This window comes from Pinus tabuliformis, chromosome 8 (genome assembly GCF_031772625.1).
Source record: "Pinus tabuliformis cultivar Carrire ecotype Pingquan chromosome 8, CPIR1, whole genome shotgun sequence".
Taxonomy (NCBI): domain Eukaryota; kingdom Viridiplantae; phylum Streptophyta; class Pinopsida; order Pinales; family Pinaceae; genus Pinus; species Pinus tabuliformis.
In genome coordinates, this window is record NC_142294.1 from 1,906,176,910 (window position 1) to 1,906,248,998 (window position 72,089).

At 38.3% G+C, this 72,089-nt stretch overlaps 1 protein-coding gene across 1 annotated transcript; it reads left to right on the top strand.

Annotated features, from left to right (window-relative positions):
• The first annotated feature begins 7,112 nt into the window (after positions 1-7,112).
• Positions 7,113-58,322, top strand: LOC149244054 (uncharacterized). The gene is made up of 5 exons (XM_089374737.1): positions 7,113-7,412; positions 11,062-11,255; positions 11,904-11,988; positions 57,301-57,363; positions 57,456-58,322. The coding sequence occupies exons 1-5, from the start codon at positions 7,329-7,331 to the stop codon at positions 57,546-57,548; spliced, it is 519 nt and encodes a 172-aa protein (XP_089230863.1). The 5' UTR covers positions 7,113-7,328; the 3' UTR covers positions 57,549-58,322.
• The last annotated feature ends 13,767 nt before the right edge of the window (positions 58,323-72,089 follow it).

Here is a 72,089-nt window from a genome sequence, read left to right on the forward strand (position 1 = left end):
TAAGCAATTACAATGCTAGTTTGGCTTGTTGATAGTCAATTTGAATGGAAAATTTAGGAGTCAAGTTTATTCCATTTTGTAAAAAAAGAAAAAGAATTTTTTTTTAAAATTGTTGTATGAGTAGTTGCAACACATTTAGTATGTTCCAAATGTGTGTATCACTCAAGTTATACAAGTATTCACTATGTGAAGCTTGTTTGGGTTCATTTGGAAAAGTCTTTTAGGATCTTATCCTTGATAAGGATTTTGCAGATAAGCAATTCCAAGGTGCTCATATTCTTGGAATTCTTCTTGGGAAGGATGTTGTTGTGGATGGCCATAGTGACATGGACAGGTGTCGGCTCATCGCTTATGGCTCTAAAGAACAAAGGTGAAGGAGAAGGAAGGATGACCTATAGGACACTTGCGGTGCAGACAAAGTACAGAGCAGTTGCAGATTATTTAAACTTTTGGAGACCAAAAGTTTTTTAGTGGGGAAGAGTGATCAGGAGCTCAAAATTTGCCAAAAAAATAAAAGTGTTATAATACTGATAATCTTAGCTTCAAATCAAAGAGCTCGTCATTCTGAATCCAACAGTGTGAATGACACTCAAATTCGAGCTCGTATGTAGAAGTTAGAGCAAGTCAAAGTTCAGGGATGACTTGATGACATGGCAAAGGTCCCTGTGAATCAAGAGGCACCAAGTGGCAGGTTGCTATTGGGCCCCACAAATCACATATCGGAGGTGGACAAGTACTGAAGAATCGGCCCCCGGCGCATAGCAGGTTGCGATGCGAATCACATATCGCATAATGATTAGAATCGGCCCCTAGCAAAGCCCAATTGCAATGTGATTTATCGCAAATTGCAATTGCAAAAATGATTGTGATTTGCGATATAGTTCCAGAAGTGATTGTCGATAGCGAAATGCGATGATTTTCGATTGCGATAAGTCCCAGACACGATATGTTTTCAGAGTTGTAATTTATAATTCATCGAGTCCGCTAGATCGGTCTTATTCCATTAATAACTTCTTTCTAATTCAATGTATGAGGGAGATTTGTAATTCTTTCAATGTTTAATATGGATTTGATATGTAATATTTCAGAAAATATTAATAATAAAAGAGAAGTAATAGTAATCAAATTTAAACAATCAATGACTTTGGTATGAAAGGTTGGTTGACAACTAACAAAGAAGATTGCAAAGAAGACTCAATGCAGAGGATTGCTTTACTCACTGTTCTGGAGAGGGGTTTCTCTCTCTTCTAAATATCATAAAGTATCATTTTAAATGTTTGCCTCTTGGAATACTCGCCAACTGTCGTAGTCACTTTCCTGATGGGTTGAATGTTATTCATTAACTATCCTTTGTGTTATGTTCTTTATCCATTGTTCAATGAATTCCATAGTAGTGCCATAATTATCTCATGTTTAACTTAGATGGCAAAGAACTCATCATCGACCTCCTTCAGTTCAAATCCACGCTGATATGTCATAGTTTCTTGGTATCCATTATTATTAATGATTTAATCACTTTTAAATATCTTATTGTTGGAATTCAATGGTGGTTTCAAATTTGTCATCTACGATGTTTTATGTTCATCAAGCTTTTCTTTCATCTTTTCCTTAGTTAATATGACATCCTATCACGTTTGGGCCATCCATTTCCTATGTGACAGATTAATTTAAAGAATATTTCAATCCTCTTACAAACAACTTCACAATCAGGTATCATTTGCCTTAGGGAGTTGACTCTCTCCATCCAACATGATTTCAAATGTTTTAGTCTTGCCTTCGAAGGCAAGTTTTATTCTCTCCTTTTCATGTCATTCAAGTAAGGAACTATAGTAATGAAGATACTTATAACATATTTAATAAATATCTCATCATCTTCCAAATCCTTTTACAAGATTTCATTCTAGGATGATATTCTGGCAATAATAATATGTGATTCTTAAGCCAATTCTCAAAATTCCATGACCAAAGAAAGCCTTTCATTGATGTTCTCAACAACATACTTTCTAAATTCCAACTAATATACTTGATGTTCCTTTCATTTTTGAGCTAGACTCGTAACAATTCTTTAATGGGTACCATTATAGATAGGGGTTCAACAAACAATGGTTTACGGCACAAGATTTCTTCTAAGTCATTCATTTGTTTCTTTTAGGTAATATTTTATCTTTCTTGTTTATTAATTGAATACTTGAGGGCATTTCATATGGCTTGATGACATTTCAAGGCCCTTGAGGCCTTAGTGCTTGAGATATCAATGTCAAAATCCCACTCTTTTATTACCTTAATTGTTTTTTCAGAGTTATCTTTCTAATTTGCAGATTTCTAGATTTCTTATCAAACTCAACATTATGCATCGTGACAACTTCTCTTCAAAATAATAGGTCCTGATAAGCAAGTTCTTCATATAGCAATCTACTACCAATAATTTGTTTTTCAACCCAACCAAGGATTGGAGTAACAACATTAATTTCCATATTTCAGGAGTTAATCTCCACCTCTTGAAATTCTTGAGCTACTTTTCCAATTGCTTCTCTTTTCCTCTTAGAGCTTGTAGAGATAGTATGAGAATTTTAAGGTAATTTGTTTGAAAGGTCTTTGTCTCCTCCATCTCCAATATTTTTTGCTACATCTTTCTCTTGCTCACTAATGTTTAACTAAATTTGGCTTCATGATATTGGAGAGCTTCTTTGTGAATTGCAGGGAGAACCAACATCAACACCCATCTACTTTTGTTTCTCATTAATGTTGACTAAGATGTTGATGTCATCAAGGGTTGGGTGTTTTTCATTGCACTCTTCATCCAAATTTTGATTGTCACCACTCCTTCTAATTGTTGAAATTTGATAAAAATGGAACTACATCTGATTGAAAGAATGTGGGCCAAGAATATTCCTTGTGGGTTAAAACCTTTGTAGGCATAAGCTTGTCTTACTTTGAACGTGTCAAAATAAGATGTAATTTTGTCTAGATGGATAATGGTATTTACAATAAAGTCTTGAATTCCAATAGGAGTTAGACTGAATTACTTCTTCATTCTTTCATTGAAAAAGTGTGCCCATGATTTAATTTGACAACACACCTTTGTGACGAAGAAGTTATCTAGCACATAATAAGGCATAAGTATAGATTTTCCTTTAAAGCTCAAAAGCTCGATGTATGAGGATTTTTCTTGAGACTTTAAAATACCTTCTTTGAAAGAAAGGATAGAGCCTTCTGAGAGAATCTATCCATGATTGGATTAGATATCATCTCCTTAAACTCTATTATGAAAGAATTTTGAACTTGATAAAAGAAAAAGGGAGTCTTGTGCTTCCATAGCACCGGGTACCAAAATTATAAATGCTCCTCATCAATATTTACGACAGACAAATCTTTGAACATCTTTTTATAAAACAATGCATAAAGTAAGTATGAGGTCATGAAAAGCCTCTTTGATTTATGAAAATTCCCCAATAAGTAGGAAATCACATTAAAAATAAGGTGGGCCAAGTCGAATATAGCTTCCTCCTCGATCGAATAGAAAATAAAGTGCATGGTATATTGGGGAACATAAGTAATAGAATTCCATCCAACAATCGTTGAAAAAAGCCATGCAAGCTCTTTATAGGTGTCAACTAATGAACTTACTTGCACTTGTATAGAGTCCAATAATTTTGTAGTCGACTCTTTTAGGAATCTCTTTAGGAGCTCTATTCCCGTTTTTTGGTTCTTCATAAAAGCATTAGCCTTAGAAGTTTTGAAGACTTTATTTGGGGTTAGGAGTCACAACATATTTTTGAAGAGGCTTGGTGTAAGATGGAGTAGATTCCTACCAATTTCTTTGAGATGGATCACCCTCTCTGTTCTATCAAATTTCGCTGCACAAAAGAGACAACGTTAATTTAAAGCTTAAGGCATGTAGTCTATTAACACCTCTAGAAACCTAGATTTTATTCTAATTATTCCTCTCCTATGACAAGCTAGAATACCGTTTATATACTCAGACTAATAAAAATCTATGCTCTCTCATCTAAGTATATTGGTAGTGTCTCCATAATAAGTCTCTCTTTTCTAGCTTGCCAACCTTTGTTGCGCTAATTTCAAACAATCATCAACAATATACCTTTAATCCTAGTTAACGAGGAAAGTAATATTAAATGTTACTTAATACATCACCAACCTGCCATAATGTTTCACGTCAAAACAATTACCAGCCTTCCACGAAAACTGTGTTGTGTTTAATGCCTAGATTGATTTGATGGTATGAACTCGATGACCCATTTTTTTGTGAAAATTAATTGTTCCAAGTCTTGGAGGAATGAGTGGTAGAGTTAGCATGTCAAATAGAGTGCTTCACATCCCACTTCCCAAAAGTTGAAAATCGGTTAAGTATTGAGAAGGAGATCACGGTAAATGACTATATAAGGGATGTTTCAAAGAAAAGAAAGGATAATCTTCCCAAGTGGATGATAATGGTGAATATCTAAAATAAATGATTCACATTTCTTAATTTTTTGAAAAATGAAACTAAGGATATTGTAGGCTTAAAAATGCACTATTGATTATGAATGTTGATCAACAAGTCTCACCATCTTAAAAGTTTGGATAAGTGTTGAACTATTTTATCCTCATCTATCATCAATTCTGGTAAGAAAATGATATCTGAATTGTGAATCTCAATTAATTTTTTTATAATTAATTTTTTTGAGGAATTGGTTAGTCTTTTATAATTGAGAATTGGGAAAATCATTTGGAAATGTATTTGGGGCATGTACTATAAGGACCCCAATCAATGACAATTGTCTTTTACTTTTAATTTCATAGTTTTTTTTACTTTTCACCTAGGGATAATAATGCTTTTCTACCCCATTGAATTGATTTGTAGTCTTTCTCATCCATAAACCCCAAACCTCTTGCAATCCGACTTGAAAAAAGGGGTGCTCTCCTAGCTCTTCATAAGAGGTTATATTTAAAAGCCTAAGAAACTTGTGAATCACTATGAACATCCAATTCGACTATCTTACCAAATGAAATTTAGAATTTCCTATAAGGAAGCTTGCTATATTGAACCTATACCAATCCATCCCATGGAATGAGAGTAGGGGGCTTGGGGACATAAATCTTTGAAAGGCTAGGGAAAAGCTCATTGTCCCAAGCCTTAGATTTGCTGCCTAAACAACCTCCCAAGACCTAAAAGCGAAGTTTAAAAAAAAAATTCCACTATCAAAGGGAGGAGGAGAATTGTTCTTACCTAAGTCATCCAATTGCTTGTTCTTTCTCTTTTGTTCTGAGGGGTGCACCTCTTGTTGATCTTTGTCCTCCCTTGCTAAAGATATTGGCAAGGAAAATTCCTTTGGTGAAGTTTTCAATTTTCCTTAAAAGGGAACCTCCTTCATTGGAGATCAAACCATACCCTTTTCACATTGATGATCCTTATGTACCCCTACTTTCGTTTTATTTGGTAGATGACATTCCTTTGCCAGGTTTCCATATTCATGGCATCAAATGCATTTAAAATGAATTCCTTCGTAGTCAAGGGATAAATAAACAATCACAAGACATTTTTGGATTATGATGGAGTCAACCAAGCCTTTAGATAGTTATAATCTAACAATAATTATAACCATTCCCATGTATCTAAAGGCATAAATAGAGTTGTTAACTTCAAAGAATAGTCCTCATGCATTTCCAATTTTCTTAAAAACCTCCCCTAACCATAGAATTAGGGAAGCCCATGCAACCTAAGCCAAATTGGAAATAGTCCAAGTGGGATGATTAAGCATCAAAATTCAAGTGCAATTTCTTGAGAAATAGAGATTAAGAGCTCCATTTCCATTTGTTTGTAAACACATGTCTATATTTGTTGCTATTTTGAATATCCAACTAAACATCCGTTAACTAGAACCATGATGTGAAGAGGGTACCCTATCAAAGCTTTGAAATTTTCCAACATCCAAAGTTTTAGGGTTTCCCCTCCCATCGTTTCGCTTAGGAAATGACCTATAATGACTAAGTACTCTAATTCCATTATCTCATGTAATTTTTATTATTATCTCCCAATTGCAAATTTACAACCCCTTACCTTTGCTTAACTCATTTATGTTGTTTCCTTGGCTTCCCTAGTCCTCTTGGTTCCAATCATCCCCGATTAGAAGCCTTGGATTCGAATGGGGAGGTTCTGCTCATTGTTCCTTTGATAACATTCCTTTGATGAAGCCTTGGGATAATAATTCTTCCACATCACCATCTCTAACACTAATTTAATGTATGAGCAAGCTACAAATATGACCTAGAGGTACAATCAAGTTAAATGCATGGGGTAAATTCCTTTGTGTTAGAGGTAATTGCCCTATCCAATCCATGCTCAAGGAATAAACTCCATGATCCACCAAATCTTTCAAAATGTACTTCCTAGGCTCCATCTTGTTCCAACATGATTGTATAATGTGCATGATGCAATGGATCTTGACATCATACCACACAAAGAAACCATGTCCAATTTTTGGTTACTTGTGTGGACTCTTGCCAACTTTCCAAGAATCACTATTGTCTCTTCTTCCAACAACTAAGACCTTGTCGAAATTGATCGAGTTGTGGGTGATTCATATTTGCAAAAATTTTCCACTTAGTCGGACTAAAGTTGCTAGCCCTCTAGTGAATCATTTGAGAAATCCACCATGTCTTCCTCTATACATTGCCCACAAGACTATAGTCCCACCAAAACTGTAGCCACAAAGCCTCATTTAAAAAATGCTTTAATATATAGATAAGTTGTGCTAGAAAGAAAAAAATGTTATAATTTTTTATCAAAGTGCCTATATAAACTTCAAAATTAAAACTAAATTAATAATTCATAAAATTGTTATATATATGAAATGACTATTTAATTTGCAAAAAATAAATGCTTCTAAAATTTTTGAGAGTGCTAAATCATCCATTTATTCATTCAAAAATTTATTTTAAACAATAAAAAATGATAATCTCTAAGCGAAATTCCAGTGAAAAACCCATTTCATATATATATTTATTTCTTTTATAACATAAAAAAAAATAAATAAATTATTAATAACTTTACGTTAATTTGCGGTGATAGCAAAAATTCTTCTAAGCTATTGCTATAAAATCCAGCGAATTCGTTGCAACTAAATGGAAATTTAAGAGGTTGAACAAACGTTTTTTGAAAAATTGGAAAAAAATTGCGCACAGTTCCAAATTACTTACCAAATCATCACTGATATCATAAACAAATTACTTACCAAACCATCATTGATTTCATCGTTTTTTTTCGTAAGGTTTGGATTCAGTAGGTTCCGAGGTCTTGTATCGTCTGCATTACAAACAAACCAACGATGGCCAACCAGGGCGCTAAGAAGAGGAAAGATGAGAATAAGCGCCACATAACCATGCTGCTACGCTTAATTATCATCTGCAATGTAAGCTCAAAATTTTCCTTTAAAGCTCCATTTTCTGCGATTTTATTTGTGTTTCCAGTTGTTCGGGATTAACGGAGCGAGTTCAGTTTGGTTGTTGCTTTTGGATCCAGTGAATAATTTTGAACAATTGACAGAAAACAAACTAGTCGGGTTATAGGAAACCCGCAAATCAGCGTTCTATGGAAATAGAAATTGAATTGGGCAGCCTGAAAGTTAACCTATGTGGGAAAAATTCCCCAAAATAAGTTCTTATACCCAAATAAAAAGTTGGGTTCAGGCCATGGAAGAATTAAACTTGTCAGTCCGGTTATAAACAACCCACAAGCAGCTTTTTGCCGAAAAGAAATTAATTCGGATTCAGGCAACACAAACATTAACCTTGTATATGAATATTTATAGAACAAAAATTGCTTCTCATATTGATCTGTCGCATTTTTTTTATTACAGTGCTGCCTTCATTTATGTTGTCTGTGATCTAGGACTTTTGTTGTTAGATTGTTCAATTCTATGAATTTATCTGTTGTGAACACTTACTGTACTGTATGGGTGCTTTTAGCCAACTTGCACTCGATTTGATATAGTTTTTGGTTGGAAACTGTAGGATTACGTGTTCTACAAAAGAGGCAACAAGAGGCAAAAGAAGCAACAAGCTTGAGTTGGTTAGAGTTCCATTTGCCCCTAGAAAAAAGTAGCTTGTAGTCTTTGCAAAGGTAGCACTTGGTCTCAATGCTCTTTTGTTACCTTGGAGAGCTCAAGTTTACTGTGGTATCATGGCCTTCTTGTTCGTAGTAGAGTAGCTGTTACTTGTTTTCTTATGAAAAACATGAAATGAACTCAAAATGCTACTTTGGACATAAACAAGGATTTTAGCTTGAAGGATCAAATGAGTAAATTAGATTTAGGTTTAGCTTTTTGAGTTGGCAAAACTCAGGACTCAATAACGCCATGCTTATTAGGCACCTATGTGCCCACAGTTGCTTGGGAAGTCCACACTGCCTGCTTACAAATTTGTGATGAGAACTGTTTATCTGTTTATGATTTCATTCATAGTGGTCCCAGTGACATGGGGCACTCACCAAAAGGATCGGACAACGTTTTCTGGAAGAATAGGAATGGATGATGAAATGTCAGTAGTTTGCTTATGGTGCCCCAAAAGAAATTGAAATTTTATTGATGTCCATAAATGACCAAAATAGGTCAATATGACTTGTATGTACTAACTATAAAGAGAGTGCATAATTCATCTCCCAGAAATGACAAAGTAAAGAAAATCTAATTACTCTCATCGTCTATACCTGTAGTAGAGATGTCAACACTAAGAGACTGCCAAATAATGTCCTCAAGTGAGTGTCCTGGGCCTTGGCTAATGGGGGGACTTAGGGAGGTGCCCTCAAGATACCCCTACTGTTACTTGAGAAAGATCTCAAAGAAAAAAGTTAAAACAGAGACATTCCCAGTGTCCATGGTCTAGGAATACCTGGTTGTATTAAAGAAGCTAGTCATACCTGTAGTAGAGATGTCAACACTAAGGGACTGCCAAATAATGTGCTCAAGTGAGTGGCTTGAGCCCTGGCTAATGGGGGAGGGGGAGGGGGTGACTTAGGGAGTAATCTTGGTGTCCTAAAGATCCTCCTACTGGCACTTGAGAAAGATCTCAAAGAAAAAACAGAGACATTCCTAGCGTTCATGGTCTAGGAATACCTGGTTGTATTAAAGAAGCTAGTCATACTGTTGATTTTCTGTATTAGAAACTGATTTTCTAATCTGATAATTACTTTCCAATGATTGTTTGATCCAGTTAACTTATGTCACATCAACATGTATCATTAAAGCAATTATACATAAAAAATCTTAACAATAATACAATGATAACAGTAGGATCATAAAGAGACAGCTAAGCAACAAAGAGGCAACAAATTTACTTTGGGAAAACCCAACCTTGGGAAAAACCCAGCAAACTTTTCTTCTAAGGAGAAATTGTTCTTCAAAAATAATTACAATCCTAGAAATCTGTGCCAAATACCAAGTCCAAGATATCAGTTAAACCTGGTCAAATACCAGCTAGTCCAGGCTGGTCAAACCCTCCAAAAAGAGCTGAAAAGTCAATGTTAGTCAGCTGTCAAAATTCAGCCTGAGATCAATTTCGTCCTGTGCTCAACTTCTGCCTGTGGTCAGCACTTCTGCGATCAACGTTCGTACTGAGGTTAATTGGGTGGTCAAACAATCCCTTGTTTTGGTCAAACTTGCTCAGATTTTTGGTCAACAAGGCCAGAACTTTGCTCAGCCAGAACAGATCAGAACTCGGTCAAATGGCAGCTTCAAAGACTAGGCCAACCTTCAATTTTTGTCCTCCTTGACTTCATATGTGTGAACAGAAGAGTAGAAGAAGTGTGATGTGATGCGAATTGGTTCAAATGTGGAGATTGACTTGTGTTTTTATATTTGTCAAATGAGTCTGTTTTGACCAAGGTTCACACACTTTCATGGTGGGGCCAACTTGATGATTTGGAAGTCTACATGAACACTAAAATTTACAATTTTAATTTTAATTTTCATAATTTTCTTTAGCCGAATTAGTAGGCCTGTTTGGCATACGGTCATACCTCTTGATGCTACACAAAAAGTCAACACATACATCTCTGGGATAATGCCATGTGTTGATGTTGATGCCAAGTGCATATGAGCCTCCTCTAAATTCTTGTCACAACACACTATGATATCTGTGTGGCATGGGTTGAGGTACAGTGTCAAACAGATCTGTGGTTATCACACTGGGTGGTGTCTGCTGGGAATTTGGTCCTGATTCCTAGTAATGCTTGCCATTGGATCAAAGAATCATGTAATCCATGTCACTGTCGCAGAAGGGCTTTGAAGCTGGCAATGACTGAAGCTAACTGTCTCTCTAATGTACAAGGCCAAGCATCGGTCAGGCCCTACCCATGGGTCTTATAGGGATCATACCTATTTCACATAATCTTTACATGGAATATATTGGAAACCCTGTAGCAAAGAAGGATTTGCAACCTGTGCATCAGCGCGAGGTTGAAAATCAAAGAGACATGCATTCCTGCGATGCCCAATATAGAACATCTGCAAGCTGACAAAAAACAAACAATGTAGTTACCCATACTAGATAATTAAATTGAATTATGGGATCCATAATAAAGATCTCAGATCATGGAGTCACATTGCCAAAGTCATTATAATATGGTTAAACCATTGTGGTCTGAATCAATGATGATTGAAAAAACTTGAGGAATGAGTCATACAAAGTCAAGTTTCTTTGTTGCATGCTCTCTTCTGTTGAGGAGCATATGCACCTTCATAGGAGAGCATCTCATAAAGACTTGAGAAACGCTTTTTAAGTCCAACTCTTCCACCAAGGTAGAGTGTAGCAATGTCCAACTTGTATGGGAGGCTATATCCATCTCGGTGTACATCTTGGAGAAGACTAGTATATTTGTCTTGTTTAACCAGGATCTGTTGTTGAGTTCATTTCAATCTCACAATTTTTTTTGGTATTGTCATGATTGTCAGAGCACAGGTTGCTTTGATCAATATTCCAGTAATTTCGATATAATTAGAATATGCTTCTTTTCAGCTTGTCAAATTTATAACTTTTAATCATTGGTTTTACTTGTTCTTACAGGCTGTTTACATCTTGGTGAGGGTGTTGATCTTGCATTCTTCATTCACCTGGAAACATGTTTTAGGTCTGCTTGCAACATCCGCAGCTTATGGATTTCCTTACCTCCAGCTATCTAACATGGCACAACCATCTTATGATGAAAATGGAGATCTTTTCGATGGGGGATTTGATATGAGTACTGGTGGCGTCTGTGGGTATGTATAGATTTAATACCATCTTGTCATATTAAGCAAAATTAATATTCAAAAGCTTGTCAATTGCCAATTTTTATATTAATTTTACTACGGGAGCCACAGCAAGATGGGCACCCAAAGTAATACATAGCATTCTGACTGAGTTACTAGATGGGATATAAGACTGTGGACCATAGCTTACCTAATACCTGCATTTTACATTAAAGCCGCCAGAATATTCTGATGAAGCTTTAGAAATGGAATCTAAAAGATTTTTTTTAATTAAATGCACAAAAGTAGCCCTACGCAGGCAACAACATAACCTACTTTGGAATGAAAGTTTGTAACAGCCTGACAACTGGTTTGAAATTTCATGGAAACGCTTTCGAGTTTAGAAATATCTGAGGAAACTTCCATGTTTGTTGAATAGATTTTAACGGGATTTTTTGTGTGTAAGATAATGCATCCCCTGTAAGCAATAGGCATTTTTGGCATGTTTTACATTTGGGATCTCAATTGCTTTAGATTAGCACCATAGATTATTATATCTCTTAGACTGTAGGGACAATTTTATCTTTTGCTATGTATGGTTGACTTATTTAAATGGAACACTTAGTTCTGATCACTTGTATTCTGTTAGATATTGATTGATGTATTCTGCTTTTACAGGTATCTACATGATGTAATCTACATTACAAGTTTTGTTCAATTGTGGTCTATTGTCTCTGATAAATTTTGGTATATATATTTAGTGGTAAGTACTGGGCAACCACAGAATTTGAGTTAGCATTAAATTCCGGTTATGTCATGTTCATTTTTAGTTCTGAGGTTTTTATCTTTAGACAACAATCTTTTCTTAAATGTACTGTTATTTGTCGATTAGTTATTAAATGAAGTCTGGTTTGATGAACTGCTGCACTGCAAAGAATGCATATCACTTAAAAATATTTTTCTGTATAAAAATATTCACTTTTAATAAACTTTTCAATCAAGTTTGTATGAAGTTTAATGCAGGAGTTCGTAACACTATGAGTCATGTCATTGCAAAATTCAGCACCTTAGTGCAAAGCCTCACTATGCACTCTAGGTTAAGGGCAACAATGAGATCATTCATCAGTCACCTTAGCAACTGTTTCCCTGCTGTTTTGTGGGTGGATATTATCCCCAAAAGGGAAGCTTCCCCAGGAGATCGTAGAGATTAAATAACCTAAGTACCGCCAAGCTAAATACCCTCCAAACTTCAAAGGTTCCACAAAATCACCCCAAGGATAATGTTCAATAAGGCTTAGGGTGAGATGAGATGTAATTCCAAGGTAACGAGTTCAAGGGGTCCTATGGCTAAATCTAGAGGGTTTAAATAGTCCTGGAGAGGCTTATGTAGGTTCCGAAACACATGCTACCTTTAAATTACCAATCACTGTTCTAAATTATGCTTTTCTAGCAGCACTATTTATAGCATGCAAAATTTACAACATCAATACAAAAGTAGCCTAAAATTGACAACAAACAATAAATAAACAAAGACTATTTAATGAATAGACAAGGAAATAGACTACAATAAATTTCAATGGTTGAAAATGCATAAGATAACAGTAAAAGACCTAGACGTCAGCTTTAATTTATGGCTGAAAAATGCATAAAAATGATATTTGTACTTTTCCGATTTAATGTATGCAAAGTCCAATCCTAAGACTATGAGGTCGAAGGTGTTTTATGCTATTAAATATAGATTTTGTTGTAACTTAACCCTAATATATCTTAGAAAATATAAAAATAAATTCTAGGGTTTTAAATTTTATTTTAAGATGATTGACACTAGTGGACTAGTGACTTTCCCAATCAAGGGGCTAATGGAGTCAAAGGGCAAGGTCTATGGAAGAAGACCTATTGGAATGAGTTATGAGAGAGAAAAGGCTACAATGAGATTTATTTTCATAAAAAACATTGCAACTTTCAATCAATTGGAGATAAAAAGACAAGGAAGCTATACTAAGGTTCTTTGATGGAAACTAGATGATAGTCTTGCAATAGGAGCTGCTAGAACTATAAAAGATTCAACACATATAGTGAAAATTTCAGTGAAACCATATTTCTACGACAATCATAAAATGGAAGAAGATACTTACAATAAACTTGCACAAAATCACCATAGAATCATAATAATCATCCAAGAGAAAGTTCTTTACAATCATGGCATCCTTGCTAAGACAATTTGCTCCATCAATGCTCCATGGCAACCAAGAGAAAAGAGACTACTAGTGCACACTGTCAAATTTGTGAGTGATTGTGTGTTAATTTTAGATAATAATGGTATGTTCTATGCTTAAGAGCAATTTATTTCAATTTTCTTATTAGCCCAATATCAATTTCCAGATGAGCAATCACATTAACATGAAGGTAAAATGCAGATAGAACATAAACAATAACAGTATAAGAAAAGCCAAGACAAGAGGACACAAGATATGGCGCCAGCCAGGGACAAACCCCAATGTGGGGAAACCCTTTGATCAATTCTTCTTATTATTCTTCAAAATTTCAGCAGAGAGAAAGAGTACAATATGTAATATTCACTTGCCCAACCAAAGTGAAATCGGTCCAGCCAAACAACAACCATAGAAAGCCCTCACCAGAAAGTCAACGCTGGTCAACAGGGCAGAATTTGACCTCCAAAACAGCTCGGTCAAACCCAGTCAACTTGGCCTCCAACAGTCATCCAAATCAGCTCAAAACAGTTCCGAAAAACTCAGTCAAACTTGGTCAATGCTGCAGTCAAACCCTTATGCAGTGAACGCTGGTCAAATAGTATGGATTGCCACAATTTCTGTGCCCAGAAATGCGGCCTGCCCAAACAGAAATTTCCCTCACAAAAATGCAGTCAAGCAGGTCAATGCGGACTGGTCAACGCTGGTCAAAACCTTTCCTGAAATTTGGTCAATGCCCAAAACAGAAAATGACTATCTTCTTCTTTGCACGTGTGGAGAGGCTTCCCAAAGTCGTACCCAATCAGTGAGGAGAGAGAGGTGTGTGAAGTTGAATGATCCAAATGAGGAAGAGGTTCCTTCTATTTATATGCAATGTTGAAGATGAATAGATGTGACTGTTGGGCTTCTGAGCCTACATTAGTTTGCTGGTCGATCTTGACAATTTGTCCATAAACAAAATAAATTCATAATTCCATTTGTACATGTCAGAATGAGATGATCTTTAGATCAATCCTACACCTCTCGGAGAGAGGAATCCAATAAAAATATCAACTGCATCATATGAGCTGTCCAAGGTGGACTTTGGCCCTAGTTGCCAAATTTAACACTCCCTCTCAACTAGGAAGAACTCTACCTGCCAAACCATCTGACAATCAGTACCATCTCTGCTCTGCTCCGCTGAACCATGAAGAAATAATGAAGAAGAAATGATTGAGAACGTGTCATACCATTCTCCATTGACCCGAAGTCAGTCTTCATTGATCCCAAACCAGTGTTGCGGGGGAGCGCCCCCCCCCCCTCGAACCCGCTCCCGAAGCGCGCTCCGGGCCGGAGCGGCTCGGGAGCGGTCGGGAGCGCGCTCGGGAGCGCGCGCTCCCTTAAAAAAATTTACGCTCCCTGCTCTGATAGGGAGCGTTTCAGGGAGCGATCGCTCCCGAGCTCCCGGAGCGCTTTTTAATGCCCGGGAGCGATCGGGGAGCGATCGCTCCCTGATCGCTCCCGGGCATTAAAAAACGCTCCGGGAGCGATTTTTAACCGGCCGGGAGCGGTTCGGCGGAAAAAAATTCCGCCGGACCCGAAAAATCAAAAAAATTTAACTAATTTTTTTTTGTTTATAAGCCCAATGGGCCAAAAAAAACTCATTTCAACTTCATTGAGCTTGAGATTGAGAGCTGAGCAAGAGCAAAGGAGCAAGGAGCAAGAGCTGAGGAGCGAGGAGCAAGTGCCAAGGAGCGAGGAGGAAGCTTGCAGAGGTAAGTAACTTAATCATTTAGTTAGTTTAGCTGGTTAGGTAGTTAATTTGGTTAGTTTCATTTACCTGTTTGAGTTTAAAGACCATTAATTTAAATTAAATTAATAAATTAAATGAATTAATCCCAATAAACTAAATTAATTTGCAGATTCAAGACTCAAACCCTACAAACATCAAACACGATGGACCTGAGCATTTTTATTGGCATTTGCCTCTTCCTGGTCCCCTTTCTGGTTATTATGGTGGTGGAGAGTAGGAAACGGAGGGGGCCTGAAACTGAAGAGGTGGATGAAGAAGCCGGAGGAAGTCAAATGGGTGAAAACCCCAGTGAGGAGGATGTGGAGGAGGGTGAACATGAGGGTCAAAAAACTAAACAAGACCAAACTCCATTGTGGAAATATGTTCACAGGGCTGAAACAGGGAGAGGGGGTGGAACCACTAAATTTCATTGCCCCCATTGCAACACTGACTACACAGGGTCATACACCCGTGCTAGAAGACACCTCTGCGGGAAAAGGCCATGGGATGGAGAGAAACAAATAGGAATCAAAACTTGTGACAAGGTGTCAACAACAGATAGAGCCAAATACATAAAGGAAGAGGAGGACGCCCAATACAGAGCAAAAAGATCAAGGGGTTTCTTTGAACCAAGCTCACAAAGAACTCCTTCAGCATCCTCCCAAGGCAGTGGATATGGACATGGAGGCACAGGGTCATCATCTTTACGCCGTAGAACCATATCAGATTTCCTTGATGAGGGGTGTAGGAATGATGTGGATTCAAAAGTTTACAGGTTCCTCTATGCATGTGGGATACCATTCAATGTTCTACGCTCACCTTATTGGCACGAAATGGTTTCTGCCATAAATGATGTCCCTAAAGGATACAAGAGCCCTGGGTATGACAAGGCAAGAACTGTTGGCCTTGATCATGAAAAAGCAAAAATATCACATTCTTTGAATAAAATGACAAGTTCTTGGACTGACAATGGGGTGTCCATTGTATCTGATGGATGGACAAATGTAAAAGGCAAGCCATTGATAAGTGTTCTTGCTGTGTCTGTTAGTGGTCCCATCTTTCTAGCTGCACATGATTACTCAGACAAGTTCAAGACCGCTATCAACATTGCAGAAGCATTGCTTGAAACAATTGAGCGTATTGGCCCATACAATGTCATCCAAGTCATCACTGATAATGCTCCTAATTGTAAGGCAGCGGGAGCAATTATTGAGGATAAATACCCGAACATATTTTGGTCTGGATGTTTGGTTCACACATTGAACCTTCTGTTGCATGATATTGTCAAAAACAAAAATGAACAATACCAATGGATTGGTGATTTGTACAAGAAAGGAAAAAAAATGATAAAATTTATTACAAATCATAGCAATACCCATGGCCTTTTCCGCAGTCACTCGAGATTGGAGTTGCTGAAGATTGCGAGGACTAGATTTGGTAGCTATTACCTCACCTTCAGGCGCCTTTTGAAGGTAAGAGAGGCATTAGCTAGCATGGTATCAAGTCCACATTGGCAGGTGTTAAAAGAAAGGGCTACAAATGTAGCTGACATTGCAGGTTTTGAAACGGTGGAGGAGGCCGCTCTTGATGGGCAGTTTTGGACAACTGTGAGACAGGTATTGGATTTCACCAAGCCAATTTATAACATGATTCGGTTTGCAGATACAGACAAACCAGTGATTGGCGAGGTGTATGAGCAAATGGATACCATGTTGGGGGAAATAAAAGACATTGTTCATAACAAAGATCCCGACTTGTACAAACTGATTCACGATTGTGTGTGTGAACGGTGGAATAGGCTTAACCTTCCACTACATTGCTTGGCGTATATCCTTACGCCAAAATACTACTCAGATTCTTGGTTGGGCAAACCTGCAGCAGGGGGTGGTGTTAGGACCAAACCCCATTTAGATCGAGAGGTAACTAGAGGATATCTGGAAGCATTAGAAAAGTTGGTGCCTGACAGGGAGGAATGTGCAGCTGTGCGCCTTGAAATAGGCAGATACTTCACTGGCAGTGGTTTGTATGGTAACTTCCATGCAATGGATGACAAAGATAAATTTGATTCTCTCACATGGTGGGAAACATATGGCGGCCACGGACTTTTGCGAAAATTGGCAATAAAAGTTCTTTCACAGGTTGTAAATTCTTCTTCTGCAGAGAGGTGTTGGAGCACCTACAGTTATATACATAATGTGAAAAGAAACAGGCTCAACGAAAACCGAGCAGAAAGCTTGGTTTATGTGCACTACAACTTGAGGTTGTTGAGCCATTACTGTGATCGGGCTAATGAAGATCCCACATATAAAATTTGGGACAATCACCCTGAGGACGACAATTTGGAGGATGGCATTGTACATATGGAAGAACTAGAAGAGGAGCTTGTACGGGATGAAGCTGAAGCAGCCATGGCACCTCCACCTCCACCATCCAGTAGCAGTTCTCGGGGCCCGAGTCTTGTTCCATTGCTGTCGCCACCTCCATCGGCACCCTCACGTGGAGGCTCTAGTTCTGGTCGTCGGTCTGGGCGGGAGACTCCTAGAAGACCACCACGACCTACTTATACTCCTGGAGACTCTCGTGGCAAGGGCCACTTGTAGATTTACAGTTTACTTGTCTTTTTTAGTTTCTATTAGACTTGTCACTTTAGTTTTCATAACTGTTCAGTGTTGAGTTTTGAGTCCTTGACTCTTGACTCTTGACTCTTTCATATCATTATGACATTATGATATTTTTTGTAAACATTATATCACTGTGACAATGAAAATTTGAAGTTTGAAGTTGGGCCTTGGCAATTATAACTCATTGGTAATGATTGTGAATTATGAATATGATGCTTTGTGAAAGACTAGTCACTAAAGTTGTTTCATTTCATCTCATTATTCATGTTTCATTTTATAAATTTTTAACATTTCATATCATGTTAACAGTTAGAAGTTAGGAGTCAGGACTTAGAAATATCTTCGATATTACTTCTTGTAATGGTTAAACTTGGCTTACAAGTACAACTTGTTACTTTGGTGATCAATGATGATAAATGTTATTGAATTTTCAATTCTGAAAGCTTGAAGTTGAAACTTTAATATTGAATTTGATGAATCATGATTTATAAGACTCAATATGTTGCAGTTGTAATATGTATTTTAATTTTACTAAGGTTGATGACGATTATAATTTCTAGATGATTGATGTGATATGGTTCAATGATCAATTTATGTTTTTTTATGTTTTTTATGTCTATTTCATCATTCTACATGTTTTTGTTGACATATATGTATCAAAAATTAAAAAATATAAAAAATATATATATTTTTAAAAAATCGCTCCGGGATTCGCTCCCAAACCGGGAGCTTCTGAAAATGGTCGCTCCCGCTCCCGCTTCCGTTCCCGCTCCCCGCTTCCGCTCCCGCTCCCAAGTAACATTGTCCCAAACCAATATCAGACATCCTAACATAGGGAGTATGGTAGTACACGATGTGTCCATCAGTAGTACTATGGTCCCTATCCTCATTTCCCTACTCATTGGCTAGATGCGAGGTACTTCCCATGAGTCCTCAGACTTCATGGGTAGGATGTTCCAGCAGGGGAAGGTGAACCACTCATCCTGCTCATATGCCATAGGAGAAGGTGAACCACTCATCCTATGCATATCTCAACATGGGGTATCACAGGGGGGAAGGTGAACCACTCACCCTATGGTCTCTCATCGCTCCAAGAAGTACCCCAAGCCCCCCAGAGCTCCCAAATCTCAACATCCATCTCAAATTCGTTCACGGAAGGTTAAGAATTTGACCTTCCCCAGAGGCTTCGTAAGAATATCTGCGACCTGATGATCAGTCTCAATATGACAGAGTCTTATTGCTCCTCGTTGTACCATATCCCGGATAAAGTGGTACCTGATATCAATATGCTTGGAGCGGTCATGAAACACAGGATTCTCAGAAAGACGAATCCCAGTTTGGTTGTTGCAATAGATCACGGTGGTATCCAACACATGTCCAAATAGCTCACTAAAGAGCTTCCTCAACCAAACAGCTTCACAAAAGGCCATACTAGCAACAATGTATTCAGCCTCAGCAGTGCTCAAGGCAACCGACTTCTGCTTCCTGCTCATCCATGATATCGAAACAGAACCTAGAGAGAAGCAACATCTAGATGTGCTCATCCTATGCATATCTCAACATGGGGTATCACAGGGGAAGGTGAACCACTCACCCTGTACATCGTGCACCACTAGGGGAAGGTGAACCACTCACCTTGTACATCGCGCACCACTAGGGGAAGGTGCCACTCACCCTATGGTCTCTCATCGCTCCAAGAAGTACCCCAAGCCCCCCGGAGCTCCCAGAGCTCAACATCCATCTCATATGGGACCCTCATAAGAGGGTCTTTCCATGACTCCAAGTCGTTCACGGAAGCTTAAGAATTTGACCTTCTGTAGGGGCTTTGTAAGAATATTTGCGACCTGATCATCAGTCCCAATATGGCAGAGCCTTATTGCTCCTCGTTGTACCATATCCCGGATAAAGTGGTACTTGATATCAATATGCTTGGAGCGTTCATGAAACACGGGATTTTCAGAAAGACGAATCCCACTTTGGTTGTTGCAATAGATCACGGTGGTATCCAACACATGTCCAAATAGCGCACTAAAGAGCTTCCTCAACCAAATAGCTTCACATGAGGCCATACTAGTGACAATGTATTCAGCCTCAGCGGTGCTCAAGGCAACCGACTTCTGCTTCCTGCTCATCCATGATATCAAAGCAGAACCTAGAGAGAAACAACATCTAGATGTCCTCTTACGATCCACCACACTGCCAGCGCAATAAGCATCAGAATAACAGTGGAACCTCACATTCCCGACAATGTATCTCAGTGCATAGGTGATTGTGCCCTGGAGATATCTCAAGAGATTCTTGGCAACAATCCAATGTATGTGATGAGGCTCAACCATAAACTAACTCAATGTGTTCACTGCAAAACATATGTCCGAACGGGAGTTCACCAAGAACATCAGGGCCCCCACGAGTTGACGATACTCAGAAGGATTTCCCAAATCGGCCCCAACAACACTTCCACATAACTTCTTGAAGTTAAGTTCCATCGGAGTAGTCACAGACTTGTAGTCCACCATCCAAAATCTTTCAAGTAGCTTCACGATGTATTTTCGTTGAGAAAGGAAAATCTCACCTCACTTTTGCCAGACCTCTAACCCTAAGAAGTAATGCATCGGTCCTAGGTCCTTCATCTCGAATTCGGAAGCCAACTCCCTCTTACATTGATGAATAAGAGGGTCTGCACCAGTCAGAAAGAGATCGTCCACATAAAGTACCAAGATGAGAGGTCTATCATTCTCAACCTTAAAATAAAGGTTCGGATCAGCTTCACTTCTCGTAAATCCCAGCTTCATCAGATAGCTGTCGATCCTCTCATACCAAACTCGGGGATCTTGCTTTGACCCATAGAGGGCTTTCTTCAACCTGCATACATGTGTCTGACGATCTTGAACTTCGAACCCCTTGGGTTGTTCTACATAGACTTCTTCCTTAATTGAACCATGTAGGAAGGCGGTCTTGACATCCATCTGATGTAGATTCCATCCTTGCGAGGCAGCAAGGGCTATAATCGAACAAATGATGGTATATCGGGCAATAGGTGCAAATATCTCATCGTAGTCCACACCTTCCTTTTGAGAGAAGCCTCGAGCAACAAATCTAGCTTTGAACTCTTCAGTACTTCCATCAGCGCCATGCTTGATCTTGTAGAGCCATTTTGAGGTGACAACATATTTGTCCTTGGGTCTAAGGAACACATCCCATACATCATTCTTCATAATCGCCTCATACTCTTCGTTCATAGCATCCTTCCAAACTTGGTGCTTCACAGCTTCTTCGAATGTGCAAGGCTCAGATTGAACAATGGTGCTCATGGTAGTTAAGTACCCTTGGCGCCTATTTGGCTTCTTACTTTCACGAAATGTCCCCCTTGGTGCAACATGTCTCTTGGCATCTTCGAGACTTTCCCTAAGCCACGAGGGTCTCCTTTTTGAGGAGGAGGGCTCCTAAGGGGGTGGATCAATGAGATCCTTTGGTCCTTCAGCATCGGGCATCGACCCGTTCTACGGTTCTCCCTACTTTCCTGAATATGCTTCTTTGTCCTTCCTTGGAATAGGAAGGTTACTAATCTTGTCAAGGGTAGCATCTTCATCGAAGGTGACATTATGACTTATCTCCACTTCTCTTTGCCCAAGCACATAGATTCTATATGCATTAGAAGTTTCATTGTAGCCCACAAATGTTCCTTTCTTCCCAGAAGCATCCAATTTGCTTCTCTTTTCTTTCGGCACATGAAAATATACAGGGCTACCAAAAATTCTAAAGTGAGAAACATTAGGTTTCTTACCGGTGAAAACTTCTTCGGGAGTTTTGGAGTCCAATGCTTGATGAGGGCATCTATTTTGAATATACACGACAGCGTTTGCAACTTCGACCCATAAGAACTTCGGAAGGCTTTGTTCATGAAGCATGGCACGAGTGGCTTCTATGATAGAACGATTCTTCCTTTCAGCGACACCATTTTGCTCGGAAGTATATGCGGTAGTAGTCTCCTTCTTAATGCCAACTTCTCTACAATAGTTATTGAACTCATTTGATTCATATTCTGTTCCATTATTGGTCCTCAATATTTTGATCTTTTTCCCGGTTTGATTTTCGACCAAAGCTTTGAAAAAACGGAACCATGAGAATACTTCGTCTTTCTTATTCAAGAAATATATCCAAGTTTTGCGAGAGAAGTCATCCATAAAGATAGCATAATATAAATATCCTCCCAAAGAGATCACATGCATCATACCAGATAGATCAGAATGAACCAATTGCAATATGTCAGTAGTCGTGCTATCACTGGAGGGGAATGGTCCCCTTGTATGCTTTCCTTCGGCACACCCCTGACAAACACCTTCATTTTCTACTTTAAATTCGGGCACCCCTGTCACCATCTTCCTCACATCGGGTAGAGCCTTATAATGTAAATGAGCAAACCTTTGGTGCCATAATTCGGATTGAAGTGATGTGTTGCAAGACATAGCTCCCAGTGGACTTCCTCCAACTTGATATAGGCTATCAACCCTGAATCCAAGTGTAAATGCATCTTTGAAATTTTTATTCCACACACGTACCTTTCCATTGATGAATGCCACCTTGAATCCTTTGTCCTCCATTGCCGAGATAGATACCAGGTTCTTCTTGAGATTGGGTACATATAATACTTCTTGTAGATGAATGGTGTTACCTTGATTCAATTGAAGAGTAATATTCCCAACTCTCTTCACGGGATAGGTGGCATTGTCTCCAAGGATAATTTTCAAATTTGTATCCTTTTCAATCAGATTTGAAAGAGCTTCCTTATATCCAGTGAAGTGCCTTGAGGCACCACTATCAATCAACCAATTTCCCAGGGTGACTGGAGGAGATGCTGTAGAGAGGGCAGATATAAGATAAAATTCTTTTTGCTTGTTATCAACAACATTAGATTCATCATACCTAGAGTTTCTTGATCTCTTGGGAGGGCGACCATTTCCATGTTGAGTAGCGAGAGCATTCCTTTTTCCTTTGTTGTTGAATCTCCCATTGCTTTGATTGTTGTTGACCCTAAAATTGTTGTTGTTGTGGTTGTCATCATCATGAGGTGTATCCCTTCTATTAGGACACTCCCTATCATAGTGGCCAAACTTGTTGCAAATGAAGCATCTTCCCTTCCATTCTTGAAACCCGATCTTCCTTGACATTACTTCTTTGAACCTGCATTGTTCTTCTTTTTAGCATGAGCGAAGAATGCAATAGGATCATTCCTATTTGAAGGCATATCTAGTTCCATCATCATTGTTTCTTCTTGAGAACACCTGGTCAACATTTCTTCAAAACTTGGAATCCTGTTGTTGTTAAGAATAGTAGTGTCATTCACGAGGGAGTCTCACGAGGGCAATGAGAGTGAGCTCTCTATCAGCAATAGCTTCTCCAATCGAAAGAAGATCATTTTTGATCCCAGTAATCCTCAACTTGTTTTGGAGAAAGAGAACTTGGTTTGCATTGCTAGCTTTGAACATGCCAACCAACCTGTCATATATCCCCTTTGATGTGTTTAAATCGGAGATGTAAGCAACTAAATGCTTATGAATAGAATCCCTGATGATCTTCTTTGCTTTGAATTCACCCTTCTTGTACTTTGTCTTAGCAGCAATTGGTGCATTAGGAGGTTCATAAATCTTTCCCTGCACATAGTCCATAACATCTTGCTCTTTTAAAGTCAAATCAAGGGACATGTTCCATGCATGATAATCAAACTTATCATGAAGTTTGTCATCAGATTTGAAGTAGGATGTGGAGGCCATTGACTCTTGTCCTTGTCCAACAAATCTCAATGATTTCTCTTCTTAGTGATTGCTCTTTTCACTCTTGCTTGGGCTTTGTCTTCACCTCAGCTCTGATACCATGTTAATTTTAGATAACAATGGTATGTTCTATGCTTAAGAGCAATTTACTTCAATTTTCTTATTAGCCCAATATCAATTTCTAGATTAGCAATCACATTAACATGATAGTAAAATGCAGATAAAACATAAACAATAATAGTAGAAGACAAGCCAAGACAAGAGGACACAAGATATGGTGCCAGCCAGGGACAAACCCCAATGTGGGGAAACCCTTTGATCAATTCTTCTTATTATTCTTCAAAAGTTCAGCAGAGAGAAAGAGTACAATATGTAATATTCACTTGCCCAATCAAAGTGAAATCTGTCTAGTCAAATAGCAACCACAGAAAGCCCTAACCAGAAAGTCAACGCTGGTCAACAAGGCTGAATTTGACCTCCAAAACAACTCGGTCAAACCTAGTCAACTCGGCCTCCAACAGTGATCCGAATCAACTCAAAACAGTTCCAAAAAACTCAGTCAAACTTGGTCAACGCTACAGTCAAACCATTTTGTAGTCAACGTTGGTCAAACAATACAGATTGCCTCGATTTCTATGCCCATAAATGCAACATGCCCAAACAGAAATTTCCCTCACAAAAACACAGTGAAACAGATCAATGCTGACTGGTCAACGCCAGTTAAAACCCTTCTTGAAATTCGGTCAATGCCCAAAACAGAAAATGACTATCTTCTTCTTCGCAGTGTGGAGACGCTGCCCAGAAATCATACCCAATCATGTGAGGAGAGAGAGATGTGTGTGAAGTTGAGTGATCCAAATGAGGAAGATGCTCCTTTTATTTATATGCAACGTTGAGGATGAATAGACGTCACTGTTGGGCTTTTGAGCCTACGTTAGTTTGCTGGTCGACCTTGACAATTTGTCCATAAACAAATATGTTCATAATTCCATTTGTACATCAGAATGAGATGATATTTAGATCAATCCTACACCTCTAGGAGAGAGGAATCCAATAAAAATATCAACTGCATCATATGAGCTGTCCAAGGTGGAGTTTGGCCCTAGTTGCCAAATTTAACAGTGTGTTACCATGAATCATCCCTAATTGACTTCCCTCTATTTATATGAGGGTAACTAAGTCAATTTTGTCCAATATTTTATTTTTATTTTTATTTTTATTTTTATTTTTTTTTATCTTTTTATTTAATTTTATTTTTAAACTGGAATGAGAATTTTTGGGGAATTGGTAACTTTGAAAGATTGGCTGCCACTGTTACACCAGGTGCAACTATTTCATAAATGCCATAAACGAGCCACTTACTATGAAAATTCCTTGATTGCAATTACTGTAGATTATTCTCCTAATTGTTAACAATTTAATTGTTTACAGTAATTATCGAATAATTCACAATTGCAATCTTCACCAGAAAAATACATTGCGCAAAATAAAAACCAGGAATTGACAAATAGATGCACGCACAATAAAAAATGACACCAATATTTTTGGACTAACGTCTCCAAAAAAACTTCGAAGGGAAAACCAGTGCAACAGATCAGGGTTTATTTTATTATTATGCAACAATTTGGAAGGGTACAGTAAACTGGATGCCCAACTGGCAATCCTTTGGAGAGTATACTGGCAAAATAACTAGGAGAGAATGTTCTCCCTCTGCAAATCAATTGGCATCTCACTGGCTGGCTCGCACTGCCCTCTGGAAATGCACACTGCTGGCCTAGAAATAATTCGCACTCCCTGTTCACTGACTTCTGGTGATTTGTCTTACGTTCCCATGCCTCTCGAAAAATTCACTCTGCCTTTTACAGTTACTGTGAAAATTCCTTGATTGCAATTACTAGAGATTATTCTCCTAATTGTTAACAATTTAATTGTTTACAGTAACTAATGAATAATTCACAATTGCAATCTTCACCAGAAAAATACATTGCGCAAAATAAAAACCAGGAATTGACAAATAGATGCACACACAATAAAAATTGACACTAATATTTTTGGACTAACGTCTCCATAAAAACTTCGAAGGGAAACCCAGTGCTACAGATGAGGGTTTATTTTATTATTATGCAACAATTTGGAAGAGTACAATAAACTGGATGCCCAACTGGCAATCCTTTGGAGAATATATTGGCAAAATAACTAGGAGAGAATGTTCTCTCTCTGCAAATCAATTGGCATCCCACTGGCCGGCTCGCACTGCTCTCTGGAAATGTGCACTGCTGGCCTAGAAATAATTCGCATTGCCTGCTCGCTGACTTCTGGTGATTCGTCTTGCCTTCCCATGCCTCTCGAAAAATTCACTTTGCCTTTTGGATGAATTTCCCGGCCTTTGACAACTGAAACAACCTCTTTCCGACAACTCGCACTAGGGTTTCTCGTTGCTCACATTGGCTGCTTGGCCTCTTTGTAGAATAATCTCGACCTCCCTTTTCCTGCCTCTCCGACACCGGAAAACTCCCTAGAATTCTCCTCTACCGCTCCCTCAATCACTGATGCTCTCCTTCTCTGGCTCGAACTCACTTCCTTGCTGACTCACTGCAACTGGATAGCTCGATCTGCCAAGGTAACTCGCTCTCATCTTGTGTCTCTCTCCTTCCCATCGACTTGCTCTTATAATCTCTCGCTGGAGCACCAACGACCATGATTATATTCTCATCAACAGATAAGATCATCTTAGACTTGACCTGTGTGATTTTTGGAAGTCTCTGGAGCATGAGTTGATCTCCTTAATTAATTCCCTTTAATTAACCATTTTTCCTAAGTTGGACTTAGGAAATATTTAAATGATGTCTAATTTATTTAATTAAGGCGTTTCCTAAGCTTATCTCGCGAAACATTTTCTGGGTTTTGGAGATCTTGTGTTCCTTAGCCTCTTAGACACAAATTGAGACTAGAACACGTGTTCGATGCTACCGAAACAATAAAAAACTAACACTCCCTCCTAGTGAGGAAGGTGTTCTTCTACACTCCAACATCTCTCCATTGTAGTTGGACCATGCTGTTGGTGTCTGACATCTGTAACATATTGTCACTATCCACCAAGCTATTGCGTATACTCTGATTCATCTGCTAACCCTGTAGCTGAACCACACTGCATTTGCGTTGCTGCTGACACTGCATTGTGCCTCCCTGCACTGCTGCCAACATTGTTTGTGCTACATCTTATCTCATGCTGCTGCTGCGACTACTACAACTGAGAATGATATACTGCCCTTGCAACTGGTTTCTTCAACTTCCCTCGAGTCTTTGACTACAACTAGCTCTACTCTGTGTATTGAGTATCTGACTGCGCCCAACTATTTCTGTGCCCCTCTATTATCTGACTGCAACTAGCTTTGCACTGTCCCTAAAGATATGATTTCGCCTCGCTGACATCTCGATCCTCTTGCTACTAAAAATTGTGGGCCCCCATAGCCAAGATAATGATCGGAAGGGAACACTTGTCCGATGTTGTCTCCTTAGACCTTGCCCGATCCTGCAACTCTAAAGCCTCGTGCTCCTCCTCCATTTGGAGGTATAGCCGCTAACAATGCAAACTCCTCCAACATGGAGGTCAACTCATCTATCTCTACCGAAGTTGCTATTTCATACCCCTCTTCTTGTCCTTCTTTCTCTTGGGACATTGGGTGACGCAGTGACCAAACTCACCACATCTAAAGCATTTAACCTGCAACATGTCCTTTTTCTTCTTTTCGTCTCCCTTTGAGCTCTGTCCTTGACTGGGACCCTTCTTCGCCTTTCCTTTACTGGCAAAGGCTACATTCTCCTCCTTCTCAACCTTTGGCCCTTTGCTACTGCGACTGGTGGTACCCTGGACGAGACTGAGTCATAGCTCCTCCTATGTGAAGTCACTCCAAAGATGTTCCCAATCTGGCAGTTTGTCTCGTCTAGTGATTCCTTGAACCAATGTTGCCCACTTTCTGGTAAATCCATTTAGAGTCTTCTAGTTTCTCACCTACAACTGCTAGCTCATCTCAGACATTCTGAATTCTGGTGAGATAGGGAGTTACACCTTCACCCTTTTGCATCTTTGTGGTCCTCAACTTCTCCTTGAGAATCATTTTCCGATTCTCAAATGGATCTTGGTATAGCTTTACAACGACATCCCACATTTCCTTTGTTGTACTCTTTTCTGCAATATGTGGGACAATATGGTCTCGAACTCCATTGAGAACCATTCTCTTCGCCTTGGCCATATCCTTCCTATACTCGTGGAATTGGATAAGATCTATCGATACAACTATGATTTCTGTCATAGACTCCTTCAGGCCATGCTCATCCAAAAGGAATTGCATCCTAGCCTTTCAGACACCAAAGTTTAAGGCTGTGTCAAGTCTATCTTGATCTTTGAGATCTGTTGTGGCCATCTTTGTGAAACTCAAATAAATAGAGACTTAAATTGGAAATCTCCTTCTCTTCCTTGCTTGGCCTCTCTTTTGCTACTCGCGCTCCTTGAGGAATGTGCAGATCTGCCTCCAGATGTCCTCCAACTAATACTTTGCCTTCATTTGCTTACTGAGACTACTCGCTCAACCTTCCAGATGTCCTTCTCTTGGAACTGGCACACGAATTGTAATCTCTGCAACTCGAACTGGCTAGTCTGGCAAACTCGCACTTGCAAATTACCTTCCTGCTACGACCCTCTACAACTGCAAATCTTAGATCTCCTGGAAATTCCTCTTTAGTGTGCTTTTCTCTTCCTGCCCCTGCGCAGATCTGCAGCTAAAACCCTCACTGCAAAACTTTTGTGCCCAAATCTGCTCAACGAATAAACTGATCTGCTCACCAGAATTGCTTCCCGACAAATCCACTACCTGCTGGATTATGCTTAGGGCAAATCAAACGTTTCCTACACTCTACTTTGGAAATTGATTTTCCTGCCCAACAATTCGCATTGACCGGCTTGGCCTGCACAAATCTGAATCGTGTGCTTTAGATCTCCCTTTGAAACTGCACAATCTTGCTCCTCTCGCTTCTGAGCCTTTGATTTAATCTTCAATGCTTCTGATACCATGTGAAAATTCCTTGATTGCAATTACTAGATATTATTCTTGTAACTATTAGCAGTTTAATTGTTTACTATAATTAATGAATAATTCACAATTGCAATCTTCACCATAAAAATATGTTGCGGAAAATAAAAACCAGGAATTGAGAAATAGATGCACACACAATAAAAATTGACACCAATATTTTTGGACTAACATCCTTGGAAAAATTCCAAAGGGAAAGCCATTGTAGTAGATAAGGGTTTATTTTATTATTATGCAACAATTTGGAGAGTACAATAAATTGGATGCCCAACTGGAAAAATATTTGGGAGAGAACTTTCTCCCTTTGCAAATCAACTGGCCTCCTACTGGTCCGCTCTCATTGCCCTCTTGAAATGCGCCTTGTTGGCCTGGAAATAATTCACACTGCCTCCTGGTGAGCTGTCTTGCCTTCCCTTACCTCTGGAAAAATTCGGTCTGCCTTTTGGATCAATTTCTCGGCCTCCAGCAACTGAAATGATTTCTTTTCGACAACTTGCACTAGGGTTTCTTGCTGCTCGCATTGGCTTCTCAACCTCTCTGCAGAATAATCTTGACCTCCCTTTTCCCGCCTCTCTGACACTGGAAAACTATTGGGAAACTCTCTAGAATTCTACTTTGCTGCTCCCTCCATCACTGATGCTCTCCTTCTCTGGCTCGAATTCACTTCCTTGCTGAATAACTGCAATTGGATAGCTCGATCTACCAAGGTAACTCAGTCCCCTCTTTTGTCTCTCTCCATCCCATCGACTTGCTCTTATAATCTCTTGCTGGAGCACCAATGACCATGATTAGATCCTCATCAACGACTAAGATCATCTCAGGCTTGATCCGTGTGATTTTTTGTAAGTCTTTAGAGCATAAGTTGATCTCCTTAATTAATTCCTTGTAATTAACCACTTTTCCTAAGTTAGACTTAGGAAATATTTAAATGATGGCTAATTAATTTAATTAAGGTGTTTTGCAAGCTTATCTCGCAAAACCTTTTCTAGGTTTTGGAGATCTCGTGTTCCTTAGCCTCTTAAACACATCGAGACTAGAACACCTGTCCAATGCTACCAAAACAATAAAAAATTAATAGTATCGTCTTCGGAGACTTGAACACATGTAACTAGGGAAACAAATTGTTCACCAAATCGCTTGAGCTAAGATCCTTTGGCGGTTTAGTCCAATAATTGACTAAAAGCCCTAAAATATCAAAATATGTGATTACAAGTTAAGAAGGTCACAAGGTAACCTTCAAGATAGCCATATCAATGATTAAACATGAAATTTAGCCTCCTTTTAGCCGACACGTGAGCAAAAAGCCTCGAAGGGTGACGCCATCCTCTAAAAGTGCATGTCCCCATCAAAATATGCCGAGGATGGGTTAGAAAGGTGCTCCTTACTCAATAGCCCATCTCATCAATAAGGTGTTCAATCATCAAGCAAAACCCTCCTCATTAATACGTCATTATCAACCAAGACCATGTCATCACTCCAAGTCGCATGAAGGGCATGTTGGTGCAACTGTCATTGATGGCAAAGGGTGTTGAAGGTATGCTTGTTGAAGGTTTCCTATGTTTTTGAGTATGTGTTGCTTGACAGAGGTATGTTGTGATGTGAATGCTTGCTCAGATGCAATGATCTATTGCTTGCATATGTTGTGATGTTAAGGGCTATGTTGTTGAGTTAGTGATGTTGACAAAGGTATGTTGTTGAGTTGGTAATGATGACAGAGGTATGTTGCAGAGGTGATGATGACATAGTTGCAAGAAGATGGAAGAGATCAATTTAGTATGGCCTTGGAAATGCTTGGTGAACACTTGTCCAATGCTACCAAAACAATAAAAAATTAATAGTAACATGTCTTTGGAGACTTGAACCGATGTAGCTAGACAAATTGTTCACCAAACCACTCGAGCTAAGATCCTTTGACGATTTAGTCCAATAATTGACTAAAAGCCCTAAAATATCAAAATATGTGATTACAAGTTAAGTAGGTCACAAGATGACCTTCAAGATAGCCATATCATTGATTAAACATGAAATTAAGCTTCCTTTTAGCCAACATGTGAGCAAAAGGCCTCCAAGGGTGACGTCATCCTCTAAAAGTGCATTTCCCCATCAAAATATGCCGAGGATGGGTTAGAAAGGTGCTCCTCACTCAATAGCTCATCTGATCAATAAGGTGTTCAATCGTCAAGCAAAACCCTCCTCATTAATACGTCATTATCAACCAAGACCATGTCATCACTTTAAGTCACATGAAGTTCATGTTGGTGCAATTGTCATTGATGGCAAAGGGTGTTGAAGGTATGCTTGTTGAGGGTTTCCTATGTTGTTGAGTGGTATGTTGTGATGTGAATGCTTGCTCATATGTTGTGATGTATTGCTTGCATATATTGTGATGTTAAGGGCTATGTTGTTGAGCTGGTGATGTTGACAAAGATATGTTGTTGAGCTGGTAATGATGACAGAGGTGTGTTGCAGAGGTGACGATGACATAGTTGCAAGAGGATGCAAGAGATCAATTTAGTATGGCCTTGGAAATGCTTGGTGATTGGAGTGTTACAAAACAAAGGTGTTGCAAAGGTGCCTTAAGAAGTTGTGATGCAAGAGATTACAAAACTGAGAAAATAATTTTTTATTTTTCCCTAATTTAGGGGACGAAAGTAGATTAGAGTCTGGCTACCAACGTCCACAACCTAGATTGACAATGGACTACCAATATTCGCAACCCATATTTGCAGTGGGTAACCAATGTCCGTGTTCTGTAGTAAGGATAAATAAAATTTTGGGCTTTGGCTTTTGTAATCATTAAAGTTGGCTTATGTTAATGTATGTTGTTTGAATATTTTGGAATTCATTTGATGTGCTTTGATATTCAAAAGTTGAAAGAATTTGGAAACGAATAAGTGGAAATCAAAGAGGCAAGATTTTCACTTGATATTCCTATATGGAATACAAACAGTGAACAAGTTGTGTTTATAAAAATATGTGCTTTTGGAAGGATGAATGGTTGGTTAGAGGGTTAGAGAGTGTGAGAGAGATGAAAGAGTTGTTGTGAGTTACCTGGCACAAAGAGAAAGAAGAAGAGTTGATGTGAAGCAGAACTGAGGAAGAGAAGGCAAAGACAAAGAGATGGAGGTATGCAGAGTTAAATACCAGGTAAGTCAACATGTTAAATTTTTTATCTACCAGGGGATTGTTGTCTCCTTTCAGGTAGTAGCCTGAAAAAGAGCAGGTTGGAGCCTGTTGAAGAGGGAGTAGGAGCTTCCTAGCAAGTAGTATCTTGCAGAAATAAATTGAGGTAGGAGCCTTCTGTAGGTAGAAGCTCGTAGAAAATTAATGTAAAAGAGGGAGTAAGAGCTTCCTAGCAAGTTATAGCTTGCAAAATAGCAGAGAGGTTGGAGCCTCCAAAAGCTGATGTAATAGAGGAAGTAGGAGCTTGCCTTTGCATCATGACAAGAACAAATTGTGGTTTTTCCTGTTGAAATTCATATAGAAGGTGAATTTATTATCATGGTAATAACTTGTGATTGATTATGTATGTGTTTTCCAATTAGTTTTTACTTCATTCATTAAATCATGAAGCAATTACACAAATGCAATAAACATGAACAAGAGACACAAGAAATTAGGCTCCAAGCCAGGACCCACAAGGGGAAAACTCGTCAATCCTTTCCTTAAAGATCCTTCATCAATAGGAGAAATCTAAGTCAAACTACCTAAGATTCCAAGTGCCAAGTCAACCCTCCACATGTTGTCATGATACATCAACAAGGTGTTCAACCAATCAGTTTATGCTTGCCACATCACAGATAGCCTCATCATTATTATCACTGATATGTCACAGAGATGTAGTCATAGGGAACCCGGATTGTTCACCATAGGTAGCCCGAGTTGTTCACCACAGGTAGCTCGAATTATCATAGAAATACTGCCATCCGAATTGTTCAGAAAATATAGTCACAGGAAGCTCGCACTTGTCATAGAGTCATAGCCACAAGAAGCTCACATTTACAGAGAGATACATCACAAAAGTTCGTCCTTTTTGTGCTTTAGAAACCATGCTACAAGAAGCTTGCATATATTCTTGAAGATCCGAATTTTTTCTCCATAGAAGATCACTGAAATTGAGTGCCAAAATGTGGAGCACAGGTGCCAATATATAGTTGTTCGTCCATATGAAGAGACATGAATTATGGGTTGGCTGACTTGTCCATCTAAGGGCCGACTTGGCAACTTGAAGGGATAAAAGACATTTACAAAAATTCAAATTTTCTTTTTGTAGGGTCATGAAGAACATGCCCTTTTGATTTTTCTTTTGACCAAAATAAAGCATGAAGTGTTGGAAAATTTAAAATTAGGGCAATTTATTATTTCATTTTCCATACATGACATTTATTTGTGATATTTAGTTCTTCATTCTTTGTTTATTATGTTTATGTTCATCATCAAAGAAATGCCAAAACAATGCAAATCACAACCATAAGAGAGAGATACCGGACATAGGCTCCAAGTTAGGGCAAAACCCCTCCACTAGGGGAAAAGCCATGAGAACTTCTTATAGAATCAAATCAAAGGAGACTTCGAAGACCAAACCCTAGACCTTTGCTTCCATCAATCAATCAGCCAAACTTTCCTCCACAAGTTCTCCAAGGACAACGAAATTAGGGCTCTTCAAGAGAACCAATTGCAATACCTCCTTATCCTCAAACCAAAGGTAACCCTAGGTACTACATATGTAGAGCATAACCTTTCTTCTTCGCATGCCTTAAAGACCTTTTTCCACCTTCACACCATCTTCTAGCCGCAGACCCAAACTCTTGGTTATGCAAGTTTCTTGTTCTACTAATGAAGGTCAAATTGGTATCTTTATATAGCCTTTACATAAGGCCTTCAAGCCCTCATAAGGCTGACTTCTTAACTTGCTGGCCGACTTGATTTATTGGAGCATCTAGATAGTTCTAATAATACAAAATAACAATTTTCTTCATACATGAGCCCTCCAAGGGACTTTACATCATGACCTTGACTCTTTGACTTTTTCTTCATAACCCCTAAAGCACTCAATGGGTGCTTTGACCTAGGACATATAACCATGGGCAAGAAACCCATTTATAAATAAATAAATTTCCTTTTACAAAAATATATTTTCCTTTTCTTTCTTTTGACAAGTACAAAGATTACATCAAGTCATGATACAATTATGAAGATCGACACTAGTTACATTTCAACACTCCCTCTTAACTAGGGAGGTATTCATAATTAACCACAGGTACAAGGACAATACTTCCATTGAAAAGTTCTCATAAGAAGAGTCAGATTGGTAACCCATCTTTTTAGCATCATATCACCCAACATTGTCACATAGCAAGGCCTTGACTAACAACTCTATCTCTCCACAAGATTAGAGCACAATGTTGGTGAGACCAATGACTGATAGACACCATCATCATTGTCTCTCAAGAGACATACCCCACCCGGGTGTTCACAAGGTATGCCCTTCCAGGGCTATTCTTATCTTGGATTCCCATCCCTCAAAGAATATCGATCCTCTATGACTACTCTTCTCTTGTATGCCCTACCTCATCCTCAAAGAGTATCGGATGCCAGATGCTTACCCAATCCTCCATTCTTTCTTCCCAAGTGAAGACAAGAATGATGTATCTATCTTTCCCTCTCGATTAGGGAAGATTTACCCATTCCTACACAGGAATGTTCCCAAGCTCCCTTTTAATCAGGGACTTGACCATGCTCCTTCTAACCAGGGACTTGCTTCCAACAGCCCTTTCGGTGGAGATCATGGAACAACCAGCTGTCTATCGGGCTCCCTCTTTCGATGCCATGAATTTCGTCTTCTTTGTTATAGAGCCTTCATCTTTGGGACCTTTTCGTAGGGCATAGATCATCCATCACTATGAACCATGTTTAGTCATGTCATCCTTTTGTTCATCGGAAAGTGATCCACTAGTCCATATCTGGCCTTTCTTCAAGTTCATACCTTGCTACCTTCTTTTCGTCATGTTTCCTTCAGGGTCTTCAATCCTACCCCATGAATACCAGTTGTGGGTGACATCCCCAACACTTCCTTTAGGTAGCCCTGCGTTAACCCATCCATATATTGTTCAAAAATAAAAAATGAACATCAAATTGACTTTACCTTTGTGATGGCCTTTCATCATGACATCTGTTCATTTGCATCATCAACATTCTGCATACATATTGACACATCTCCAAAAAATATTTAATGTCAATGGTCTCTTTCTTTTCCAAACTGCATCGGAGTCTACATACCTTTTCCATGAAGATGTCACAGTCAATCCTTCTAGCCAATAGATGTTGATTTCCTTTTCTATGTGACCATAGTTGCACTTTTCATGATCTCTCCTTTTTTCCTTCACATATTACTCCCCAAGAACTTCCATCCATAGTTCCTTTATTTTATCAACCACCTCATATTCATTATGAAGACTTATTATCTTGATTTTATTATGTGATCCATGCCTTTATGCATCCTTTCAAAGGAGGAGATTCTTTTCCTTGATCATGCTTATGAGGTAGTGCATCTATCCATGCTAACTACAACTATATGACATGACTCAGTTTTATTAAATACATGCATACATACCTCATTTCTTCCTTTTGGTCATCTTCCTTCTTCAGCTTCCTTGATTGAAGGTTCTTCAATCATCTTAACCTGCTTCATTTCTTAGTCATCATACCATCATCCCATGAATCCCTCACAAGGTGGAATTCCCAGCGAGACACTTGCTTCTTTCAATAGGTGAATCTTCCTTTGAAGATTCAATGGAGGATATTGATCATCCTCATCCTGCAAATGCTCCTCTTGAATGATGTATGACGAGCTCTATACTGATAACCTTCTTCTATCCATTTTAGTTGACCTTTCCATGCTCTCAATGAGGTTGCTATGAGCTACTTCCTTTCTATTGGGATGACTGCTATAATCAATTTTGAGAATATGCTGCTATTCATTCTTCTTTACTCGACATCCATATCTTTTCTATGAATCTGTTAGAGTGTTTGAGGATCCAAGGGTCCTCACAGTTCCCTTCTTCCATGATGCTTGCCAAAATAGAGGATTTGCTCTTCCTTCTTTCTGTACCTCTTGTACCTGCAGTGGCCTTAAAATTTGGATGCCATGGTTTCCATCAATTCTGGATATCCTTTACTGTGCTTGCTTATATATTTTTCTTGCTCTAAGGACAGTCTGCTACTGTTCTTTTGCCTGCGATCCGGCTAACTGCCTCTCTAAGGATTTTCTTCCAGGTGTCAACTTCACAATGATTGTCAATAAACAAAACTATCGAGCATTGATTCACCACTACTTGAAGCTTTCCTTTCCGTCCATCGTGACCAAATTTATATCCTTTTCACTGATGTCTATACCCTAGAACTAGGGTTTTAATATAGACCCTTAATTAAAGCAATATTGTCACTGTAAACATTGCTCAGGTCAACTTCAATCTGATATGACTAGATCAAGCTGTGTATATATGCTAATGTCGTCTTTGTGGAATACACAGTTCTTTATTCCTTCACGGTTTTTTGTTCAAGACTGTGAACAAAGGTGTGACCCTTCTATTTTATGCAAATAGACAATTAAGCTTGATGAGCCTTCATTCTAGGTCTCCTTTATGCACAGAATCAAAATAGGCTGGTTCCTTGATATGACAAAAAATTCAAACTTGATTTTTCACAGAGTTTCGGATTACAATTTTGATTTCAAGGGGCACAGTTATACATCTTGATTAAGACCACCTGTAGGTTGGCTTCCTTAACACACTGTTTCAAGCTTCAGAGAATAAGTATCTATATATTTGGAGACTGCGCTGTTGTGCCACAGAGTCTCGGACTCCACAGGATCGAATTTGCAAGATGACAGTAGCTTGAGATCTATTATGCAGATTCAAACTCGGTCTAGGCCTGTATAGAAATATAGTATTTGACCCCTCTTCATTGATGACTGTGATCTATGATTTTGGTTCTCCAATAAGTATAATAAGCCCAGAACTGATCGAACCCTTCATTACAATGATTATGGATCAGATCTTTCTTTTTCTACTTGAATTAGATCCTCAACGAAGCTTGTAACCCCTTCAACCAGTTTGATCTTGCTTTTCACGTTCATAGAGGGGGTCTTTACATGATTAGACCCCACAAAGGTGATAAGAACCTCGGATCTGAAGATATTTCTGTGATTTCGATTGAGATGGTGGAGACAGTCCTTTAAATCAATGATCAGAGGCTCTCTTCCTTTGCCAAAGAGCTCAGTCTGCTCAGGGTTGATGCATTAGGCCTTTAGATCTTTTGAAGTGATATCTATTCAAAAGTCTTATCACTTGAAAGTTGAAATAATGCTAAGTACGATGCAAAGGACTTCGATCTGTCTTTTGATGAGATTGACCTTCCCATTGCTTGAGAATAGGCCTTTCTGCCCCTTAAGACAGAACTATAATGCTCCTTTAAATAATCTCGCTTCCTTTGAGAAGTCTGTGGCCTTGTTATGGAGAGGACTAATATGCATACCCAGAAAACTTCGATCTACCTGCCAGAAGATGCGGATTGGAGAGACTTATTCGATTATCTTTAGGTCCTCCCTCCAAGTGCTAAAAAAATGAGTTCGACCTAGAGAAAACGATCTTCTTTCTGCCCACTGTACAAAGCCTTAGCTCTGATACCATGTTGGAAAATTTAAAATTAGGGCAGTTTATTATTTCATTTTCCGTACATGACGTTTTATCTGTGATATTTAGTTCTTCATTCTTTGTTTATTATGTTTATCTTCATCATCAAATAAATGCCAAAACAATGCGGATCACAACCATAAGAGAGAGACATCAGACATAGGCTCCAAGCCAAGGAAAAACCCCTCCACAAGGGGAAAACTCATGAGAACTTCTTCTTATAGAATCAAATCAAAGGAGACTTCCAAGACCAAACCCTAGACCTTTGCTTCCATCAATCAATCAGCCAGACTTCCTCCACAAGTTCTCCAAGGACAGCGAAATTAGGGCTCTTCAAGAGAACGAATTGCAGTACCTCCTTATCCTCAAACCAGAGGTAACCCTAGGTACTACATATGTAGAGCAAAACTTTTCTTCTTCACATGCCTTTAAGACCTTTTTCCACCTTCGCACCTTCTTCTAGCCGCAGACCCAAACTCTTGCTTATGTGAGTTTCTTGTGCTACTAGTGAAGGTCAAATTGGTATCTTTATATAGCCTTTACATGAGGCCTTCAGGCCCTCATAAGGTTGACTTCTTAACTTGCTGGCCGACTTGATTTATTGGAGCATCTAAATATTTCTAATATACAAAATAACAATTTTCTTGATACATGAACCCTCCAAGGGACTTTACATCATGACCTTGACTCTTTGACTTTTTCTTCATAACCCCTAATGCACTCAATGGGTACTCTGACCTAGGACATATAACCATTGGCAAGAAACCTATTTATAAATAAATAATTTTCTTTTTACAAAAATATAATTTCTTTTTCTTTCTTTTGACAAGTACGAAGGTTACATCAAGTCATGATACAATTATGAAGACCGACACTAGTTACATTTCAACATGAAGAACATAATTGATAATAAAAGTAATAATAAATATTTTTGTTTTTTATTTTTACGTTGATACAAGTACAATAATTATGAAGACCGAACCTAGTTACAATTTCAACACTCCACCAGGGAGGTATTCATAATGACTTATTAGGATATTCTCAAGTTGAGAACTTCTATAAGATCTGGATTGATAAGCATCATCATAACTGGCATTGTCAAAATAGAAAGGCCTTGACTAACAAGCCCTATCTCTCCACTAGATTAGAGCACAACGCTGGGAGGCATAAATTTGGACACCACCACTGCCTCTTTCGGCACATACCCCATTTGGATGTTGACCAGATATGCCCTCATTGGACTATTCTTACCTTGGATACCACCCATCCTCGAAGAATATCAGTCCTTGGGACTTTTCTTATCTTGGATACTACCCATCCTCAAATAATATCGGTCCCAAATGCTTATCCAGTCCACCATTCTCCCTACTAGTGCCTTCACTAGGCATACGATTGATAGTCCTGGCCATAGTGCATGACACATGGAGAATATGGGTGTCCACCCTCACTCCCTCTCATATAGTTCTTAGAAACTTTATTAATACATCGACTACCTGCTTCGTATTGTGGAGGTCCATTGTAGCTTCTTGGCTCCTGTCTGCATCACATCATAACGAGCTTCGACCTTCCTGGTTCTCTGATAGCTTTAAATCTAATGTGTCTTCAAGTAGTTCATCAAACACCTTATGGAGCCAAAATTCTTTACAATTGATTGCACAAGCCTTCACATCTTCTTTCTTTGTATTGAAACATAATTTTGCTTCATGCTTTTCCAAGAAAACATATAAGCTCCCAATCATCAATAATATCTCTATCAACATCAGTACTGTCAACCTAATCATTGTGTTCTTGAAACGAATTAGAACTCTTCAACTTCTTGCTACAAGATATTGCCCTAGATCAGTCATCTTCTCTTTTGATCACAAACTTCCCTGGGTTTTCTTTCAAACTTCAATTAGTGTTGTATCCATCCAGAATTTGACAACTCCTCCTTTCCAGCTGAGGTAAGTGAACTTTATCTAATCGACTTCTTTGATGCATACTTTAAACTGCTTTCTCCTTCTTCAATTACATCTATTAGGATTCAAAGAAGTCTTTGTGCTTTGCTGAGTTCTTTCAATTCTTCCATCTATTAGTCAAGTTTAAATAGTTCTTGTCTTGACCTGCAAGCTTTATTAGAAGACCATGAAAGAAAAAAAGACAAAGTACAAAGACAATATTATTAGTAGTAATCAAGGAGATGTAGAGTACTTATCTTTTGAGAAGGGTTAGCTCCCTCTTAATTTTGAACTTGTTCACCAACCTTGTTTTCACGTTAGTATGATGTTATTATCATTAAGGGTTAGATCTACTTCTTACAACGTAAACAATTGGATGGAGTTTTGTTTCTAGGGTTCTTCGTAGTCTAAACTTTGCTAGGGTTTACAAACCCTAGATGCCAAAGTCTTCAAGACTTGCCATTCAAAGATTGCAAATTCTGTGAATTGTTGATTTGGGGTAGCATCAGATGTGCTCTATCCATGAAAATTGGTGGAGAGGCTAAAGCACATGAGATCTCTAAGACCCAGAAATGGTTTGGGAAATTCCACCCGGTTAGAGAGATATTAAAATAATTAATATTTTTAATGGTTTTTCAAGTCTAAATTTAGGAATATTAAAATATTAATGGGTATTAATATACAACTTGGTGAGAATGTTCTAAATGACATGGATCAAGCCAAATCTAATCTTAGCTGTTGATTAGAGACTTAATCTCAGCCGTTGAAGACTCGACAGGAAAAGTATAAAAGGAGGCTTGAGGGTCAGTTGGAGATACACCAAGATTGATCAGTCAGTTCGATTTTCTGGAGTGGGGTTTGCTGAGAAAATTCGAACAAGTGATCTGAGTTGCAGCGAGGGGCAGTGAGTGCATAGCAGAGAGGCAGAGATAGTGCCGGAGGGCCAACGCAGTGATTGAGGAGGCTACGCAGAGCTAGTAGGAGCCATGCAAAGGGCCATAGAGACTGCACAAAGGCTAGCAGGACCTGTGTGGGTGACGCAGAAGGCCAAAGAGATGACGCAAAGTAGCAGAAGGCTGACGCAGAGGGTTTCAGAGTGATGTAGAGGCCAGGAGGGCTGACGCAGAACCTCAAAGAAGCGTTGGAGAAATTTTTGTGGAGCAGATTTGTTGAATATCTGCTTCCGAAGAGAGGTATTACTGCCAGATAGATATCGCTGTTGGGTGAGCCAGTTTGGCACCCTAGTTGTACTCAAAAAAGCTGCTTAATAATAAAACCCTTAGAACTGCTACACCGGTTTTCCCAAGTTGGGTTTTTCGAAGACGATTGTCCAAAAATAACAGTGTCCCTTGTGTGTTTGTCTGTTATTTCAGTTGATGATCTGTAGATGAGTTGAGGCTGCATTTGTGTTTATTTTCAGTATTTATATGGTTAAATAACTTGTTAAGAAATAAACAAGTAGGTGAAATAAACCAGATAATGCAAGAAGAATTTCTGACGTGTTAGACTTAGAAATTTCAACACGAATATACTAGAGAGTTAGTTACAAAACACTAGAGACATTATTGACAAGCCTTTTATGCATTAAATTTCATTCTTTAATCATAAAACCTAGTCTACATATGCAAGAAGATACTTCAAATGCTAACATGTCAATGATCTCTACACAGGCCCTTTTATTGCCATCTTACAAGAGATCATTAAACTACTACAAATGAACAAGATTTATACGTACCTTCTTCAAGCTTACCTTATCCTTGCAGAGATATAGTCCTGTTAACTTCCTTCAATAGAGGTACCTTAGACCTTCATAGAGACAGAGATGATCTTCATTAACCTTCAGATATCTTATCACATTTCTTCCATAGTTCACAAAGTCTTGGTCTTTAGTCGATTTACACATTGTTCCGTCACTTCCATAAGCTATATACCATAGAAAAGTGACCTTCATATGTATCCCAAACTTTTGTCCTTTGTATATAACACATAGTAATGTTCTTTAGGTCTTCACATATATCTACAAAGCTGTCACTTGCAACTTACTCTTCCAAACTTATTTAAATCACTCCTTTCAGACTTCAGGTCGGCTTCATTGATGGATTATGTCTTTCTTTTATGTATAAGAATGAAATCTATGTAGCATGATTGCTTCATGTACTGGTGTCACAAGGATAAGCTTCAAATCACAGTTCTTCCGTAGAGCTCCCAACATCTCGATATTCAAACTAGAATATGAATCAAAGAAAGGAATTCTGTCTTCAAGAGATGTGTCTCATATTCCTGTCCTCTGGATGCCTTATCCATAGGGATAGTAGTAGTTTTATAGTGAACTCAAAAGTATGTAGCCACAAGCTTGAACGTCATAAAAGGTGTTACCACAGACATGAAATTTATGCACCTTCAGTTTTCTTATCATAGTTCATACTACAATTGGATCTTTAGGTTTGGCATTCAATTCTTTAACAAAAGGTATGATCCTCAAGGTCAGATATAGACTTTAATAGTTTGGTTTCTGTTTACAAAACTTTGGTTCTTTCCACTAGGTATCCCAGAATTTTGATGATATTTCAAACTTGGTCATAGTCCTTTTTCATAGGGAGTTGAACCATTGTTTCCAAGCTTCATACTTCTAATCATGTGTCTTAAATGAACTGTTGCAAGCCTCGAGAATTTCATAGAAGTATAGTTAATCAAGTAGCTATGTTACAAAGATATGGGCCACTTCATTGAGATATCCGTACGGGCTTCATTAGGAGATGTCCACAATAAGTCGCATCAAGTTTAGCCTTGATTCTTTGCTATGATGGATGATATATGCTTCAACTTCTTCGTTGATATACCTCAGATACTTCTACGTATGCTTCCGAATGTTGGAGAATCTATTAGGGTAGCTATTTAAACAATTCTCCTTAACTCTAAGAATTACTTGTGAACTTTAGTTAGCTTCTCTGTGTTCTTTATTAAATTCTCTTCATTAAATAATTATCAAGAGCATAAACCATAAAGATCATAAAAGACAGAGGACACAAAATATAGGCTCCAAGCAAGGGAAAAAAACCTCAAAGGGGAAAACCCAAAAGAATCTCTTCTCTTCTTATAGAATTTGATCAAATGAGAATTCCAAGACCCAAATACTTTGACCAAGACCCCCTCCAAGCACCAAGTCAACCCTCCTTCAATGCCCTTCCAAGAAGTCAAAGTCAACTCTAGTTAACAAGAATCAAACCTTATTTAAACTTGCTTCAAACTCAAATTTCTGCTCCCAAATTCAGACCTTTGGACCTGCAGTGATTTTAGAAACTTCGTCCTGCAACTCTTGGCCCCTTGCAGCAGAACAAAAACCTTAATCCTCGCACGTGTGAGCAGAAAAGTTAAGATTTCAGCCTCTTTTCTTTGCTAGGTTTTTTTCTTCTTGTCTTCTAGTCTCCTCGCTTTTGATTTCCTTCATGTTCTATTGTAGATCGAACTTGAGAATGTGTTGTCTTCAAATGAGTCGAAGTCTCCTTATATATATATTTTTCATGAGGTCGAATAGCCTCTTCTAGGTGAGAAAGGTCGAATTCTCATAGTTAGGGCTGACTTGTGATTGGAGGCTTATTTTGACTTTCTAGACTCAAAATAATATCTTTTACATGTTACAACTTGCCCAATAGGGTCTTATACAAATGACAAAGACATTTTTGACTCAAGAAAAATATTTTTTTGACTAGACAAACCCTAGGAGCATGAAATGCATGTTTGAACTAGATGACCAATACAAATGGAACATGAAACCCATGCTTGTAAATAATATTTTTTCTTTCTTCTTTTTCTTGTAACATAAGATATGCATAATGACATGAGTAAAATGACAATTATGAAGACCGAAACTAGTTACATTTTCCAACACTCCCTCTTAACTAGGGAGGTATTCATAATTGTACAACTGGTACAAGGATATTCTCAAACTGAAGAGTTCTCATAAGAAGAGTCAGATTGGTAAGCCATCTTTAAGCATCATCAACATACCCAACATTGTCAACTTGACTTGACTTGACAAGCTCTTATTTATATTAGAGCATAATGCTGGGAGGTGTTATGTGAGACACCACACTACCTCTCAAGGTACATATCCCATCCAAATGTTCACTAGGTATGTCCTAGGACTATTCTTATCTCGGATTCTCGAACCTCAAAGAACATCAGTGCTTTTCGACCACTCTTGTCTTGGATATTTGTCCAATCCTCAAAGAGTATCAGTCAACAAGACTACTTCCTATCTTGGATTCTATATCCTCAAGGAGTATTAATCTTAGATGCTTATCTAATCCTCCATTCTCCTTCCTAGTGCCTTCACTAAGACTTACGACTGTTAGTCCTGGTCTAGTGCATGACACATGGAGAATATGATGTCTTTAACATCACTCCCTCTTAACCTAGAGAGGAGATCCTCATTCCCTCTTGATTGGGGAATAGATCCTTGCTCCTCAAAAATTTAAGGAGACTTCTTACTCCCTCTAAAGCATAGAGGAGATTCTTTTACTTCCTTTCAATTGGGAAGCTTTCTAGTGTGTCTTCATCAATACATCAACTACTAGTCCTTCATGGAGATCTTCAAGTAGCTACATGGCTCCTCCTCTTCTTCGCATCTTTACCAATTGATCTTTAATGTAATGGAGCCAAACTGTGATAGGATTCGGGCCATCAACCTTTCATATCAGTAGTCGTCATCAACAAAAGCATTATATTTAGCCAGTCAAAGTAGAGCTTACTCATAGCTTTCTTTAGACATGAAAGTGATCTTCATCATTCTTATGAACATTGAGTTATCTCTTTGTACTGCTACATCTTAATTCCAAGATGATGTAAACATCTTGACAACACAATCTTTCAAGGATTACCAAAACCATCCTCTCAATCCATGTATTCATTGGATTGAGTTCTAAACTAACAGTTGTAGGTATACTAACCTCAACTGCTATTATGCATTTCTGCAATATCCTTCCAAGTAGCAAAAACATACATCGACCAGATTACCAAAACCAAGACTTTTAATATTGAAGTTACCTCAATATGATGGCCTCTTTGGATTTTGCTTACTTTTGAGATCAACATCCTTTTGTATGGTCTATCTTCATCTTTTACCAAAGATCCTTCTCCATGCTAATCACTTGTAATCAAAGTGCCCATGGAACAAACTGACCAGCAAGCTGCAATTTATTCTTCCTTGGAGTTGTCATTATCAACTCTCTTTCTTTCTTCAGGAAACCATATTCGATGTTGATCAATATCATCATGTCTAAATCATGTTGCTTTGTGGAAGAGTCTTGAGCCTTAACCATTCCAAAGCATGCCAAACTCCTCCTTCCAAGTGTTGAGTAATTACATGGAAGTCTTACCGAGCACATTCTTATGATCAACTTCTTCTGCAAGATTCTTGTAGACATGAATTCTACCTTCTAGAGAAGAGTTACTTAAGGACATGCATACCTTTGCTTCCATACAATCATCTAACCATCCTTTCTTTGAATGATCTTGCTTCCATCTTTATCGAAGATAAGCTTTCCTTCCTTAAAAGTAGAAAGACTTCAAAGTTCAAACTGTCATTTGACTATCTGCATGCCTTCATCCTTCAAGACTACTGTTTCCATACTAGATGGAATACATACCAGTCATGTCATAATGCTTCTTCCAAGAACCTTCCTGAATGATGGTTCTTATTGGAGGATCTTGATGATCCTTCTTTGCAAGATGACTACCTCTAACATTATGTTAGAAAATGCTTGGATGAACTATAATGTGCAATATGGTCAATCTTTCCATTCTTGTAAGCTAGATGATTCCTTCCGAAGTAATTTGATCATGTAGATTCTAATTCTACTATCATATGCTTCTTTCTATGATGCCATGCTTTACAGATATCAAAACTCTTCTAGAGAATGCAATGGTGTCATATGCACTGTACTTTACACCCTTACAATCAATGTGTCATATCATGCACTGTACTTTACACCCTTACCATCAATGTATAACAATCCTTGTCTGGGTGCTTTACATAACACAAACATGAAACATTGCAAACTATAATACCATCACCCTTATTCTATGATATTGTTGCATAACGTTGTTATTTCATAAGACCTTTGACATCATTTTAATACATGAGAATTCTGTACTGTTATAAAGCCGCTACTTATGTGTCGGTGATTTAGAGTTGATCAACCTATAAGTAATAGGAGAAGGTGCATCGCTGTTTACTTATAGTACTAAAAATCACTGTATTCATATGATTATTTTGTGAGACATTATATATCAGAAATATTGACTGTAAAGGCAGGTTCTCAAATTCTCCAACACATTGAAACATACTTGTATACTACCATTATAGATACCACTCCTTGTGTCACCGACAACCTTTTCAAATTACTATGTGAAGGCATGAAATCATGAAAAAACAATCAGATGATGTCAAATCCTTATTGCTTTGGCGTGCCCCACCTTTGAAAGCTTATATGTTTTCATTTTTAATATATTGTTATTATCTTTAGAGGAGTAATCGAGTGCAATGTTTTGCACATCTTTGTGGTGGTGGCTCAAGAACCAGTCACGAGTCAACACACACCATATGGTTAAGTTAATCAGCAATATAGGACTCAAGAGTTTGGAAGGCATGTCTAAGGAATTTGACTTGAAGCCCTTCCTCATCTGTCGCTTTGTTGGTACTCATAACTCTGACTGCTGTTTTGATGCCCCTCCTGAAAAAACGTGGCACGAGGAGGGGGGGAGAGGATGTGGATAATAGGTTGTCCATGAATGTCATAAAGGGAGGTTTTAAATTCGATGTCTAGAGTCTAAGTACAAGGTTCTAAACGATTTACTTACTTGTTAGGAGCTGAAAACCTTGATATTTGTTGCAGATTTCTTGAGTTACAACCAGTAAAACGCCCAAATCTACACTAAAATCACCAGATACACAGGGGTAAAGATATCGAATAATAATACAAATTCAATGTGTCTAATATTGGCTTAGATTTTACTTTGTTTTCAATATTCCAAGGTAAAAGCTTGTTGCTTATGATATGACAGTTAAAAAAATCATGTACCAAATAAATATACTTCACTTACTGGGTTATGAAACACACACCTGCTTAAGTTGACATTGCACTTTGTTAGGGAAGTGGTCTTGGGCTACAAGAGAAATTGCCCCTATTTGTGACTTAATAATTTCTTCCACTATTCAGATTCAACTAGGAGTGCCCCCCTAGTGTGGCATTCTCTGGCTTTTGATTTGAGTGTATGATGGAGCACAAGCTCCCTTCTAGGTTGAAGCTCTCTGTTGGAATGACCCAACTCTTCTTGGAAAGACCTACCAGTAAACAAAAAATATAAAGTGGGTTTTCACCCTAGATTTCCTCTTCCACATAACTATGTAGCCCTTTGATGGCTCAATCCATTAGCTTTTGTGTGATCTTGCTTGTTTGAAAGATTATTAGATTAAAACCCAGATACAACAACTAATAAGAAAAGAAACAATAGTCAAAATTGTTGAATTTTCTGTAATAGAAACTGATCTTCTAATCTGATAATTACTTTCTAATGATTAATTAATCAATTTATCGTATGCCATATATATCATTGAGCAATTATACATATAAAATCTCAACAATAATGCAATGATGACAGAAAGTGTCAGAAAGATTCAAAGGGAAAGTCTCAGGGCTTTTCTTTCAGTGTCTTTGTAAAATCATTCCTTGTAAAAGCGACTGTTGCTGAAGATTAATAATACCCTCATCTTCTGCACTGGTTTTCCCGCATTGGGTTTTTCCAGGGACAATTGTCCAAAAACCACTGTGTTGATGTGATTGGTTCTTGTGCATGTATTTTCTGTGTAATTATGTGATAATTGCAGTAGAATTTATTTTAATATTTGTTGAAAGGATTTAATAAATAACTTATTGTGAAGAATAAGTAGGTGAAATAAATTAGTTGTTGTAGTAGAATTTCAGTTTAGAAATTTTCACATGGTATCAGAGCAGAGATCCGGCAACAGGAGAGAAGAATCGACTATGGGTCAAGAGCATGATGCAGAGGCATCAACTCAAAGGGACTCACGCCGATTTACAAAAGAATGCACAAGGGATAGATCACGATTTTTCTATGTTAGCTTCTAGATTGGAAGAAGAAGTCGCTTTCCTAGCAAGCTTTTCCTCCTCTGAGGTTTTGTATATAGACAGTGGAGCTTCTTGGCATATGGCAGGAATTCGAGAATGTTTTTCAGATTATCAAGAAGAATGAATGAATTTTCAGATCACCATGGGAAATAAGGCAAAGTGTACCCTAGTAGGAAGAGGAACTGTAGTCTTTCTAACCGAAGTAGGAGTGCGGCTTCGAGCAACCAATGTGCTGCATGTGCTAGGATTGGGAATGAACTTACTCTCCGTATCTCAACTTCAAAACAAGGGCTATGACGTTTTCTTCATTAAGAAGAAAGTATATGTCAAACACCTGAGTTGGAAAAGGAAGGCTGTATAGATTACAACTAGAATCACCAATGGCACTGATAGGCAGGAATGGAAACAAAGATTTGAATGAACTATGGCACAGGAGGATGGGACAATTACACCATGGGGCTCTGAGAATTCTCAGGAAAACAGTATCAGGAGTTCCAAAACTGAGAATCGAATGAGATGATGTATGCAGAGGGTGCGCTCTAGGCAAGTATGCCAAAGCAGCGTTTTCCAGAACTAACAATAGAGCTAAGAGTGTGCTAGGATTGATACACTCAGACATCTGCAGATCGATGTCCACAAAAGCTCTTAGTGGTGCCGAATACTTCGTCACCTTCATCAATGACCATTCCAAGAAGACTTGGATCTACTTTTTAAAAACCAAGGATGAGGTTTTTGGTCGATTCAAAGAGTTCAAGGCTCTAGTGGAGAATCTGATAGGAAAGAAGATAAAAGTGTTGCACTTAGACATGGTGGAGAGTATGTTGACAAGGACTTCACCGACAACTCCCTACAATCCGAGCAAAATGGGGTAGAAGAAAGGAAAAACAAGACTATTGTGGAAGCAGCTTGATCTGATAATGAGATCTTAGACAATTATTAAGGTATTACAGACTCATGTGCGTGGATTTGCCTATGTTACTTTGTGCAGTGGATCGATAAGATTGCAAAGACATAGACAATGAAGCAGTAAAAGAACATAATAGACAAACACACATAAACACAACAAGTTTAATAAGGAGTTCACCCAACACCCCTGGGCTACATCTCCTGGTCCAGCCTTTAGTGGTGACCTCTCTATTATGTCTTCGGACGTAGAGTTTTTACAAAAGTGAGCTCAATTTGAGTCTCACACAACAGATATAAAACAACAAGGCTTTACTTGGATTCCCCAAGTCTTTCTGAGTACACAGACTCTCCTCACTGACTCTTTGTCTCTGTTTGCTCTCTGTCTCAGCACTACTTGTTTCTGTCTTCCGTCTTCTGTGGCTTTAAAGCCAATCGGTGCCGTCTGTTCATTTCTCCTTCTCGGGCTCTCTGGGTCCCAGCCTCTGTCCGCTCGAATCCCCCTTCTGAGCGTTAGCAATCATGGAAAAACGCCTTCAGGGGAGGTGGCCACCTGTTCTGCAATGGAAGAGTCCATTGGGCCTTTGAAATCCCCGAATTAGCCATTCTCTGTTTACACAGAGAAATACAATCAAACACGGAAAAAAAATCCGCCAAAACACTGTTCATCGGACTTCAAATATTCTTCAATTCGCTCTATACTCTTATAGGGTCCGCCTTTATGTCGCTTATCGCATCTCCACCGTTGATTTGGAAGATCTAGATCCAACGACTGTGGTTTATTTCGGGCGGCCCATGCGTATGGGAGTTAACTGCCTGAAAAGAGTGGTTTTCTCTCTCCAGGGTTTGGACATGTGGCAGCCAATGTATGGGCTCAGGCGGAGCCCGGCCAAAACCTCTTACTGCCTTCGGTCCTCTCGAAATCCCACTTGTTTCGTGGTTTCCTTTTATATTTAAAAATACATTAAAACATGAAAATCCCGCTCATATCGGACTGGAAATTATATATATTTGCATTAACAAACTCTTTCGGGTCCTGTTCATCGCATCGACGTATTTTCTTTTGTTTTTCGTTTATTTAACGAAAATGCGATTTACATTGAAAAAGCCCTTTTTTCTGACTTGAAAATATATCAACTATCACCCATAATCTTGTCGGGTCTGGCTATCGCAGTGGAATGCGTTGGTCCTGCTCCTTTGTGTTGCCCCGATGCGATATTGCGATGCGACTTGTCGCAATCGCATAAGCCCCTGGGCCGTTGTAAGCGCTCCGTTGTATTCTGCCGATGCGATATGGCGGGTTAACCTGGGCCATCGATTTGCATGCTTGATTGACGGTCCTCGTTGACCCCGTTGATCGCTATCACAACATTTATATGGTCTCCGCCGATAGCCTCTGCTTGCCTTTGCCGATTGCGATATGCCGATCAGATCTAGACTGTTGATCGACCAGATCCGACGGCTCCTGTGCGTTGCTCCTTTTGACCGCCGATAAGATTGTTTTCCACTGTTTCTCATTATTTTTCACTGCCGATAGTGTTTTCCGCCCTTTTTAAAGGTTTTCTTTATGCAATAGTTTTTAACTATGTGAAGACTTAGAGGTTTTTAGGATGCATTTGGATCACAGCTAGCGCAATGCCGTATGATCAAGATATGCCCAAATTCCTGTGGGCAGAAGCATGCAACACGACAGTTTATATATCTAGAACAGGGCTCCACATAGGGCATTGGGAAAAATCTCTCCAGAAAGGGTCTTCATCAGGAAGACACCTGAAGTTAGTCATTTCAGGATATTTGGGAGTTTAGCGTATTGCCGTGTACCCGAAGAAAAGAGAAAGAAATTAGATCAAACTGTTGAGAAAGGATATCTTGTGGGATATAGCGAGAATGCTAAGGCATATAGAGTCTATCTTCCAGGGAGTAGGAAGGTAGTAGTTCGGCAGGATGTAAAGTTCATGGAGGACAGAGCTTTCAGGAAATCTCGAGAAATGCCTTCCGAGGAGTAGTCAAAAGATGATCCGTTGGTCCAACCACTTCGACCAGCAGAAACTAGTACCAGAAATTCTCCTGAAGACAAAGCTTCAAAGCAGGAGGAATCTCAGGAAGAGGAAGAATTGATCGATGTGCCCACTTCTAGTGGAAGAACGAGCCGGGAACTCTGACAGATTCTACGGGATGCAGAGGACTTCATTGGTGCACCCAGGAATAATAAAAGGGAGCGAAGACAACCAGATAGATACCAGGCCCTAGTAGCTCAGGTTGGGGAACCTTCTAGTTTTCAGGAGGCCGTTCAACATCAAGTATATGGTGGAGGAATACAGTTCTATAATGGTCAATGATGTCTGGGAAGTGGTACCGAGGCCTCAAGACAGGTTAGTGGTAGGTTCGAGATGGATCTACAAGGTCAAATATGTTGCAGATGACAATGTGGAGAAATACAAAGCCAGGTTTGTGGCTAAGGGGTATGCTCAGAAGGAAGGTATAGACTACGAAGAAACCTTCGCCCTAGTAGCCAGGTATACTTATATTAGAACTGTGATATATCTTGTAGCACAGATGGGGTGGGAGATTCACCAGATGGATGTCAAGACGACATTTTTGAATGGGGTAATAGAAGAGGAAGTATACATTGAACAACCAAAGGGTTTTGAGACTCATGAGAAGAAATCTCATGTATGCAGATTAAAGAAAGCCTTGTATGGGCTTAAATAGGCACCTAGAGCATGGTACGATTGAATTGATGGCTACTTGCAGAAGATGGAATTCGTTAAGAGTAACGCAGACCCTAATCTCTACTATCTTGTCGTAAAGAATGAGCCTCTAATCCTAGTGTTATATGTGGATAATCTTTTCCTGACAGGATCATCCAAGCTCATCAAACACTGCAAGAAGAACCTAGCCACACAATTCGACATGAAGGATTTGGGACAGATGCATTATTTCATGGGGTTGGAAGTTTGGCAACAAAAGGGTGAGATCTTCCTTGGACAAGGTAGATATGCTACAAAGACCTTGAAGAGATTCAGGTTGCAACACTATATACCTATGGCTACTCCAATGATCACCAACTGGAAGAAGATTGATGCATCAAAAGATAAAGACGTTGATCCCACCTTGTACAGGCAGCTTGCAGGGTCCGTGATGTATTTGGTCAATACCAGGCCAGACATTTGTACGCTGTCAACACCCTCAGTCAGTGCATGATGGAACCCAAGAGGGCGCACTAGGCAGTAGCCAAACATGTTCTTAGGTATATACAAGGAACAATCAAGCATGGACTATTGTACACCCAAGGCAATGACATCGGGCTGAGTGGGTTCACTGACGCAGATTGGGCTGGAAGTTCAGTAGATCGGAAAAGTACAAATGGGTACTGTTTCAACACTGGATCAGGAATAACCTCTTGGTGTAGTAGGAAACATAAATCCGTGGTTTTGAGCTCAGCTGGAGTAGAATATATGGCAGCTAGCACAGTTTCGTGCGAAGCCATATGGCTTAGGAAATTGCTTGTGAATCTATTCAGGAGAAGGATGGAAGCGTCGAGGATTTTGTGTGATAATCAGAGTTGCATCAAGCTCTCTGAGAATCCAGTATTTCATGATCGGTCGAAGCACATTGATATCAGGTGTTACTTTGTCAGAGACTGTGTCCGACGAGGAGCAGTACAGTTGAGGTACACTCCTACAGGAGAACAGGTGGTAAACATCCTCACCAAGGCCCTAGGAAGAACAAAGTTTGTTTATTTGAGGGAGAAGATGGGGATGGTGAAGAATCCATTTCAGTAGCAGAAATGGATAAGTGTCCACTGTCGGGAGTTGTAGTGCAATACTTAGCAGTAGCAGTGCTATGGGCAGCATGATGCAGCATATTGAGAGGGAGCTGCAGTACAAATGTAGCAGTGGCAGTGCTATGGGCAACATGTTGAGAGGGATCTCTAGTACAGAGGTAGCAGTGGTAGTGGCAGTGTCATGGGCAGCAGTACAAGAAGCAACAGTGCAGGGGATGTGAGGTAGCAAGCCAAGCATTAACACAGGTACCGATGCGGAAGATCAATGTGATGTTTCTATGGTGAAGCATTGCTAGAGCACATTCCTCGCTAAGAGGGAGTGTTTATTTTTGGTAGCATTGGATGTGCTCTACCCTTGAAATTTGGAGGAGATGCTAAGGCACATGAGATCTCCAAGACCTAGAAATTGTTTTGAGAAATTCCACCCGGATGAGGAGTTATTAAAGTAATTAATGTTTTTAATGGGTTCCCAAGTCTAAACTTAGGAAAATAAAAATATTAATGGGTATTAATAAACATAAGGGCGAGAAGCTTCTAAAAGACGAGGATCAAGTCTTTTTTAATCTTAGCTGTTGATTAAAGACTTAATCTCGGTTGTTGATTCATCAACAGTAAAAGTATAAGAGAAGACTTGAGGATCATTTGGAGATACACCAGTAGATACTCAATATCTCAAGGGAAATCGATTCTCAAGAGGAGATCGATTTCAGAGGGAGAGTTGCAGGGTGGAGGAAGAGGAGGGCATCAACAGTAGTCGGTGACTGAGGAGGAGGTGACACAAGGATAGTGAGAGACAACATAGAGAGAGACGTAGTCCAGAGGAGAGATGTAGCCCTCACGCAGGCTGACGCAGGAGTGGGAGAAGGGTTTCCAAAGTGTCAGAAAGATTCAAAGGGAAAGTCTCAGGTGTTTTCTTTCAGTTTCTCTATAAAATCATTCCTTGTAAAAGCGACTGTCGCTGAAGATTAATAAAACCCTCATCTACTGCACCGGTTTTCCCGCATTGGGTTTTTCTAGGGACAATTGTCCAAAAACAACTATGTTGATGTGATTGGTTATTGTGCATGTATTTTCTCTGTGTAATTATGTGATAACTGCAGTAGAATTTATTTTAATATTTGTTGAAGGGATTTTGTGAATAAGTTATTGTGAAGAATAAGTAGGTGAAATAAATCAGTTGCTGTAGTAGAATTTCAGTTTAGAATTTTTCATATCTTGGCCCTCCTGCACTTAGTTTGAGGCCTTTCGGCCCTCTGCTTATAGTTTTGAGGCCTTTCAACCTACTTTCAGGGCTTCGGCCCTTCTTTTGGCCACAAACAGAATCTCAACAAGCTACTTTTTCTTCGAATAGTATGACAGAGACCTCATGTTATGATGTTGATGCTTGAAGATGGCTTATCAATCCGACTCTTCTTATGAGAATATTTCAATTTGAGAGTATCCTTGTACCGGTTATGTAATTATGAATACCTCCCTAGTTAAGAGGGAGTGTTGAAAAATGTAACTAGGTTCGGTCTTCATATTTGTATTTGTGTCAATATGTACTCCTTGTAAAGTCAAAAAGAATATTATTATTAATTCTTATTTCTAGCTAAAAGCATCTTCTTCATGTTTCTAGGATTTGTTGAGTCAAAAGAGAATTTCTTATGAGTCAAAGTAATGTTCTTAAGTCAAGCCCCATTTGGGCCCTTTGTAAAATAAAAAAAATATTTTTTATTGTAGTCAAGGAGTCAAAAACAAGACCAAGTCGGCCCTCCAAGATTGGCAAGTCAGCCTGCCCTAAAAGACGTGACTCTTTGTATAAACAGACAACTATAAATTGGCATTTGTCATCCATCAAAAGGACAAGAATCAATTCGTCTTCTGTAGCATTTTCTGAAGAAAGTAGATGGAGTTTTCCTGAAGTAATAAAGTGAGAAATCTATCTGAAGTTCTGCTTTTTGAAAGGTATTCGAATTCTGCTCCTAGTATCCGAGTTCTACTCATGTGGAAGGCAAGTTCTGTTATTGCTTCTGTGGAAGGCTATTCGATTTCTGCAATAGACATACTATCTGAAATTCTGAGGAAAGGCACCAAGTCTACTGTGATATGATACTGTATACTACTGTAATACATTCCTGTAGAAGGCCAAATTGGAAGATGCTGATCTGAGCTTATGAACAAGGCACCTAGACTACTGTGATATGATACTATATACTGCTGTGATACATTCCTGGAGAAGGCCAAATTGGAAGATGCTGATCTGAGCTTATGAACAGTTGGAAGAAATATTGTAAGGAGGGCTGACTTGGTTCTTGTGGTGGTCTTGAGTCTAGGATATCTCACTTTGATCTGATTCTATAAGAAGAGAAGACTTTCTGGGTTTTTCCCCTTCTGGGGTTTTAGCCCTGGCTTGGAGCCTATATCTTGAGTCTATTGTTTCTGTGATCTTCATATTTTGTATTTTGGTAATTGCTTGATGAAAGAAAGAACACAATTATAATAACAATAAGCCAACACTGATTTCACAAGTAATTATCAAGTAAGAGATATTTTCATCATTCCCTGTTTATTGATTTCTCGACATGGTATCAGAGCTGAGGTATTGAAAAAGACAGTTTTGTTGGCATATCTTCAAAACAAGTTCGTTGACCTTTTGGTAAAGGTTTCTGTGGTAGTATGCAAGCTTCTAATATGGATTCACGAGGCTTCAAATCTGTGGAAGAATTCTGGATCTCTTGAAGAAGTTATTTCCTATCCAACAAAGAGAAAAAGAGTGAGAGAGGTCTATTATCCAAGGAATGATAAGTGTTTGTACTTCTGTGATACAAGTTTGCCCTTCTGTGATATCGGACAGCTCCTCTGTAATGCAAATATATATTACTCTGTGGTTCAAATTGTGATCCCTTAGACTGAAATCCAAGTCATCTCCTTACACAACAGTGATGTGAAGGCTTCTACAAATTTCTGAGGCTACAAACCTGTGACTATTACCCTAAGATGACAATCCTGTAGTTTGCTGCTAGTCTCTTCTTGACTTGAATGCGAGGTTCTGTAATGGCATATGTTCTGAATGTGATGCAAGGTTCCTCACTATGTTACAAGTTACAACAGAAACGCAAGTCCTTTGGACTATGTTACGAGTTATTCTCCTCACATAGCAAAGATTGATGCGAATCCATCTACTTAACTAGACTGTGGTTCTCCTCTAAAGTATAACTGATTTCTTGGGTTAACCCGATATGAAGCAGGGATCTGAATTCCTACTTTGCCCAGTGATCCAAATCAACTTTAATGCAAGTCATCTCACAAGACACCACTGTAATATGAGACTGTAATCTAAGTTGTTCCTTGATCCGAGTTACTCCTTACATGCAATTTTGACATGACAGTCATACAAGTCTACTTGGACAGTGATGTGATCTAGTGATGCATAGAGTATTGTTCCCTCCTTGGCTTCAACTATAATACCGATCCATGGACAGAGATATGTAATACCTATAATACGGTGTTGCGAATTTACCTTCTGGGCATAACAATGATACAAAGAGACATAAAGACTAAAGCAAGCAATTTTGACATAAACATAAGCAAATCCTTTTGGGTTATACAAGTCCTCTTCTTAGATATAATGCAAGCCTTGAAGTTAAGCATCCAAGTGTGGATGGTCCGAATTCCTGAGGCGGGGTTTATACGAATCTACAGTCCTTCAACAATGCGAGTTCCTTTAGCTCACATAACAGTAGCATTTCCCTGACATAACAGTAATGCAAAGACTGATAATAAAGATCAGAAGGTCTCCTCTTCCTACTCTTGAAGTCTATTCAAAATTCCAAATCCATTCGAGTTCAGCTAGCGATCCGAGATGCCTCTCTGTGGACCATCCAAGCTCTACAAACACGGTGATGCAAGATATCCAAGACATGACAGTGATAGCAACCTTGGGTTACTTCTAAGGATTAAAGCACTCTTGATGAAGGAAGCTGACAACCAAAGATCTCTGCAAGAATGAACAAGGTAAGATTGAAACAGGTATGCATTGCTCTTTTGTCATAATGTGCATATAATCTCATGAAAGGTTGCTTGAAGAAGGCTAATATATAGATCCCTAGCATTTGGAGTATCCTCTTGCATATAAAGCGTGGTATTTCTGGGTTTTTCATCTAACCCTTTAGAATACAAAATTGGAAAGAGGTTGTACAACATAGGGTTTGCATTAAGAATCTGTAAATAGAGAACCTAGGGTTTATGAACCTTAGCAAGAAGACCCTAGAAACCATAGCTCTTGAGAATGACAGGACTGACATCATACTGAGATAAGTATCTTCTTGATTCTGCCCTCTTGTCTTTGTATATTCTGCTGTGTATTCTGATTTGCCACATTTATGTATGTTTCTAGATAAAGTAAGACAATTTTATTAATGTCCAACCAATGACAGCAATAGTAGGTCAATGGTACTCAAAAGTAAAACCAATCTAAGAACATAGGAGTGCAAAAGGAACTCCTAACATGGAAAGCAAAGAAGCTAAAGAGCTAGATAATAGTAATAAAAAAAACGAACACAAAACTGATGTCAAACATTAAATGTTAGCATTAAAGCACATCAGGTCTAAAAGTAGAAGCAGAACGAGGGGAGGAAGAGGACTCCCCAAGTAAGCTCATTGAAACGTGAGACTCAATACACTATCTGATAGTCTCTTCCAGAGAGAAATGTGTGTTGAGGAGACCAGAGAATGTGCGATCTTGGGAGAACAGAACTGTTACATATCATATTTGGCATTTACAGTGACCTTGATTGTCGACACTCTAACATGCAGTATTATATAACTGCCATAAGCCAGCGTTGCGTAATTTTGCGTAATTTTACTAACTTAGAATTAAGTAGTGTTCAACTCTGTTGTCAAACAATAATCGCCAGTCATAATTTATAATTTTTATATTGCTGTGAGTCTGCTTTGATTTTTGATATTTGCAATATGAACCTCGATAAGTCATAATATGTTTTAGGTGTCATTGCTTCTGCATCGATCATAGTATGAGCCTTATCCTACATGTATAGAACATTATGAATGATTGCCAGTTGCATCAACAATTTCTGAAATATATCTGTTTTAATCAATGCAATGTTGTTCTAAGTTTCTTGAGACTAATGTGTGAATCAGATCCCTGCTTTTGCTGCATATAAACTTTTCGATGTTTCCAAGGGATTCTTCCAGAGCTCCCCGGTGAGTTGGAAATTGGCATTCATTAAACCACCAATGTATGTGAATGGTGAATAGACATGGAAAATAACTTGGTCTGCCTGATTTTGTTATAGGAGGAGCCAGAGGATGAAAAAACTCGTCGCAAAAGGGAGAAAATGGAGCGGAAGGCTTCAAGACCTAAATTTATTAAGACAAGATCCAAATGACTTCTAAATTGCATTAGATCACTAAAAGAAGGGTTCCTGTGGAAATGAGCATCAAAGTGATCACTTATATTAATTTATTGCTTGGTTTGCTCATTTAGGGTGCAATTCAGGGTTTTAAGTTTGATCAAAGAGAAACGTCTGTCCCTTGGAGATCACACTGTCATATTATCTTAATTCATCGGATAGCATTGCAAGCCACTAATCACTTACTGTTCCATGTTTCAACTATGCTATTATATTTCATCGGAAGCATTCCTTCCAATGGCTGCTGAGGTACTGATTACATCATTTTTATGGTGCCTCAATGGTGGTTTTGAATAATTTCGTTTTACAGGGGCACTAAACAATGGTGCCTCAATGGTGGTTTTGAATAATTTAGTTTTACAGGGGCACTCCACATATTTATTCGCTTATTCTATTCTCCTTATGGGAGAAATATGTAAAGTTATTTCGCAACATATAAACTCTAGTTCTGTTTTCATGAGAATTATTGTCTGCACTTGGCACTTATGCAGTCTCACATATCTAGTACTTGAAAGAAAATTCATTCTCTTTGGAATCATTCTATGAAAATTGCTTCTCCAAAATGGATATTGGACCAATTTTGAGAGTGGCAAGGGGTGTTATGGTGATCTCCTCTAATCTGAGACATTGGTGAGTCGATGAGTGTAATATTAAGCAGATACCCGCTTAAGCTTTGAGTTTGCTTTTCTGGAGGCTAGATGTCCGTAAGTAACACATTACTCATTGGGTATAATAATTTCAATTTTGGAATGAGGGTGTGTGGAAGACAGTTTTTGACTATGATTTCATTTTTTTTTAGGAAGAAAGTTGTTTTGCTGAAAGGTGCTTCTACAATCCAGTATGGTAGAGATGTTGTCATGTTGACAATGCTGATGTCAACATATGTCAACTTAAAAAGATATAACACTTGTAACAAATAATATTAGAAAAACTGTATATTAGTTGAATATAGATATATAAAAAAAAAAATAAAAAAAAAATATATATTGAATAAAGATCTGATATGTACTCATAATATAAAAAAACTAGTATATAGAGAGATAAAAATAGAGAATTAGATTTATATATAAATGAAAATACCATAGACATGTTATTTGCATAGAAACAAAGTTACAATGCAAATATAAATATTTTAACAATAATAAAAAATGAATTTTTACATATCCATATTTTCATGCATTGTGAGTTTTGAATTCTACGGAATAAGTCTTGATTTATTTGATAATCGAAAGTTTTGCACCAAGGGATTTGATCTCTTGGCACTTGATAGGTCCGGGGTTGAGATGAATATCGGTTGGTTAGTCTCGTGGGACTAGACTATTATCCCCGTGAACTGTTATTTTATGTGCATAAAGCTGCAGTCATCCAACTCCAACTGATGAAAATTTATGAATGCCGGTTTTCCTTCTTTATTCCTAATTATTGATGGAAGACTAAAATTTTGGGTAATCAAGCAAATTCTATTGTTTGACATGAGATGATATTAGTAACATATAGAATATCATGATAATTATTCAAATCATATAAATCAGATGTGTTTCAATAATAAGGAATTGGCAAGGAATGTGTAATATTTTTTTTCAACTGTCAACAATTTATTCCAAATTTTTGTATATTAAATTTTAAAAATATTTCTAGTTTGGGAAAATTTCGAGGATGTAAATTTATCTTAAAGTTTAGAAACCTGGAGAATCTTACTAGCTCTTAATATGCAAACTGTAAAATGCTTGATGGTATTTTTGTAAAAATATTCAAATTTCTAATGATTTTATATAGTCTCTAGAATTTTGGCAAATTTTAAGGTAAAATATTTTTATCCTACAAAATTTGGGTGAATTCTTTTAGGAAGAATGGAAATCAAAGAATTTTTTGTAGCCACTATACAAGTATCTAGTTTCACTAACATTATTAAGTTGAAATTTGTGTAAAATTCCAGTCTTTTCGTTTTTGTTGATATATGACTAGATGAATTGGCAATGGGGTCATTTTTGTACTTGTGTGACACGTGGTTGATTCAAACCACTATCACTAGAACCTAAAGGTGCCCAAGTATGCCCCTTCTGCAACCATGGGTAAATTAGGGAGGTTTTGAGCCTTAAATCTCTTGGTACATGACACTTCATTATCAAAATGATCACCAATTGAGTTGCACCCTTGGAGGCTTGTCAAATTCCAGTTGCTTAGAATTAACAAAGCTACAAAATAGGTATCTCTCAATTTATGGAGGAACCCGAGTTCTTTCTTAACAAGTATAAGATGTTTTCATTAAACATAAATGAAATATCTTTATCATTTACTATAAAAATTTACAGTCAATCTGGTGTTGCCCAGAGTCTGGTTTCCATTTATCCTGTTTATAATCACAACCCCCTGATATGAAATGTATAAAACTATGGCATTATTTGATAGTGCAATAGAGAAATTAATGATTGACTCAACCATTTTTAGAAATTCCAGCGATGATTTTGAATAGTCATACAAAAATTTAATAGATTGAAACCATTTTGAGACATCCAAAATGAAACAAGATAACAAAAGGAACAAAGAAGACATTTAAGTCACTCACTCTCCTTGCTATCAATCTAAATGACTTCACTTACATTTTGATTGAAACTATTGGTGCTCTTAGATCTATGTTCTTCCTCATCCCTTAGGATCTGCCTATTCCCTGGGGATATATTGTATGGTTTCTCATCTTTACTTAAGGGGACCTCCCCTCATTCTCCAACATTTGCTCTAGAAATGGTGACTATTCTAGAAAACAAGTTTTATCCATTATGTTCATTCTTGGCTCCATTCTATGTTCAAAGTGAGTAATTTTGGCCTCTAGCACTTAGATTTGGTTGAGAGCTCCGTCTATATAGGAATTAATTGATCAATGATATTTTGTGGTTTGTTGAGAGCCAACCTTCGCCTCTGAGTGCAAGTTTTGTCATCCTCTTCACCTCTTCAAGCTTGCCGCTTAATATGACTTTTATCTCTTTCAACTAGAAAAGACACTTGATAAGGGCTACTTTACCTTTGCTCCATTTGTCCACATGGTGCATCAAATCCTAGTCCCACCATTATGGCTCCTAAACAAAATACCTTTACCATTTCTATAATACTAAGTAGATAACAGACACATGGGAGAGTATTTAGAAGTTGCTATAGAACCTTTGTTATGTTGAGTCTGCCTTCCTACACCATTATTAGAGGGGTAATTTGTAGTATTACCCATATTAGTGGAGCCGCAAGTGTCGATCTTCATTTTTCATTTAAAATATAACGCAAATGGTTGTAAATATCATTTTAGGGAATATATTGTCGAGGGTTTAGAAAGAGTCTTATTGGAAATAATGGTGGAAGTATCAACGAAGCATAAACTCAATTTTTTTTGGAAAACTCTGATACTTGCAACATTGATCCAACCGTGGTGGAGCCACTCAATTCCATGTCCTCATACAAGGACATTGTACATGCAACATGTATCTTGAATGAAGTATGATGTAATCCCCCAACCTCCATTAAGGTGCATTTTATATGTCTCCAAATTTGTATATGCATTATAACTCGTATGCGAATGAAACTCCTTTCGAATCTTCCCATGACCAAGTTGTTGAATGTTTTGAGTTGAAGGATAATTGGTGCCATTTTGGAGAGCCAAGGGGTACCATAGGAGGGGCCAAGAAGCCTCCAAAACATGGAGAAAGTTGGCTTTCGTGGAGGACTTGACATGAGAATCAATTCCCTTTTGCTTGAGACCTCTGCTTCTCTTGGATTATTTAGGTTTCTCTAGTAGCTGCATCTTGTTTCAGGGGACCATAATCCATATTTTGATTTTGGATTCTCCTTTTGTAGTTTGCATTCTACAATGTGTTTCCATTGGACAAACTTATTGCCCTTTTGACAATGGCATCTCCATTCCTATTAAAACTTCAACTTACTCAGGTCAATTTATGGGGCTCAAAGGAGTTTGAGACGTTTAGGCATTTGAACATAGTGCATTTGAATTTAGGTTTTCTAAGAAAGCATGAATCTTTGGAGAGAAGATATGATTAGGGTAGAGTCTTTAACTTCAACAATAACTTTAGAGGTTAGTACCTTCAGTGATTGAAGTCCTTTTAACTTTTTTGATAGCCACTTATGCTTTTCCTTGGTCATTAGTGGATTGGCCTATGTTCCATTCAAATTATATTTTCTCCAGTACTCATGAATCAAAATTAATTTGGGGTTTGGATTCCCCCGGGATGTATCATCAAATTTTAACATGTATCTCCAATTTTGACAAACCCACTGACTAATGATTTGGTTTCAAGGTAAGTGTAATATGCAATTGCTTGATGGATGAGGGATGTTCATTTCTTAAGAGCCTTTGGGCCTCGACCTATTTCAGTAACTCTTAATGATTTAATTCTCACTGGGGATTTTTCTTTGTTGTTGAAAATAATGTTAGTTTTGGAGAGCCATGCTTTCCAATATACCAACCTCATCAATATCTACTAGATTTTCTTAAGAAGAGGTTTTTTTCTCAAATGTTCCTGGATATTCCTTATGCCATAAGCCCAATATTTGGCTTCATGATGCTAGACCTTGGAACAATTTGGATCATGTCTTATGGAGGAGATACAACCAAACCATTGTGTACTTTCACTATGAAAATATGGGGGGAAGATTCTTCATTTTCTTTATACAACAGATAAATCTAGAAGGATTGGAGATCCCTCGTTTGGATAAATTCTCACCTTTTGAAGTTTGTTATCAACCATCAACCAAAATTTGATTTTAGGAATAGAGGCATTAAACCATATTTGTTTGGGGTCACAATGTGCGCTTTGAACTTCCCCAGATAAGAGTGACTTGCATATGAGAGTGTGAAGCAGAGCAAATTTTTTTGCATAGTGTCTTCATTCTGTAAAAGAATTGGGACATCTGAAGGGGATTTCCAACCCCTCTAGAATGAAGGGGCACCTCACTCCATAGAGATGTGAATCTTGAGATTGAAATTTGATATAGGCCACTTTTTGAGGCAATGAAGATCCTTTATGCATCTTCATAGCTTTAAAAGCCATTATATAGTCATTTCAAATTTGAATAGGACTCCTACTTCTCGAATACCAAGATAAGTGGCCTTTAGTAAGCAAGAAGAATTGCTTTATTATCTTCCAGATTTGAGAACCTTCAACATTTGTATTCCAATAAGAAAAAGCCATACACCTTTCACAATTCTTGTAATTTTTTTAATAAGACATTCATCCACTACGTTGGTTGTCGACTTACCAAGCTCCACTATATTCTTGTACTTAATGCAATATTCATTAGCCCTAGATCCTTGACCACAAGTCCCATAATAGGGGAGAATATTGACTTTGTCCAAGGAACCGAGGAATTATTTTTTTGGAAGATTGTCTACACCACTTAAGAAAAAATGTTATGAAACCAACTCACAAAAAGATAGAAAGATAGATCAACGCCTTAGAATTCAGCCTCTTCGAGGGGGCAACCTCCTTTACATTACACAAATGAACAATTATTGGATGATACAAATGACAAAACTTCCTTTCTATATATAGGAGTCTAAGGGGTCACAATATAACCAAGCCGACCTAACAATAATAATATAAAGACACAAAAATAACAATGGTGGGATTCTATGGGGCACAATAATAACAATAAGGGATACAATGACAATAGCAATGGGGGAATCAATAGTATTATAGGGACCTAACATGCCCCTCTTCTTCAAAAAAGTGTTGTCCTCAACGCTAAAGTAGTTTTGGATGCTTCTGTATAAAATTCTCATCCTCCCATGTGAAATCTTCAACGGGTAAGTTCTTCCACTTGATGAGATACTCTGAAATTGATTGATTTCGTAACTGTCGAGTTCTTGTTTCTTTGACTACTTCAGATTCCAATACGATTTTTCCTTCCTCATCAAGTTTTGGCAATATTGTTTGAACTGGAATCTTGTCACCTATAACCTTCTTTAGCATGAGACATGGAAAACTGGGTGCATTCGGGAAGTTGCAGGAAGCTTCAATTTGTATGCCATAGTACCTATCTTTTGCAACACCTTGTACGAACCATAATACTTTGGTGATAATTTATTATCCTTCTTAGCTTGCTTGAGGGACATTTGTTTATATGGTTGTAGCCATAGGAATACCCAATCACCTACATCAAAACTTCTTTCGTTGCGATGTTGATCTGCCTGCTGTTTCATTCTATTCTGCGCCGAGGTGAGGTTATCCTTTAAGAGTTGGAGAACTTGTTGCTGATGCTCGATGTGATCTTCCACTACTTGAACCTTGGAATTTTCTCTTAAATATGATGTGATGGATGGTGGATGATATCCATAAAGTGCCATAAATGGGGTCATTTTTGTTGCAGTATGGAAGGAAGTGTTATACCACCATTCAGCGAGGGGCAACCATTTGAACCATTGTGTCTGTTTATCAGATACAAAGCAACGAAGATATCCTTCCAAACATTTGTTTACTATCTCAGTTTGTCCATCAGATTGAGGATGATAAGATGAGCTATGAACTAACTGAGTACCAAGACAAGAAAATAAGTATGTTAAAAAATTTCTAGTGAAAATGGGATCTCTGTCGCTTACAATAATCTTTGGGTTTCCATGTAGCTTTTGAATTGTTTCCATAAATGAAGTAGAAACTGTACTCGCTTTAAATGGATGAGATAATGCACAAAAATGTGCATACTTGGTAAGTCTGTCAACTACCACCATGATTACACTCTTTCCTTCGGATTTGGGTAAACCTGTGATAAAATCCATTGAAACCTCCTCCCAATGTTGGCTTGGAATCAGTAAAGGTTGTAATAGTCCTGGGGTCTTAATTGTTTCAACTTTATTTTGTTGGCAAATCAAACATTCTGCCACAAACTTTTGAATATCCGATTTAAGGGCATCCCAAAAAAAATCCTTCTTAACCCTGTATTAGGTTTTTAGAAATTTTGAGTGCCCTCCTAAGGGAGAGGTGTGCAATTCCCTAAGAATCTTTTGTTTGAGTTGGGAATTCTTACATAGGTATAACCGATCCTTGTACCATAACGAATCATTTTTCTAGCTAAATGTATCAGATGTACTAGGATCTTGTTGTATATTTTGAATGAGTGCCCACACTTCCTCGTCATTCTTCCATTCATCCCTTGTTTTGTTTATCCAATCCAGTTGGATAATAGAAATGGCGCAAAGAAATGCTTCCACATCCTCATCCTTTCTTGAGAGTACATCTGCCACAACATTTTGCTTCCCTTTTTTGTAGATGATTTCAAAGTCATAGCCCAACATCTTTGTGACCCATTTTTGCTTCTCTTCTGAAGATAATCTTTGTTCTAAAAAGTATTTAAGACTATCATGATCTCTTTTTACCTTGAAGTGTTTTCCCATTAGGTAGGGTTTCCATTTCTTAAGTGCATGTAGTATTGCCAGCATTTCCTTCTCATAAATAGATTTGTGTAAATAGTTTCCTTTGATTGATGACTTTCGAAAGCAATGGGTCTTTCTTCTTGCATTAAAACACACCAATTCCATTTCCTGAGGCATCACATTCCACAATAAAGGTTTTTGTGAAGTCCGGTGTAGCTAAGACTGGTGCTTAGCACATTGCCTCTTTAAGATGTTCAAAGGCCTTGTTTCTTCTGGAGTCCATGAGAATGCATATTTCTTCAATAATGTTGTTAGAGGTGCTGCTATTCTCCCATAATTCTTAACAAACTTACGATAATACCCTGTCAACTCGAGAAATCCTCGTAGATGCTTTATGGATGTGGGGATTTTCCATTCCTTAATGGTTTTAATTTTGCTAGGTTCTACCTTAACACCTTCATGAAATACAATATGACCCAGATATTCCACCTCTTGTACTCCAAAGAAACATTTGGAGATTTTTGCATATAATTGTTTCTCCTCCAATAGTTTGAGCACCATGTCAACATGTTGGACATGATCCTTCAAAGACTTGCAGTAGATTAGTATATCATCAAAAAATACTAACACAATTTTTCTAAGGAAGGGTTTGAAAATGGAATTAATCAAACCTTGAGATGTAGAAGGTGCATTAGTAAGGCCAAAAGGCATGACCAAAAATTCATAATGACCCTCATGAGTTCTAAACGCTGCTTTTGGAATGTCTTCAATGTTCATTCTGATTTGATGATATCCTGAACGAAGATCCAACTTGGTGAAGTAAATTGATCCATGCAATTCATCCAATAATTCATCAATGACAGGAATGAGAAATTTATCTTTAATAAGCTTAACTATGTAAACTTTGAAACGGGAACTATAAACTCAAAACGGGAACTCTGGCAAAAAAACCCCGAAAAAACATCAAAAACAATGCTAAAAATGAAAAGTGTGTATACTGGAACGATGATTTTATTTTTTAGGGGTCAATTTTGAACATATTTTAAAAATGGCAGTGACTACAAAATTTACTACGAAATTTTCATGCAAAATATAACTTCAAAACGAAAGTGATGATACTGGAACAATGTTTTTTTTTTTAGGGTCAATTTTCAAACTTTTTAAAAAATGCTAGTAAAACCAAATTTTTATGTGCCAAACAAAGTTGTTTATGAGGAAAAAAAACATATTAATGTTTTTGGTAGAATATCATTTTTTTTCCTAAGTATAAATTCAACATGTTTTCAACCATAACATGCTAGATACAAAAGAAATTGAATTTTTTTCAACTATAAAATTAAAAAACTATGACATTATGAACAAATTACATCACTAAATGAATTCAAAAGTCATTATTTGTATATCGAATAAAACATACATTATATCTTTAATTTAATATTGCATTGTAGATATTTTAAACAATAAAAATTATTATAATTAAGACATATAATCCGACAACATAAAAATGCCTCATAACTTCTCATTTAACACCATATGGAAATCATTAATTTTATTTCAAGATACGATGCATACATCAGTTATATAAACTGTCTTAAACAATTATTCAAAATCACTCATATTTTCTTGCACACCATCAGAATTCACATCTTCAGATGAGTGATTGGATGCTGACGAAGATGTTCCATATTCTTCTCTTTCATCAACTAGTGCCCCATCTGAGTCCACATGCATGCCCAACACTTTAGGTTTCAAAATTCTTCTAGATCTACCATTGGTTTTAGCAGACTCCCATCTCAACACTGTTCCTTCTGGTAACAACCTTTTCAGAATCTCTATCGTCTTGAAGCAAAGAGTTCCTCTCTTTGTTAAATTGAAGTCATAAACAACTATGTCAACATCCTCCAATTTTAAAATGTCTGTGCGGCGACGATTTATATTTGTACCCTTTCTTTTTCTCTTTCCGCCATTTTTTTTGTCAACTACCATCTCTGGCTTATACACACTATTGAATGGGTGTGTATTTGTGGCATACCAATGTACTTCAACACTTGTAACATCCTCATTTTTTGTAAAGACCTTTATAACTTTAGCAACCCAGAATGGATAGCCATTGGGATCTCCATCTGTTAGCACTGCAATCATGCAACTCTCCTTAATATCCTGTACTGAACCCCTGTAAAGGTCTTCCATGGCTTCACGTTGTGCACGAGACCTTATGGAACCAATAGACATCTCTCTTTCCTCTGCCTGTGAAGAATTAATAATACCTTGAGATTGTTGCTGTTTAATAATTTTTATTTCCTCATGTTCATTCGACACATTTTGTGGCCAAATAAATGGATTTTTCGAAGGTATATCTTCATTTGTTGTTGTTGAAATGACATCACTTTGATTATTGAAAAATGACTCCCACCAAACTGAATCAACAATGTCAAAGTACTCATATGTATATTTAATACATTTTTTAATTTCTTCTAGGCAATCATAATAATTTATATCTCTATTTTGTCTACGTGCATTCTGAACTTCACCAACTGATTGCAATAACAATATTTTTGATGCAAATATTGGATGATTTGGAATGAACTTCAAAAATTGCAAACCTAATTATGGTGTCCATTCTGTAGTAGTTGAATACTTCTTGCCCCATATTAGTGTTTTCCCATCAATTTTTTTGATACGAAATTGATGTTGAAAGCTAATGTCATTAAGTTGTTCAATGCATTTCCCCTCACCATATGATCCCAGAATAAACCTTCGCATGTCAACAGTTTCTTCCAACACATCACAAGTAGGTTCTGGCATGTATGATTTCTTAAGACATTCAATTAGTGATGGCAAGCTCTCAACTTGCTTCCTCCTCAATATGACTGAAAAACGACTGAACATCTGATCAATATGGTCATGAGTGTGCCCAAAAAGAAGGAAACCAACCTTTACCTTTTGAAAAATTCTCAATTCAACAAGCATGTTTAGATATCCAAAAACAACCTGATTTTTGTTTTCATGGCAAGTGTTGTCCAATTGTAGATACAAAACTTCAGGAAGATTACCAGACCAATGATAAATCACATCATGAATTATGGTTATGGTTAGATTTGCATCATTATGAATATTTGGAGCTGTAAAGTACACCCTTGGCAACATTTTCCCATTGAAGACCATACAACTGACCAAGTGAAACTGAATATAATTTTCCTCTTGTAAATTTTTGGGTGTGCGAACAAAATGTGGTAAAAGTGTTTTCTTCTGGTCCATACCATCAATTATCAAACCCAAATATTTATTTGGATTATCATAACACTTCTTTCGATGCTTGTACAACTTCTTCCTTTCGTTTGTTTGTTGTTCACGATGATCCTGAAGTTCTTTGACAATTAAATCTACACAACATAAAAGAAATTCATTAAGAAATATGTTTTCATAGTTGATGACTATACAATTTTAAAAGTTAAAGTTATGAATGCTTACCTCTTTCTGACCCTTCACATTTGTCCCTTTTTTATTTAAGAGAAGCACATGTACTGCAAATCCCCATCCTTGTCTTCTTAGGAATACAGACATTGTTGAATTCTTTCTTCCATACTTTCACAAAATATTGATATGTAATAAACCGGCCATGTCCCTCAGCACCTTCTGCATATTCTTTGTATAAGTTGTAGATTTCTCGTCTTGAAAAATTATCTGGAATATGTATTGTCTCTCTATTTGGCATACACTCTCCATGCTTTGAAAAGAAATCTTTCATTCATGACATTGCAGTATTTGATAATGGCCCAAACTGTCTTTTATGACGTACCTTTGAATAAAATGTGGGATCCTTTTCCAAATTTTCTTGAATTCTCGAGAGACGAAAATTCCCAATCGAATGAAACATTTTGAAAGCTTTTCTACAGATAAATAAAGTCCCAATATGATAATCATAACCTGACAATGTAGATTGCATGCACCCAACTAAATATGAATTTTGCATGCTTTTATTCATTGACAAATATCTCTTCTTGCTTTCTAATGCAAATTTGAAATCCATATGTTTCAAGCAATCTTTTTGGCAACATTCACTTGAAATGAGAGCACTGATAGAACTTCTTCTCGTCATATATTTTGCTCTACCCCTTGTATAAATAGAACAACTTGCATTGATACGAAAAGGTCTGCTCCTACTCCTCGATACAATATTTCTTGGCAACATCTCCATCATTGGATCATTATTTGTATAAGGATTTTCATCATCATTAAGAGGAATTTTATCCACACTATGATCAGCTCTGCTTTTCAAATATTGACTTGGAGGATATTCTTCATCTTCCCCTTCTTCAGTGATACTGTCGTAGTCCTTAGAATTCGGACTGAATGGAAAATATGACTCGATGTTTAATGGATATTCTTCCTCATGTGCATTGTCAGTGCTACTCTCATAGTCCATAGAAATAGGACTACGTCGAAAATGTGACTGTTTACTTATTGAAGATGCTACATCCTGTCCTTTGTCACTGCTACCTTTATACTCATTAGAATTAGGACTAAGTGCATCATCCTGTCCTTCATCACTGCTGCTCTCATAGTCCTTAGAAATAGGACTAAGAGGACACTGACACTCCATTCTTTTGAAATTCATCATCACGCTCTTCATAACTGTTGCCCTCATAGTCCTTAGAATTAGGACTAAGTGGACACCGTGACACTCCAATCTTTTGAAATTCATCATCCCTCTTTATCACTGCTGCTCTCATAGTCCTTAGAATTAGGACTAACTGGACACCGTGACACTCCATACTTTTGAAATTCACCATCATGCTCTTCATCACTACTGCTTTCATAGTCCTTAGAATTAGGACTAAGTGGACACTTTGACACTCCATTATTTTGAAATTCATTATCATGCTCTTCATCACTGCTGCTCTCATAGTTCTTAGAATTAGGACTAAGTGGACACCATGACACTCCATTCTTTTGAAATTCGCCATCATGCTATTCAAAACTGTTGCTCTCCTAGTCCTCAGAATTAGGGCTAAGTGGACACCGTGACACTCTATTCTTTTGAATATCAACATCATGCTCTTCAAAACTGCTGCTCTCATAGTCCTCAAAATTAGGACTAAGTGGACATCGTGACACTCCATTCTTTTGAACTTCACCATCATGCTCTTCATCATTGCTACTTTCATAGTCCTTAGAAGTAGGACTAAGTGGAATCTGTGACTCTTTATTTATTTGAAATTCTCCATCCCCTCTTTCATTAGTGCTGCTCTCATAGTCCTTAGAATCAGGACTAAGTGGAAGAATTGAATTTCTATTCATAGTAGAAGAATTCTCGCTATATTCATCAATATGAATAGAGTTGTTACGCGATGAAGATGTTGATGGTGTATAAATCGAAACTTCACTATCAGAACAATCCATCCCTTTCAAATAGAAGATGTTGAATGATACAAATGGAGAGTCTCCTAAAGATATTATATAGCTTAAAGAACGAAATTTTCCCTCCAAAAATTTTCGCGAAAATATTTCTCTCCAAAAATTTTCACGAAAATATTTCCTTCCAAAAAGTTGTTAGATTTATTTACCTTCATTATTTTATTCTACAATTTATTGAAAAATGTAAACTAATTTTTTTTATGAAATAAATCATTAAAATTAAAATTGTAAAATACAACTTCTACATTAATTATTTTAATAATTAAAGTATATAATATTTACTAAACAATTGATTTTTTTTTTTAAATTTTTATAATATATTCTAAAACAAATTAATTCCACATTTAACCCGTTGTAAAACAACTCTACAATATTCGCTTTATAATATTTTAAAACAAATTATCCCACATTAACCGTACAGTAAAACATCTCCATAATTTCACTTATATATTAAAATTTCATTATCACTATTACTCACATCACATCCAGGTTTTCTGAAAAATCGTTGAAAGACTCGTGAATTTGTGGAGCAGCGACATTGCCATCAACGAAGAATTCTCGCAATTGAAAGGTAAGTTAAATTTTTTTCCTTGATAATTTTCATATTAAATTAGTTTAATGAAAAAGTTTTTTTTTTTTGTTTTTGTTTTTGTTTTTTGTTTTTTTTAATAATTTTTCTGAGCCAAAATAACAATTACATCCGTGGTTAGCATGGTGGACCCGATCAAACTCAATCGCCCAATAGCCGTGGGTGGGCCGCCGTGGTGTCGCGGGGTGGGCGGGGAGGTTGGGCGAGCGGGTGGGGTGTGAGGGCATGGGGGGGCGGTAGGGGGTGTGGGGGCGACCCGGTGGCTCGCCCGCCTGTCGCAGGGGTTGGGCGATTCTGAGAATCGCCCAACCCCCGCGGCGAGCAGGCGAGCTGTCGGGGTGGGCGAGAATCGCCCAACCCCCGCGGCAGGTAGGCGAGCTGCCGGGCTGGGCGAGAATCGCCCAACCCCCGCGGCGGGTAGGCGAGCTGCCAGGGTGGGCGCTGCAGCTCAACTCGCCCCCTACCTCGCACTCCCCCTTCCGACACCCTCACCCCCTTCACCCACACCCCGCACCCTTGCCCCCTTAACTCCCCTGAGAATCGCCCAACCCCCGCGGCGGGAAGGCGAGCTGCCGGGGTGGGCGAGAATTGCCCAACCCCCGCGGGGGGCAGGCGAGTTGCCGGGGTGGGTGCTCCAGCCTGACTCGCCCCCTACCTCGCACTCCCCCTCCCAACACCCTCAACCCCTTCACCCACACCTCACGCCCCTGCCCCCTTAACCCCCCCCTCCACATTCCGCCCCCTCAATGCCACCCTCATCCCCTACCACCAACCCCCTAAACCCGTCACCCCCACATCCCCACATGATTCGCTAACCCTCTCATCCCCACCTGCACCCCCCTTCCACCTCCACGCGCCCACTCCACCCCTATCCTCTCACCCACACCCACTCGCCGTCCCCCTCACCCTCATCCCCCGACACCCACCCAACCGCATCCCACATCGACCCACCGACCCACGCCCCCTCACCCGCACGCCCTCCCTCTCATGCACCGTCCCCTCCCACGCTCTCCCCACCACCTGACCCGCATGTCCTACCCGTCAGCCGCCCTCTGCATGCCCTCCCCCTCACCTCCTCACCCTCACCCGCCCTCCACCCGCCCTTCCCACCCACGCACCCTCCCCCTAATCTATCCTCTCC

Coding starts and splice junctions, on each gene's coding strand:
- LOC149244054 (XM_089374737.1), top strand. CDS start 7,329: ATGGCCAACCAGGGCGCTAAGAAGAGGAAAGATGAGAATAAGCGCCAC. Junction 11,256..11,903: donor AGTACTGGTGGCGTCTGTGG/GTATGTATAGAT, acceptor CTGCTTTTACAG/GTATCTACATGATGTAATCT. Junction 57,364..57,455: donor GATTCTTCCAGAGCTCCCCG/GTGAGTTGGAAA, acceptor ATTTTGTTATAG/GAGGAGCCAGAGGATGAAAA.